At 36.1% G+C, this 72,089-nt stretch overlaps 2 protein-coding genes across 2 annotated transcripts; one reads left to right on the forward strand and one right to left on the reverse strand.

Annotated features, from left to right (window-relative positions):
* Nucleotides 1-10,266: 10,266 nt before the first annotated feature.
* On the forward strand, nt 10,267-52,062 carry clcn7 (chloride channel 7). Its single transcript, XM_028814367.2, has 25 exons — nt 10,267-10,541; nt 15,856-15,927; nt 17,668-17,733; nt 18,210-18,275; nt 18,935-19,067; nt 19,590-19,699; nt 23,351-23,431; nt 28,502-28,564; nt 29,926-30,009; nt 30,433-30,526; nt 31,218-31,282; nt 31,897-32,013; nt 33,383-33,437; nt 34,908-34,968; nt 35,648-35,786; nt 36,080-36,173; nt 40,242-40,408; nt 40,516-40,567; nt 41,158-41,285; nt 45,566-45,651; nt 47,017-47,137; nt 47,562-47,621; nt 48,612-48,788; nt 48,885-48,965; nt 50,337-52,062. Exons 1-25 carry the CDS (start codon nt 10,446-10,448, stop codon nt 50,421-50,423), a joined length of 2,355 nt encoding a protein of 784 aa, XP_028670200.2. The 5' UTR covers nt 10,267-10,445; the 3' UTR covers nt 50,424-52,062.
* A 9,520-nt stretch (nt 52,063-61,582) lies between these two features.
* On the reverse strand, nt 61,583-63,239 carry percc1 (proline and glutamate rich with coiled coil 1). The gene has a single exon (XM_028814630.2). It carries the CDS (start codon nt 63,227-63,229, stop codon nt 62,366-62,368), a length of 864 nt encoding a protein of 287 aa, XP_028670463.1. The 5' UTR covers nt 63,230-63,239; the 3' UTR covers nt 61,583-62,365.
* Between the last annotated feature and the right edge of the window lie 8,850 nt (nt 63,240-72,089).

The following is a 72,089-nucleotide window of genomic DNA, read 5'->3' on the forward strand; positions in this document are numbered from 1 at the left end:
GTAGACAGGTGTTTAAGACCCAACAGTAGGACAAAGAGAGACGACCAGATTATTGATTTCTGTTATGTTATTATATTAGTAATTAAACTCCCTTTTGGTGATTCTTTGGTCTCCTCAGAATTTTTGTGGGTTCTGAATTGCATCAAGGATGCTCCTATAGAGCATAACTATTATATTATATTATATTATATTATATTATATTATATTATATTATGGGCGGCACGGTGGCGCAGTGGGTAGCGCTGCTGCCTCGCAGTTGGGAGACCTGGGGACCTGGGTTCGCTTCCCGGGTCCTCCCTGCGTGGAGTTTGCATGTTCTCCCCGTGTCTGCGTGGGTTTCCTCCGGGCGCTCCGGTTTCCTCCCACAGTCCAAAGACATGCTGGTTAGGTGGATTGGCGATTCTAAATTGTCCCTAGTGTGTGCTTGGTGTGTGGGTGTGTTTGTGTGTGTCCTGCGGTGGGTTGGCACCCTGCCCGGGATTGGTTCCTGCCTTGTGCCCTGTGTTGGCTGGGATTGGCTCCAGCAGACCCCCGTGACCCTGTGTTCGGATTCAGCGGGATGGAAAATGGATGGATGGATGGATATTATATTATATTATATTATATTATATTATATTATATTATTTGTGATGAGGACCTTTAGAGGCACAATACAACAAAATGTATTATCATTGCATAACATTACATTTTCAAACCAACTCCACGGGGTTTAAGTTTTTCCCAGCTACATCAAGTTGAAGTCAGGGATCAACCTTGGACAGAGTGCCAGTCCATCATGGGGTGCATGTTCACTCATACGAAGCCAATTTGGAGTCACCAAACCCCATCACTTGGGAGGAAAACCCCATCCAAATACAAGTAAAATATGTAAAGTCCACACAGACATTGATGGGGATGAAATTCAAAGTCAAGACTCTGCAGGAGAGGTAGGAGTGTAAGCCACTGTGTTAATATGCTGCCTGGTTAAGCTGATTGTCAAAAAATTGTTATTAGAATATAAATATTTTTTTCCATTTGAAGTTTATTTTATTTTTTACAAGCGACTGAGAAATTCCCAACATTTTGCATTCTACTCACTGCCCATCTTGCACTCATAAATCACCCCTTGTTCTTTCCTCAATGTATGGTCTGTTTATTTTTCCACAAAGTTGACAGCTTTATAAAACAGAAATTGCAACCTTCAAAAAAAGTGCAGGTCAAGTTGTATTAAATCTCCCCTGCATGTTGCCTAACTCTAGTTAGTCCCTGTGCGGTGAACCAATCAACCAAGAGGTCATCTGTCATGACAGACAGCTGAAATAAGACCAACTCATTGAGTGAGAGCTCACTCATGCTGGCTCCTTCACAGTGCTTAGAGAAGAGCCATGTCTAACAGCCTTCAATTCTCTGCTGCATTTTGCTTCATGCTTGTGCTCCCAGGAATCACCAAACAAAATGGGGGTCCAAGCACTGATACATTTTCTGAGAGTGCATGGAGGAAAGTAAAGGAGGCCATCCAGATACTCAACTCAAATGATCGCTTATTTCTTGGGAAGGAGCACATAGAGCAGGTAACAAATTCTTTTGCTGTCCTGTGGTTTTTTGGTTAACAGTCAGTAAAGTAAATGTTCTTTGCAGATGGTACCAAGGCTTCACCTGGGACTCCTTGAATTGTGGCTGCAGTTCAGAAACTTCCAGTTGGAAAATCGACAGAAATGGAAAAAAGCTGAAAAAGTTGGAAGCCGGAATGAAATGCTATCCCAGGGTAATGCTTAGGATATTTCATGGTTCCCTTTGCTCCTATAGTATTATGCTGTTATTTGATAGAACCTCTCTCGGGCTATGCCACTTACAAACATTTGTGGTAATTTACATAAGCTGCAGTATTGCAAGGTACAACTTACCAATTATAATTCAAAAACTTCATTATATAAAATACTGAATATATTTTCTTTTTCATAAAATGTGCCTGTATGTATTCTTTACCATAATAAATAAATAATAATACATTTTATATCTGTAGGGCCTTCTCAAGACTCAAAATGCTGATAATGCATTTCATTCATATAGTGCCTTTCCCTTGATTAAAGTGATTAATAATAATATATTTTATTTATAAAGAAATTCAACAAAATAAGCAGCAAAAATATATATTTCATGACACATTCAATTATTTATACTCCCATTTCATATTGATGTTATTTTTTGTTGTCAGATATTTACTTGTGTATTTATTTATTTAACCTTGTCCAAAATGTTCCTCTATCTGTAGTAATGTTATAAAATGCAAAGCCAGTGTTCTCTTACTGAATGTATGATCACAAGAAAGCCACTTAACCTGCCAGCTCTCTTTTTGAGAGCACTGCATTTTATTAGATATTTTATTTTGAATTAAAGGAACATATCAGGCCATGAGCTGTTGATTAAGACCAAGATCAAGGTTCTAGCCTCAATAGTTTGTGAGTAATTGCCATAAATAATAATAAATCTATATATATGGGTTTATTTTTCTGGATATTTTTATCCTGTTACACAGTGTTTTTATTCTGTATTTTTTTCGTAAGACTTTTTTTTCATTTTCACTTTTTAGTTCAGTCTGGTATATATCCTTCATTCCTGGCTGAACTACATCCTGAGATAATTGTTATTCCAGTAGCTAGAGTTACAACTATATATTTTTTTCTTTACTATAACTGGGGAAATAATTAAGGATTTAGGAAAGCAATGACTTTTACATGTGCTTTATGTCAAGAAACCTCATAGTAAGTTTTTTTTTCTTAGTGTCGGTATGTAATAGCCTTATTGCATTGGTTTTCAACATAAAATTGTAAGACTCATATTTTTTTTTTTTAATATGAGACAGCACAATGGAATAGTGGTTAGAGCTTCTGCATCTGCTCATTGTCTGTGTTGATGTTCTCACAATGTCTGTATGGGTTTAACACCTCCCTCTTCTCCAAAGATGTGCAGTTTTGGTTAACAGGTGATTCAGAAATGGCCCTGTGGGAGTGTGGCCAGGTGGATAAGTGGCCTCTGTGAGGAACTTGAACACTGTCAGCCAATTGATGCCTTGTGCCTAATGCTGTTGGGGTAGGCTCCAACTTATCTGCATCCCTGATTTGAATTAAAAAGATTTGGAAGTGTAGCATTTATATCATGTGTTTTAAATAATTACTTCCTAATATATATTTTGCCACAAAATACTGGAATTGAAATGTTTTCCTCATTACCTTTTTAAGTAGTTTGCCGTAAGAAAATGTGAACCCGAATAACTTAGTGGAGGTTGCTATGAGCAGTTTTTTTTTTACTTCATCAGTATTCACAACGTTATGAGCTTTCAATTAAGACCAAAAACAAGGTTCTAGTGTTTCACAAGTAATCATGTAGCAAATGGACACAGTACTTAGCATTTCATATGTAAAGATAAGTAAGTGAAATTCTAATCACGTTACATTTAGTAAATATCTACACTTTTTTCAAATACTCATTGGTCATTCTTCTTATATGTATGTTTGCACCATTTCACAGTATGTATTGCATCTACTATAACTTACTTATGACTTCACTTGGCAACATTGTCATTCAGTTTTTTCATCAATGCCTTTAAATATAAACCTGCAGTACAACTGAGTAGATCTGACCACATCTTACTCCCAGTACAAGCCTATGATTGACAGCAACAACTTTCTTATTCAAGCCAGAAATTCTTATGTGTGTTTGAGGGTTTGTTGTTTGTTTGTTTTATATATATATATATATATATATATATATATATATATATATATATATATATATACATATATAACAAAAAAAATCTTGGAAGGGAGACTAGGGAGAGAAGACGTGATCCTCACGGATCTTCTCGGAAGACAATTTGACGTCCTACAAGAGACACTTTAACGTCACGCGAAACAAGTCAGTGAGACAACATTTAAAACAAGTTCATGGACATCTAACCTAGCAGTTGTTGAAATGCTTTTGGTAGACATGCTTCATGTGCTCCCAGCTCTTAAAACAATAACAAGCAACAAGCAGAAGATGCAGCACGCTAGCAGCAGCAAGCCAGTAGATGATCCAACTGCTACTCCTTAGCATTCAGCCAAACCCCACCCCCCCCCACCCCCTTCACAACGTGAGCGGCAGAGACGCGAAGTAGCAAAAGGACAGCTGCTGTACAGGCTTTTAAATGATTGAGGCGCAGCACGACAAACAGAATACGCAGCTTGCCAGCAGCAGCAGCAACAAGCCAGCAGACGATCCAACTGCTTCTCCTTAGCGTGCGTTCAACCACTCCCCCTTTCACAACGTGAGCAGCGTTATATGTCCTGTGAGAAAAAGATTTAACCACACCTGGGGCTGGAAATAAAGCACAAGTACAGTATTGTTTTTACAAAAGTTTTAAAGTAAAAGTGAAAATAATGCATATGTAACAATTCCCATGAAAATAACAATCTCTTTAAATTGTATATCTGGTAAACCAAACCCGGGGATGGGCGAGCAAATCGAGCAGGGAGCAGAGCCCCCTAGTATATATATATATATATATATATATATATATATATATATATATATATATATATATATATATATATATATATATATATATATATATGTATATATATATATATATATATATATATATACGTATATATATATATATATATATATATATATATTCACGGCATTCGTAGTCTGAATGACAATCTGATTGTATGGGTGGTTACCTACCAGGTGACGCTTGTGGTTGGTCAGCAAGTCGGCTAACATCCGCCACGTGCCCTCTTTTAGTTGCGAGAAGCAGATCATAGAATGGTTGAAATAGTTTACTGTCAAATAATGCAAAGAGTACGCGACACGTGTTTCGCCCTAATTCTAGGCTCATCAGGCGTACACACTCACTGCACTCTCTTACAGGAATCGAACCTCGGACGTCAGCGCTAGAGGAGGTAGGTAACCACCCATACAATCAGATTGTGATTCAGACTACGAATGCCGTGAATGTAATTACCCCGATCTACATGCTGTCAAATGAACGAACCACACACCGTGGTAGGGGCTTCGCCTCTAGCGCTGATGTCCGAGGTTCGATTCCCGTAAGGGAGTGCAGTGAGTGTATACGCCTGATGGGCCCAGAATTAGGGCGAAACACGTGTCGCGTACTCTTTGCATTATTTGACAGTAAACTATTTCAACCATATATATATATATATATATATATATATATATATATATATACACACATATATATATTATATGGCTCCTTTCATATCTATCTACCAATCCCTGCTGCTACACTGGGGGCATTGGGATCCACACACAGACCACAGAGTAAGTATCCCCCGATAGCCTCACCAACAGCTCTTCCAGCAGAAACCCAGATTTTTCTGGTTGGTCCCCCATTTATGTACTGGCCTGGGCCAAACATGCTTAGCTTCAGGTGGATTACCTATTCTGAAGTGAACTTGGTAAAGTTGGGAGGGAAACTTTATTAGCCAGAAAAAAAAAGCCCACACAGACAAAGGAAGCACTTGTAACTCCAAAGAGACAGAAATTCAAATACAGAATTGAAATCCAGGATACTGCATCCATGATTCAGTGGCTCTAACCACTGTGCAACCATGACACACTTGAACAACAGGAAAACTGTCACAAGCTTCTTGGTCCAAATCAATATTTTCTGGCTTTACATGATAGGGATAAAATAAGGAAAATAAGAGAGTGGTTATTATTATTGTATGGAAAAAATAATTTTGAAAACTCTTCATGAGTTAATCAAAAGGCTTAATGCTACCATATGTCTTAATGGTTTATCAAAGCCAGTTTGCATTCAGTTTTCACTTACACTGTGTTTGTTTTATTTTAAGAGTGGACGTCAGAAATTTCAGCAGTCAAAAATGACATACGCTTGGAAATTAAAACTATTACTGATAAGGTAACCGCACTTCAAGACCAGTTGAATCATTTACAGAAAACAGCTGAAGGCAACAAAAAGGAAATGCAAATGAACAACCTGATGGCATCAGTGGAGGCTGCCCTCACAATCCAGTCTGTAGCCAGTAAAGATCGGGATATGAAAATGAATTCGGCAGAAAAAGGAGAGTGCCAAACCCAAGCATTAAAGCTTAATTCCCTTGGACAGCGACTTTCTGATCTGACGCAGATTGTGAATGGTCACACTGAACTTCTTGGGGAGTTGTACAACAGGATTTCAGTACTGGAGGGCATTGAGCTAAGCAATCAACCTTCTGCTGAGCTTGAAGGGAGTGCAGACAAAGCCTAAACCCTGTTTTAACACAAAATATAGCAACTTCCATGGTTATGTTTTGATGTATAACATGATCAGTGAATGCAGCTGTACACAGTAAAGTGCAAACCAGTGACAGACATATTGGAAATATATAAATATATTAGAGGTTTGTATATTACATATTACTGTCATGGAATTACTGTACATCTTACACTGACTAAAATTAGATCTATTCTCATGCTGTCTCACTATATGGATAATTGACAGTAGATCTAATCTCAATTAATGTAACTTATACAGTGCCTTCAGAAAGTACTCAGATCCTTTCACTTTTATTACATTTTGTTATGTTACAGGCTTGTGCTAAAATCATTTCAGTTCATTTTTTCCTTCATCAAAGAACTCTTAATACCCCAGAATGACAAAGTGGAGACAGGATTCAGACATTTTTTGCAAATTTATTAAAAAGAAAAAAAAATCTCATTGACACATGTTTTCAGACCCAATACTTCTCTGAAGCCCTTTGGTAGTGATTAAAGCCTGGTGTCTTGGATATGGCATGGCAAGCTTCACACACCTGGATTTAGGGATTTTCTACCATTCTTCTCTGCAGATCCTCTGAAGCTCTGTCAGGTTAGATGGAGTCTGTCAGGGGACAGCTATTTTCAGGTCTCTCCAGAGATGATCGATTGGGTTCTAGTCTGAATTCTGGCTGGATCACTCAAGAACATTCATGACCCTGAGGCATTCCTGTGTTGTCTTTGCTTAGAGCCTAGGGTTATTGTCCTGTAGGAAAGTAAACCTTTGGTGGGACATCCAGATTGCTCTAGAAAAGATTTTCATTATGGATATCTCTGTACATCTGTTCAGCTTTCTCTCAACCCTGTATTGTCTCCCAGTACTCACTGCTGAAAAACAAACCTCCCAGCATGATGCTGACTCCAACATGCTTCACCACTGTAATGAAACTGCATGGGGGATGAGTGGTTCCTGATTATCTGTAAATGTGACACTGAGAATTGAGGACAAACAGTTCAATCTTGGTTTCAACAGATCAGAGAATCTTGTTTCTTACAGTCTGAAAGTACTTTAGGTACCTTTTTGCAAACTTTAAGTGGGCTTTCATGTGTTCTCTGGCCACTCTGCCAAGATGTCCAGATTAGTGAAGTGTTGGTTGTCCTTCTAGAAGTTTATTTTATCTCCACACAGGTTCTCTGGTGCTCAGAGTAATCTTTGGGTTCTTGGTCACCTTTTTTTTTACCAAGGTCCTTCTCCTATGATTATTCAGTTTGCTGGAGAACTAGCTCTAGGAAAAGTCATGGTTGTTTGAAATTTCTTCCACTTAAGAATTATGGAGGCCACATTGCTCTTGGCAACTTTCAATACTGCAGATTTTTCTGTTGCCTTCCCCATATCTATGCCTCCACACAATTACATTGCTAAGCTCTACGGGTATTTCCTTTGACCTCATGGCTTGGATTGGGCTCTAATACACATTATCAGTTGTGTGACATCATATAGCCAGGTGTGTGCCTTTCGTAATTATGTGCAGTCAATTGAAGTGACCACTGGTAGACCTCAAAACAAAGTGTTGAAACATCTCAATGACAATCAATAGAATGGGATGTACCTGAGCCATATCTCAAGTGGCATAGCAAAGGGTCTGAATACTTGTATCAATGTAATATATCAGCTTTTCACATTTAATAAATTAGTAAAATCCTGCTTTTACTTCATCATTATAGGATAATGAATGTTGTAGATGAGAGACAAAATGAATTTAAATGATTTTAGTATAAGGCTGCAACATAATAATATGTGAAAAAACTGATATGGTTTGATTATTTTCTAAAGGCACTGTGTGTGTGTGGTTGTATATACACTACACTATATATATCTGCTCTATAAATATAAAACCCTAAGCCTAAAAGTGCAATGATTTTATGCAACGATTTTATGTGACATTATTATGTCATGTTTTTTGTCACGCTTTAAATTGGGCTTATTTTAAAACTTACATATATATGTTTGGAATCATTCTTATCAGAATGTATCGAACTTTAATGTGATGTTGTTAGATTTTCAGATTCTTATTCTGTTTTTAAATTATAAGCTAAAAAATATCAAGAACCCACGTCCCACGAGACAAGACTTTGCTCCAAGAGATTTAACCATACCTGGGCTTGAAATTAAAGACAAAGAGTAAGACAGCTGCTGTACAGGCTTTTAAATGTTTGAAGCGCCACGCGAGATGCAGATCACGCAGCATGGCAGCAGCAGCAAGCCAGCAGCTGATTGAGCAAAGAGGAGGTAAAAAAAAAACTGTATTTGTTTCCTATTGTATCACCGTTTAAGAGGGGGTTTTGGAGGAGCGACCGCGTCACTTTTGGGGTGCATCAAGCCCCCTCTTCATAACGCAAGAGGCAGAGGAACAAAGTGGCTGGCGCGTAGCCCAGCCGGAGGGGTTGGTGAGCGAAGTGACCAGGGGGTGAACACCCAAGTATATTAAATATATATACTGTATATAGTATACAGTTTATATATGTTTGTTCATAAACTTCACAAATTTCATGCAAAAATCAAATCACTGAGAAAGTGTTATTGAAATATTAAAACATTTGACTACAGAATTACCATGTGAGCTTTTTTAATTATATGAAAAACAAAATGTGTGTAAGTGTGTATGGGAATGGGTCTCAAACTGGCATCCTGTCTAGAGCTGGTTTCTGCCTTGTGCCCAATACTTCTGAGATAATCCCCATGCAACCCTGAATTAAATGAGGCAGTTTTGAAAATGTACCATGTGACACATGTGTGCTAGATGGTCACCTTCCTGGTTCACCTAAGGTATGTGGTATCATCCTGGGACGAGAAGGGGGTGCTGTCGCTAACAGTCTTATCTCATTTTTTTCCCTCTTAGGGCCGAGAAGCCACTCCTTGTGGGCAACAGAGGCAGACAAGCCCCACCCCTAATTTGGACCTGAGAGCCCAACTGTCAGGAATGACTCTAGACCCATAATTACCTAATAAGGCCGCAATAGGGTGATAAGACACCATTGAGTGACCTGTTTGCTTACACCATCAAGGGTCTGTTAAATTCTTTTTTTTTTTTTTTGTTTTGTTTGAAATTACACAGGGTTTGCCCAGTTGGCACCCACACTGTTTTGAGACTTGCTCTGCGTTCTCACTAACCCCCCCCTACATATGTTATGGAAAACTAAAGATAGGCCCTGGAAATAAGCTGCATTATATAATACACAGGATGAAGTATAAACATAAAATTTGAATTTCCCATTTGGACAAATAAAGCATAATCTATATCTATATATCTAGTTAATTGTGCTATGGTTCAAAATATTAAGTTTAATTTTTTTCCACAGTTAAATGAATCAAGTTATGTCTTATATACATAAACATGAGATTTCTATTCCATCCATTGTTACACACAGTACTTATACATTATTGTGTTATAGCAACCTAAAGCCTATCACAGCAGCATGGGGTGCAACATAGGGACCAGCTCTGAGCATGATGCTAGTCCATCATAAGGTCTGCTCACTCAAATTCAGGCCACGTTAGCTAAATACATGGGAGGAAATTGGAAGTTCAAAAGAGGAAATTCCCTGGAGAATGGGGAGAACATGCAAACTCCACACAGAAAGTGTCTCAGCTAAAGTCAAGCTCCAAGCACTGTGATAAATGAATATAATCAGTTACTCTACTGTTCATCAAATGCAGTATTTGTTAGACATTTTTAAGTAAGGTGACTGTTGTCAGGAAATGAATAGCCTGAATAAGAACATCCTTTTTATGGTAGCTGCAGCTCTGCTTAGCTATGTAGATGTGTTTGATTTTACACACTTTTTAAATTGCTGTAACGTTTTAATTTCATCATTCTACAAAAAGTTTTTACGTTGTCTTCAGTTTAGCCGAATAACCATGTCTATGACATCATAAGGATTTAGCGAACAAAAACCTTTCGCAATACTACGTTTCCCATAATCCTACTCTTCGGGATACGCTGCTGTCATTTTTTATCCTTCCGACTTGCCGTATTTTCGCGTCACGGGATTCCTGAAGCTGAGAGTCAGTAAGTCATCGTGAAAAAAGAAGAGGAAAACACAGAAGTGGTTTGTTCGGCAGTTGCCAATGACATAAGTTTGAAACAGTAACGGTGGCAGAGAAGGACGGAGGAACCGAGGTTCTACCTCTAGGTAACATGTCCAACATAATGAAGAAGGTGTCGTGGTCCAGTCGGGAAGATGATCCCGGAGTCGCCGAGCGCACCCCGCTTTTGAACGGCACTAGCAGACAGGTAAGAATAGAAAGGGGAAGACGGGGTGAGCATGTAAAAAATGGATAGGTGTGAAAAAAAGGCTTCTCGTAGTCTGCCGTGTTAAATGCAAAGTGGTGCGATTATACATTTTTTAAAAGCATATCATGAAAACCTATGCACAACTGAACATGCTAAAAATGATCGAGATAGCCTGGTACGTTCAGGACACCAAGAAATGCGCTCCTTTACCCAATTTGAGGTCGGGCTGAAACTTAGCTTAAATAAAGTTAAAAATAAAAACTGCCCTGAGCGAACTCGATAAAAGAGATCTTTGAGCCTCAAGTGGTGTTGGAGGTCAGTAGTTTGAAGCTATAGGACCCTGATTCATGTGTCCAAGAATGAGGAATACTTAAATATCTGGGAGGGTTTTTTAAATCAAGTGATTGCTAATGTTCCGGCATCTGATGACTAGCCCCATTGTAAACTTTAATGTTTCAAGAGGTCTTTCATTGTCAGCTGATTTATCAGTGTTCAGCACCCTATGTGTAATGTGCTGCTTTACGAGCTTTTATTATTAAAATATTAATTTCATAGGGATATTTATCAACTTTGATCCGATTGGTGTATTCGTAAAACATTTTTAAGCTCTTAGTTTTTTCGTAAGACCTCACCAAAATACAGCAAAGTTGTACTAATGGCCCTATCCCTCTTAACTCAGCAGGTAATTTATTATCTGCAGATAACTATCAATGAACTCTGCTTGTTTATATGCAGTGTCCAACTTTAATTAAAATTTCACATAAATGTAAAGATAGAAGAAAGAAGCCTTTCATTACTCTTTAATATCAGAGAGATCTTTATTTGCATTCTTATGAGGAAGATTGCTTCAGACTGAGGCTGATATGGAAACTGTAAAAGGGAACTGCTACTTCGCTTGTCGAAAAAATGGATTTTTGCTATTAGGTAACCGGTGTTAGTAGGTTCATCATTTTCCACCCAGTGCATTACGGCAACAGGAAAACAAACATTTTACTGAGATTTTTTTTTAAATGTGTATTTTGGAAGACTATTTATATGTTCTTTCAGATTTGTAAGTCATTCTCGCATGCCAGAGAAGAATTAATTAATATTCTGAGTAGACCAGGCTATCTACCTACCTACAATATGTGACTTGTTTTTCTTCTCACTTGAAGAGTAGTTGATTATCCTGAATATGCAAACTTCATACATATAAAATGTTGAGTGGAATGGTTATTTTGCACTCCAAACCTTTTAGAGGTTGTGGATCAAGGGTCATTTTCTAAGCCAAACTTTTCAGAGATGGTTGCAGTTGGTCTAAATTTAACATATTGAAAACATCCTCACTGAGTCCTTGGTGAGGTCTGAATCAACAATATTGTGGTTTTGGTTTTTGTACTCCAAATTTGTATTCATTGGGGGTGGTAAGTCTTTTGTGCTGCAAAAACTGAGTGTTGAGACTAGGTATGAGATTTACACTAGACTTTAGTAAACATGTAGGTGATAGTGAACTTAGGCAGTAAATTGATAAGTCAAATATTTGTCCTGTAAAAGTTGGTCTGTGAGTAAAGGAAAAGGTATATGGGAAGTCAATTAGCATCTATCCAGTACTCTCAAAAACACTACATGGCTAATGTCATACACAGGGACAGAATACACAATGCCGTTTCTCAGAATCTGATTTGAAACTGAATTGACAAAGTTATTGATAATCTGAATTTATCTTTAATGTAGGGTGTGCAGTCCATCTAGTGTTCACTAATAGAAATGAGAAGTTGACTCTGTTAGAATTTGTGTGTCATACATAGGCTTATTAAAAAAATAATTTTAATTTTCCAATAAAGGCTGACTCAGGCCTTGTCATTTGGAGAAAATTATGTGGTCCTTTAACAGGTTCAAGGAAATGGAAAAAGATTAAGGTGTTTTTACAAAAAAAAAAAAGTATTTCTTTCCACTTGTAGTTAAGCCATATCAATTATATACTAGTCAAGACAAAGCCTTTGGAGCATTTTACACATATAAATAATATTTGTTGTGGGTTTAACTGGATAGTTGGTTGCAACTTATGATGTTTAAAATGCGGGATAATTATTTTATTTCATTATGGCAGTGACCTAATTGGCTTGTAATGAGAATGGAAATACAGAAAACATATTTTATAAAAAAAAAAATAGTTAAAGTTGTTGTTTGTTGGTTATCTTTCAAAGAATGTGGTATCAAAATGCTAAGCAATTTACCATAATGACAGCTGTTCAGATATTTCTGCCTAAATTCAAACATGATTCCATTTTCCGAACCTCCATATTCCATGCATTCAGTACAGTTTTGCAACATGGATTAATAATTTAGATCAATTGTCTCTTATCTCAGTATTTTAACCTTTATGTTAATCCATTTGTCAATAGATAATGGAGTATTTTAATTTATCTTGGTATTCAGAATAGGGTTGTGCATTATACCAGTACTGGAAAAGTACAGAAAACTCCACATTGTAAAATGGCGCTGCAACTGCATTTCAGGATTTTTGGAACTGGAAGTAAATGTCAGCTTTCCTCTCAATTGACATTCACCATTGGAGTTGTGGAAAAGTGTCCATTTCATAGATTTTATGAAACAAAACTACATGCTACAGCATGATCTGGTCTTCACTGTGTATCACCACTGAACCCCAAATGCTTCATTGTAATCAAGACTTCACGGAGGACCTATTGCTTTGACGCAATCTGGACTTCTTGGCTATCAAGAGGAAAGTGATGTGTAGTGGGGTGTGATGGTGCAGTACACCGGGGAGGTGAGCAATTGTGTGGCACATCATAGAGGCTATAGTAATCTGTTATTTGGTCGGGCACTATTTTGGTAACGGTACTGAGGGCCCAAAGCTGGTATCAATGCTGAAGTCAAAATTTTAGTAGCAATCTAACACTAATTCAGAAGGACAGTGTTATACGGTGGCCGGTATAATTTTGCCACCATGTATCTCTTGAATGCTGGTTTGATTTGTGCTAGGGGAGTTAAGCCTGTTGTATGGTGCCAGTTTATCTGCTGAGAAAGTAACTAAAGAGAGAATTCCAAAGAATCCTTGTCATGGTATTTTGGTACTTGTGATGTATTTTCTTTTCCCTTGAAATTCTACTTTTATAGTATTTTTAAACTTTTTGTAAGTAATAAAATCTTGCAGTACTTTTGAAGCTATTTTAATATGTTTGGACTGATAGATTCCGTAAAGAGCAAGTGTTATCTCTGGATACATTTTGTGTATTTTTATATCTGAGCAAACAATGTGGAAAATAAAATCAACATTCACTATGAGTATCATGGTATAGTAAGTCTGTGGCATAGTTAGTTGTCTAGCATTACATTTACATTTATTTGCCTAACAGACCCTTTTATTCAAGGCGATTTACAAAAGAGGTAAACAATTGAGTAACATTAGGCTGGGGCCTGTTTGTTTAGCAAGTGTATTAGGACAGGTAACAAAAGTTGATTGCCACAAGTGAAAAGATGTAATAACTCAAATATTTACGATCAATAAAACAATTACACTTAAGTAGCCAACAATATAAAATATTGCAGTGCAGTTTTTTTTTCTTTTCAATTAGACATATTCACAAAACAGATGGGTCTTCGATTGCTTCTGGAATACATTGAGGGAGTCAGCAGTATGGATGGAGATGGGCAGCCCGTTCCACCAATTTAAAACCACACACGAAAAGAGTATGGATTAAGACTTGATGCCATGTAAAGGTGGCATCATCCGATGCTATTCCCTGGCAGACATGAGTGGACGAGAAGGAGCTTAGCACTTCACCAGTGTCTCCATATACTCGGGTGCTGACCCATTGACTACTCTGTAGGGAATCATCAGGGATTTGAGCTTGATGCATGCTGGTACGAGGAGCCAATGTAGCGACCTGAGGAGAGGAGTGGCATGTGCCCGTCTCGGCTAGTTAAATACAAGATGGTCCACTACGTTCTGGATCGTCTGCAGTTGCTTGATAGCACATGCGGGTACTCCTGCCAGAAGTGAGTTTTAGTAGTCCAGATGCAACAAGACCAAAGCCTGGACCAGAAGTGTGCTGCATACTCTGTCAGAAAAGGTCTGATCTTGCAGATGTTGTACTGCACGAACCTTCATAAACGAGGAGCAGTAGGAATGTGGTTAGAAAAAGATAGCTGCTCATCAATCACCGCCCCAAGATGGTAAACTGACCTGGTGGGTGTTAGCGGCAGTGATCTAAGCTGTACAGAGATGGGCAGTTAAACAGACTGGCTGGCCAGGATCACAAGAAGCACGGTTTTTGCCAGGTTGAGCTGTAGGTGGTGGTCTTTCATCCAGGTTGAGATATCGGTAACACATGCAGAGACTCTAGCCGATACTGTATTGTCCTCCACGGCGAATGACAGGTACAGCTGTGTATCATTGGCATAGCACTGATAAGAGAACCCATTCGATTGGATGATGGAGCCCAATGAAGTTTTAAGAGGTGTTAAGTGTAGCTTCAATTTTTTTTTTATTCTTCTAGGGGTTAGCTTAGTACAGTAATTGAGCACAACATTTTCTTTTAGGAGTTTATAGAAAAACAGCAGCCTATCTGAAGTTAAGCGGATTTATTGTCATCCCATCTATTGACAGTATTGCAGCATACTTTATTACCTATTATAGAACTTCGTTTTCAGTAATATTTTAGTGCTTTCTGCACTATAGCAAAACATTTGAAATGTCACTTCCTTAAAATTTTTTGTTTTGTTTAATTTAACTTTACATTATTTACTTTGAACTAGCTGAAGTACCCGGTTTTGCTGGTATAAATGATTGGAGAAAAACTTTCTTTTCAAAATTCAGCATGACTAAACACAATCCATGATGAGCCAAAAAGATGTACTCTTAGACAAACTCCGTGATCCAGCGAGACAAGGAAACTGATATCTGTACTAGTTGAGAAGAAAATGTCATATATACCTGTGGTCTTTAAGATTGCGTTTTGGCCAGTAGAAAACTTTGTGTGCTGATGATGTTGTCCTACATTAACTGTAGTGTATTCCCACTTCCTGATGGGAAATGTAATCCCTGCATCATGCACTGGTTTTTGGGTTGCTTCTCTTACGGTATAACCCCTTAGCCCGATATGACACATAGCCTATGTTTTAAGTCGGACCAACCGTAAGGCATGTGCAAAATTTTGTGAATATTGGTTCACCCATTTTTTGCATGATTAGTGAACAGACAAACAAATGGCTTGTGATTTTATTTCTGTGGATAGTTACACTTTTATGTTCTGTTTTTATTTTATTATTTTATTTTTGTTTATTTATCTGTTTATGCATTTATTTTCAGTTTTCAAGTTCAGATATCTTCCGCATCGGAAGGCTGAGTACAGTTGATCTTGAAGATGATAAAGATGGCTCTGTAAGTATAGAGGTTTAGGTGTTTGGCAGATCAGTAGATTTTTAAGAACCTCAGGCTTTTCTCTTCATATTGATTATGCAATAAATACTATATATTCAAACTGTAACTTTATAATTTTTCATACTGAAGAACTTATGTTGTAATAGTATAAAAAGTTTAACAGACAAGATGTAGCCATCCAGGGCTCTACGTTAGTTAGTTATCTAATAGCCACATTTTCCCTATATCTCATCTAGTTAATTTTTAAAAGCTGTGAAAGTTTCCATTTCCACAAGATGACTTGGTTATTTATTTGTTCCAGAATTCCACAACTTTTTACATAAAGAAGTGCTTTCTGGCCTCCATCTTAAGTGAACTTTCCCTTGGTTTTTACTTGCGTCATCAAGTATGTTGTTCACTATTGAATACAAAGAAATGTGATAGATTAACTTTACCACACTACAACCACAACTCATTGCTGCATCATCTTCACATTATAAAGGTTCAGTATTTCTCTGGCACTAAAATTTATTGACAAAGCTCTAGGCTTGCTCTTTATCTTGGTCCAATGCTGCCAACAGCATTTTATGTTGAGACTTAAACAGATTTTAACTCTTCCTTAGTTATGTCTTTTAAAAATGTTATGTTTAAGAAATTTGACGTTCATTTAGTCAGACCCATAACAACCATCACCAGGACATTACCTAATGCCATTAGTAAAGTAAGTAATGTTAAAAAGCATTTTTAATGTAGTCTACTACCACATGTAATTGCTTTCTGTATCACTGTTACTTTATGAATATGACTCACTCTTAAATATTTAATAAAGAAATATGTAATAACTGAGACTTAGAAATAATAAAAAAATGTAATTCTCCAACTTTAAAATCAGTTAAACAAGAACCTGAATGCACCTGAATGTTACACCTTGCATACATTTTCTAACTTGTTACAACATAATCTGACATTTGATTTGCCATTTTTATACTACTATACATTGCCTGGTGGATGAGAATGTTATGTCAATGTAAGTCCCTAAATCCTTTTCAGAGGTTGTTTCTTGAACATCCTTGTTCCCCATCTTGTATTTAAAATTAATGTTCATGTTGCCTGCTTCTTGGACCTTTGCGTTTTATTACATCACATTGCATTTTCCAAGTGTTTAGATAGATAGATAGATAGATAGATAGATACTTTATTAATCCCAATGGGAAATTCACAAATTCACCCGGTTTTGAAGATTGTTCAGGTCTTTATAGGTTTGGCAAGATATTTTCTTAAACCCCTTCTATATTTTTTCCAGTTATCAGGTGTTTTTTTTTAAAATGAAGGGAATATGCTTAGGAAAGGATATTAAATAATGTCTTTAATTTGTTCATCCTTACTGATAAGTTATCACTAAGCCCACTGGTCATGCAGTGGTTTTATTAGTCAAATGCATGTGTTTGAAACACAGATGACTCTTCTATCTTAAAATCTCTAACCTCTGTGCTTGTTTTTATTTGTGTTGGAATAATTTATTTCTTCAGCTGTTTTATACATTAAAGATGTTTATTCATTTTGTTTGATTATAATCGATTATTTATAGGATATTTTGCTGTATATCCACCATTTGTTTATAGATTTTTCTGAAATATAGTTTTAAGAACAAGAGAGGGTTGATATGAAAATGCATAAAGAAATCATATATCAGGCCAAATGAAATTAGCATGAATTGCTTCTGTGAAGTAATAATTTCTTTCTCTTCTTGTATTTTCACAGAGTTCCGAATTAAATCAAACAGAGGAAATCCCACACAATGAAAAGCTCTTGTCAGTAAGATATGAGGTGAAGAATAAAAAAATCATTCATATATTACTGTTAATGTTTGATTGTCAGGGTTTTATTGTCCATTAAATTGTAGTAAAAAAGGTATTCTTTTCTTGGTTGTTCTCTGTTTGAAATACAGTTTTTGTTTTTCCCTTTTTTGTAAGTGTCTCAAGTCATATCCAATTCACAAAATTGTCTTTAAATCATATAATTACCATGTACATTTTCCATATTTAAAATGCCTTAATATTTTATGATACAATATCTGAGAACAGTAAAATGAGATTATATACTGTTACAAACAGAACTATTCAAATCTGTATCACTTTTTTGGATTTATACTACAGTAGATTTTACTCTCTTTAGCATTGTGAAGCTTTAAATCCAAGGTTATCAGTTTTACTGTTTTTAAGAAAAAAATAAACGTAGAAAGGAAGTTGTATACAGAATATTAAATGATTTGTTTAAAATGTTTGTCTTTTTTCCTTCCTCAGAGCCTGGATTATGATAACAGCGAGAACCAGTTATTTCTAGAAGAAGAAAGAAGAATGAGTCTCTTGGTAAGTAAATTTGATATTTTTTCAGAGAGTGCCTTTATTTTCATATTGTTTGTATTGCGTAGCAATGGAAATTTTTTCTACATTTTGTTGGAAAGTATACAGAGATTTGTTTTTTAAATAATTTGAATTTGCTTGTCAAGTGGTCTTTAAAATGTCACTTATATGATTGATTCTGGTTTGCTTCTTTCATGTTGAGACATGAACAATTGATTTTTAGACCCCTGTGCTATAAAACGTAGATTATAAGTCTATGTTTGCAAATATAAAGTGTGGCAAAATTATTTCAAGCAGTGTGTCTTACATGGATATTTTACTTATATATATTTTAAGTATAAATCTGTTTTATTTATTGTGAATGAAAGACTGAAATGAATATGGAGGCAAACCTAAAAATTCAGATACTTCAAAATGAAGAGCAATTAAAAAAAAAAAAATTGTTAGTAAATGTTGTTTAGGCTTTATTAAGTGTTCTTAATGCGTAATTACTAAAAGTTTTTCATCATTTATGTCTACATATTTAGATGCACTATAGTTAATTAACAAAATAAAGCGTTATTTGCGCTTCTCTGTCCAATCAAAAAGCTTGCTCACTTTATATAGATGAGTTAAAATTAATGTTAAACTAAAAAAAATACATTTTTTTTTAATTTTGCCCCCAGGGATTTCGCTTCTTGGAATTTAAAAGATGGCTGGTGTGTGCTTTCATTGGAATTTTTACAGGTCTTGTTGCTTGCTTCATAGACATTGTGGTGGAGAAACTATCAGACTTGAAATACCATGCAGTAAAGCAGAGTATCCTTTTTTCCTTAATGCAAATTGGGTAGAAGTATAAGTGTAAAATGTATTGATGTATGTCTTTACCAAAGATGTATGGCAAAATTGCCTGAACTATTACACATATTTAGTTTTTAAGCAGATTTTATAGAGCTGGTAATGCATGTTTTCAAGGTGTGTTTTTCTCTATACTGAATAGGAGGGGCAAGTGAAACGACAATAACAATATTATCTATCTATATAGCAAATTACATTTTTTCTCTGCATAGTGTGGTTGTTTGTTGACCAGGTTCTTTTTCAGAACCTAAACACCTTCTCTTCAGGTTGCTTGGCACAAAGGTCCACCTTCAGTGTGTTTGTGTGCCTATGCTTTGCACTGTGTTAAAATCTGATGTAGTCTCATTTACATTGTAACTGTTAACTCTGAGGAAGGCTCTAGTGTCTTTGCATTACTTGACTGGGAAATCAATGGTTTTGAATGGTGGGTTAATATATTTGTTAATAATCTTGAAGATACCTTTTCTTTAGCACACATTCAAGGTATTGTCAAATTCACAGAGGCGGGAGGACTTTGCATCTCACTCATTCTTTGGGCTACTTTAAATGCAGCCTTTGTATTGGTTGGCTCCTTGATGGTGGCCTTTATTGAGGTACGTTTGTTTCCTTTTATTTTATATTTGTTCATAGAGAATAATTTTAAATGATTATTTGCATCTTATTGTCTTTTTGTGACTTCATACATTTTTTTTTTGCTTCTGAGGTATATGTCCACAGGCGCAGAGGTTATGTTTTGCTAAATACTCCTTTGAAGGTTTTCAGATTTTGCTAAATGTAATGTTATTTTCACATTATTTAGGTAGGGGCACCACGTCATTGTAGCAAGTGGCTTTGCCAGTTAGACATAGATTCATTTCTTAAGCTATGTCACCTTCAGAGTGTAGTTTCCACGTATTCATTGTTTTTGCATAGGTTTCCTCTGCTACTCCCATTTTCTCTAATTAGCAAAGACATGGATTGGGTTGGAAAACCTTGACTAACTGACCTACTGCTATATGCACAGTGACACATTGATATCCCATTTCATATAGGTCTTTGTTTAGAACAAGCTCAGGTTTCCCTTTACTCAATACAGCAAAAGTTAGTTTTATATATAAGGGATCAACTGATGTTCACAGTTTAGTAAGTAGACATTTTAGAAAATATTACTTGACTGACACCTTTACGTATACAATTGGTTACGTGTCTTTTATTTTTCCAGTTGGAGCACAGGAAGGTAAAGTGACCTGCTTATGATCACATAGTATCAGTAGTGGGTTGTGAACTAATAACAACCTCAGGATTTGAGGTCCAAAACCTTAACTACTATTCCACCCTTCCTTGTGCCCTGTGATGCTGGGATAGGTTTTGACCATAGCATCCCTATACTGGATTAAGCTGGTTTAGAAAAGACGAATGGGTAATAGAAATTGTAAATATGGTGTAAGGCTCAGGACTTTTGTAAGACAATGTTCATGAATATCATTATTTATAAATACAAATTAATACTATATTTTACCTGGAACACGTAGATCCAAAAAGAAAAAGAAACAACAGCTTAATGATATGGTAGTGAAATTTGTAACATATTACTCTTTAATTTTTAAATAATAAAAATAAACCCTTAGTTTCTCATCTAGTTACTTCCTAAATTTAACATGTTACGTACTTTAATAACATAAATGAAAAATTTTTTCCAAACCCACACATCCACTACTTAAAAATATTTTAAAGGAAACATTTATTTCCCGTTTTTCTATAATAAAAGTACATCTGTTATTTTCCAGTAGTATTCCACTTTTAAGATGGAAAATTCCCATAGACATTCTTTGTTATCCTTTTTGATATTTTTGAGCAGTAGGATTAAATCCAGGTTTGCCACCTTAACTTGACATAACAAAATTTCTTCTGTTTAATTGGCATAATTGGTACATAATACTTAAACAAGCATGTACTGCTATTTTTGTCATTTATTAATCAATTACTTACATATGTAGTGCCTTGCATAATGATCACTTTATTTAAATGATGCGCAAATCAAATGCATTACAAAAACATTATGCTACAATCTAATACATATACAGTACACCCCCAAATTTCGTGGGGGTTAAGTTCCTAGAGCACCTGCAAATTGTGAAAAACCATAAATTTTGGATGTTGTTAAAGTACTAGGGTGTTGTACCGTGTTAGCCATTATGAATGTAGAGAAAAGCCAAGCAAAATGACACCTTTTATTGGCTAACTAGAAAGATTACAATATGCAAGCTTTCGAGGCAACTCAGGCCCCTTCTTCAGGCAAGATGTTGTTAAAAAAATGCCAATTTTTATAGTTTAAACCCTAAATATGCCCCCAAAACACTTTAATTTAATTTCAAACTCGGCTTAATACATTATCTAAAAAAAGAATGTAAAGGTAAACCTGCATTCTGTACAGTACTGTATTGCTATGTCTCCTGCAGTGCTAGAATGTAAAATACCTATGTTACCGCTATATGTACTGCAATTCATGGAAGCGTGTTTTCATTGCCAGAAGCCTTAGAAGGTGCAGGGCGTTTCGATGGCATCTTGGGGCATTAAGCCTTAAACTGCCACGTATTTGGGGGTTAATGCCTCCCTGGACGACAAATACTTTTTTGCTGCACTTTAAGTAAACATCACAATTCACAAAGAAAAAGTGAAATTTTAATGGAACACATTTTTTTTTCATGCAAAGAGCATCACAATTATTGCAACACTGATCATTTTACACACTGCTAATAAACTGTAAAAACTATTTTAAAAACTACTGGAACAATATGTGCAATGTGTAACTGACGCCATGGATGAAATCACCGAGCCAACTGCGCTTGAACTGGCTGCACACAGAGGTAAATGCTGATGCTTACAGGCTAGTCTAGTGCAGCGGCTCAATCCCAGGGACAGTGAGGCTGCAGGGTGTCACGCTTGGGTCACAGAATTGCACATAAACACAGGAGATTCTAGTGACAGGAACTTTATTCAAACACTTCAAACAAACATGTCTCTTTCAGAAGTAAAACAAGCTCAGTATGCAGTTAGTTCTCGATTAAAGAATAGGCAAACATCATAGGAGAGCACAACAGGAGTGGGACCTACAACAGGAGCAGAGGATGTCTGGGGGAGGAGAGAGAAACAAAGCAATCAGCCAAAAAAGGATGTGTAGCATCGCACGAGAAGCATATCACGCGACAGAGCAGCCTCAAATAAGCCAAGCAAGTAAGGGAACAATGTGAAAGTAGTCTATCAGCGTTTTTTAAGGAGCATCCATGTCTTCTAGGGGTGCGTTCAGCCCCCCTGCTCACAAAGGGCTGGCAGTGGACATGAGCCGCACGCACTCACAGAGATAAAAACCAAGCAAACTGGTAATCAAACAGCAAATAAAGAATGTAATGAAAACAACGATACCACCCCTGTTCCCCTTACGGCGATTACACATTAAATACAACAAAGCACAAAGAAAACACACACAGTAAATCATGAAAAACGTTCATGAAAAACAGCAACGGATGAAATGTAATGATGAAAATAGATAGTCCAGAGATCCGCACATTGAATGGGAATGTAAAGATAGTCCTTCCGCTAGTTCCTGAAATGGTGAAGACGGACGGACGGGTTCAGGAGCGCTACTTTGCAGGATGGCCATGAATCCACTTACACTTCTCATGTACACAGGCAGACGGCAGACAATTCAGATGCCAATCATGAAACGATCCAGGACAAAACGAATAAGTACAGGTAACCCAACAGGTGGCAGATAGACAGGAATTTGAAACACAAATTACAAAAACTTATTTTTTTGATTTTGATCACCGGCCCCCATTTTAAAAGCTGTGCTAACATCCTTTGACCCCAACAGCCCCAGCACCCTCAGCAGAAGACCAATCGGAGCCACTGCAGGAACTGCTGGGAGTTGCAGTTTCAAATTCTATTGGCTACTTTCACCATCCCAAGCTGCGTTTTCCTCTACAGTTGCTCCCTGTTCTCTCTACAGTACAGTATTGCCACGAAAAAAGCCATAAAAATTGCGAAGGATATGTGCGGTTTCCGTTAACAATTATTAGATAGGTTCTAAGGAAAAATCTGCGAATGACTGAGGCCCCGAACTCTGAACCGCAACTTCGCGGGGGTCTATTGTACTTATGAGTCAACATAGGCAGCAAAGTCATTAAAGGTACTCCTAAACTTTGCATGTAAATTTTCAGAGGAAGTAAATCGTGGAATTAACTGATGCTGTTATCCTTTTTCAGCCTGTAGCAGCTGGTAGTGGGATTCCTCAGATAAAGTGTTATTTAAATGGAGTGAAGATTCCACGTGTTGTTCGCCTCAAGGTTGGTGTTTTTTTTTCCCACCTTCAACATTTCAAGGAGATGTGATGATGTTGAGGGCTTTGTGCCATTTGTCTTCTCTGTACTCCCAAAATTTATATATGTTTATTTTTTTAAAACTTACTTTAATTAAACATATTTAATTTATTGCTTGAAAATAACAGATCTGAATCCTTAGTGACAGACTGAAGAGATAGCAGAGGATACCACAAAACTGGTCTGCACAGGCCCTTAATTACTTGAAGACTAATTCCATCTGGTCCTGCTGATACAGTATCTTATGTATTCCTTTAGTGCGTGTTTTTTCTTGTGAACATCTGGAAGCCATCGAGATTTTACTTTGCTCTGCATACTATTTGAATTATGGTATGAATAACCTTCTTTGTTCTGAAAGATGTATGCTGTTATCTTGAGAGTCATGGAAAGAACAATGTATAATTATATAACCAGGGCAATTCTTTTTTTTTTCATAAGTCAGTCAATATGGAAAAACTTGTGGCAGCTCTGATTTTGTGTGTAACACATTTAACATTAATGCTTATCTTTAGAGGTTAAATTTTATGTTATGTCATCCATTCATTTGTTTTCTAAAAGTGGTATTTCCATTACAGAATCATAGAAACCTGAAATCTGTCCCAGCTGTGTAATGTGTATGGTGTAACCTAATCTCTGCACATCATGTTAGTCCATTACAAGATGCACATAAACTTGCATGAGTCCAGTTGCTAACACAGAGTGTCCTGAAAAAAGCCCCTGTGTAAATGATGAGCACGTATAGACGTGATTCAGGCATGAAGCTGTCTGGAAAGCAGTAGCATTAACCCTTGTGCCACCCTTCATTTAGTTATATTTTTTTAGAAGACATTACATTTGTATAAACTGTAATGGAACTGTGAGCTCCAAACCCCAACACGATCGCACAAAGGCAGTCCTCCAAAAGTTACCAAGCACAAAGTTATCTCTCTCTTCCACAATTCACGCCACAATACCTCTCCTCTCACCACTGCACTACTCCCCTCTGGTTGAGTGTTGCTGTCCATTCTCCCAACACCGAGTTGCCTGGATAAGGGAATGCAGTCCCTTTTATTGAGGACCTGGGAGTACTTCCAGTGCCAGGGCTACTGCCCGATGGAATGACTTCTGGGTCATATGGATGTTCCACATACTGGGAAGTGCATCTCCCTGCAGCGCCCCTTTGTGGCACCCACGAACTCCAGCAGGGTTGTGTTGCCAGACTACATCTCCAAGCATGTCTACTGGTTCCCTTCTGGGCACCGATATCTGGGGCTGCTGTCATCTAGTGTCCTGGGAGAATAAAGAGCCCCCAGCGACATCTTCTTCCTTCGGTGGGTTGTCTGTCCATCCTTTGTGGCCATTACTTCCGGGTCATGAACCTTTCTTTCTCCTGGCCAGGATGTTTGTCTGCCTGCCAGGATCCTCCTGTCTGGGTAAGGAACTATCCCTTTTTCTGGTTGGGATGTCCGTCCAACCCATGTGTCACTTACAAAAGAAAGGTGAATGAATATTTTGTTGTTAATAAAACATTTCAATACCACATAAGCTGTTCCAACAGCACACTTGAGACATTAAAACATTTTTTTTCTGTGAGTGGGTTATGTGGTGCTTTTTTGCTCATACTGCAAAGTTTTATCTAAGATGGAACATGGATACATGTCACTTCAATTCACGCTTGTGCTCTTGTGCATTTTCACATTTGGAGGGTTCAGTGGTTTTGGTATTTTTAAGGTTTAAACTAAGCTTAAAAGTCACTTTCATTCAGGGAACAGTCATAGACCATTTTTATGTGCACATTTTTCACTTTTCTATGAGCTTAAATGTGGTTATATTTAAATACAAAGTGTAAATGTCTGCTGTTTGCCCAGTTATTGTAGATGCAAGTTACATAGGCCTTGTAGGGGATCTAATAAAAATGTCAATTTTGGATTAAAAAAATCCAGGCTTAAAATCTTCACTTGTTAAGTACATTTCATTTTCACAAAATTCATATTTTGGATAAACGTATGTATATTCTATCCACTAATCTAGAGGCTCCTTGATTTCCCAATAGAAAACTTAATGTAGCCTGTTTACCAGCTGTAAATGAGGGGGGAAATACACTTATTATAATATAAATTGTTGTTTTACAAAGTTTTTTAGCTTATGGTTGACAGTTTTCTAATATGTGGATCAGAAGATGTTAGATTGTAAAAGGAGCTCTCGATTATTTGGCTAGTTTGCAAACTTAAAAGTGACAACCAAAAAAACTTTAAGGTAGCATAGTTGCCCAACCGGTAGCATTACTCCGTAATGGTGCTTGAACCTATTTCCATTCCAGGCTGTAATGGTTTCTGTGTAGCATTGTAAGATCACCCCCTGTTCACATAAGTTTCCTTGCTCAATTCAGATCTGATATGAATATTGTTTTGTGTCCCAGTATGCCCAGCTTCATTCCAGGCTTGGTTTCTGCCTTTTGCTCATTGCTGCTGGAATACTATTAAAGAACTTGTGATGCAGTACACGATGCCATATGTTTGGAAAATAGATAGAAATAAAAGCAACTGCACTTAAAGCTGAAATCTGGGCTTGTCTCACTGTAAAGGGGGTAAAAAAAATCTTTATAAGGCACTCAAGTCATCAGCTGTACTTGGGTCCCAATCCAGGTTGTTTGTCGTGAGGTGGGTGCGGCAATGTACTCTCAGCGCATGCTCCCAACGTCTGTCTCTCTCTCTCTCTCTCTCTCTCTCTGTCTCTCTCTCTGTCTCTCTCTCTCTCTCTCTCTCTCTCTCTCTCTCTCTCTCTCTCTCTCTCTCTAGTAGGCTGTTACTGTACAGAGGGAAAGTACAACTTTTCTTCCTGACAAGCCATATAATTGAATGACATATTTCATTAACTGCAGTTGTTAGCTTGTAGACTGGAAACTTTCCTGGAACAAAACCATAATCACTTCAGTTCTTCAGGAGTTTGACATCCCCTGAGCTGGATATATTCAGACCATCCCTAATGTCAAATGTGATGTTGCATTGGAATCATTTTAATCTAAAATCTCAAAATTTTTAGTGGTATTTTTTTTGAGTCCGACCACTGAGGGGCAAAGTGTGGGCTGAATTTTACTGACTGTATCCCATTTGCTATCTTTATTGTTTTCATTTTAAAGCTCTCATTATTGTTCAATTTTTTTTAAAGAAATTTTAAAAGTAAAGGCCCTGTTTTTTTACTTTCTTATTTAGAAATGCCTTAGGCTGGGTATTTTTTCAATAATTGTCACATGTGAAAATCATACTGAAATAGATGCCCCTTTTAGTATTGTGGTAATATGTACCTGTGTCTGCTTTTTAATTTGTCAGTACTTTGAAGAAATGAAGGGAGCAAACTCTACAGAAAAAATAAGTTAAACAAAACACAGACATGAATTGGGAAAAATGAGGCTTATCTATCTCTGTGACATTGTCATAATCATCATAATCTTTATTTTTTTTAAATCTGCTTTTTATGGTGAGAGGTTTGTTGGTAACAATCCAGCCCCACCCTATTCCCAGCAACATCCTCCATATCCCCCTGGGGAATTCCCTGATACTACTTGACTAGTCAAAAACAGCAAGGCAAATAGTCAAGATTAGATTAAATGTCAGTTGACTTGGGAACAACTGGGAAAATGTAGTACAAAAAAGTTAAAGCATTTATTATATTTTTAATTTCAAATTGAAAGTAGAAGCAGGGAAACAAATAAAAGGAAATATATAGATAGATGCTTTAATCATTATAGCAAAGTAAAAGCTGCTATATTGTCCTGTACAGTAAAAAAAAATCTTACTTGCATGTGAGACATAGAACACTTCTTTGGAGTCACGATTGAATGAATTAAACCGTGTAACATAATTTCAAGTAATAGAAAACACATATCCCCTTAATTAATGTGCTGTTTGCCTCTGTTTCCATTCTACCTGTTCAGTCATGCTCCCAAATAATTGCTCCCAAGTCCTCAGTTGACCAAAAAAGTCTGAAATGTGCAATATGTATTTTAATACATATGAGCATCTTCTATTTTGATCTTTTTAATTCATTGTTTCTGCCAAGTAGTGTGGCACAGTGGCATACTGGTTTTGCTGCTGCCTTAAAGTAAGTAGTCCAGGGTGTCCTGTGTCCTCCCTGTGTGGAGTTTGCTTATTCTCTCTGTGTTAGTGTGGGTTTCCTCTGGGTGCTCTGGTTTCATCTGACATCTTGTCTAAGAATTTGTCCCTGTCTTGAACACCATTCTTGCTGGAATAGTTTTCTGGCTCCCATTACCCAGCTCAGGATAAGGACAGCTTAAAATTGATATAGTATGTATTTTCACTAAAACCTGTTTGCCTTAATTATTTCCAGTAAGTGACAGTTAATAAAAAATAGACATTGTTGCAGATGACACAGGTAGTACATAGGTAGCAATTGTTAAGCAGTCAGACCCTTTCAGAGTAAATTAAAGCAGAATCCTCAACAAAGCAGAACATGACAGCTTAGTCATATTTGTTAAATACCTACAGTATAATACCTATACCTCTACTGTGTAGATCCTGTTAGAATTTTTTTAACGGCCATTGGGAAATTGTAACATATTTAGCAGAAGCAATGGTCTAGTTAGAAAAAAGAATTGGTCGCAAAAAAAAAATCTTTCATGCTTGTTTCAGCAACATTAATAATAAGATCTGTTTGGACCAGTGTTTCCAAACAAGTAGCCCAAGTTTTGAGTTTACAGACTAATTTAATTATATGTTTTATTAGAACAACTTTACTTTTATAATTCAGTTTGCAACTGATTGAGCTTATGATTCACATGTCATTATTTCTTTTTGTTTCTTGGAATAAAGTTTTACAAGACATACTTTTATTCAAAATCTTATAAGAAAAAAATAAATACCAAGAAACATGAGATTGTTTCCAAACAATCTTGCTTTGTATCATATCCTGCTTTGTATCAGCTGCACACTATATAAAATCACACCTATAAAGACTGAATGGTGTAAAGATTAGAAGCTAGGATCGTGATTCTGTTCATTGCAGCCTTCAAAATCTGTTTTTCTTTTTTGTGTTTTTTAGACCCTTCTTGTTAAAGTGTTTGGTGTTATCTGCTCAGTAGCAGGAGGGCTTGCAGTGGGAAAGGTAAAATTGCTTTTGCTTCATCTTAAATTCCAGTAGTGCCTCTTTATACTAACTTGTGCAACTGTTAATACTTTTTCTTACAGTCAAATGAAATACAAATTCAAAGACATATAAGCCATATAGCCATTTCTCCCCTGCCATCCCTCCCCCCAATTCTCAAGCATATGAATTGACAAAATTCTTCTCCTGTAGATCAGACTCCTCCAGCTTGACTCCTGGTATTTTTTGTTCAAGTCCACTATTAAATCTGTGTCAATCTCTGTTGTTAATTGAACTTTTTGTTTAAATAGTTTAAGCTACAGTGGTCAGAGCCTATGTCTCCCTGTTTTAGAACCTTGGAAATGACTGTTGACTGTGAGAGATTTTTCAGGTTCTTGCCATGTTCATCTTTAGTTATTCTAGTTCAGTGTTTCCCAGCTTGTGGGCCGTGGTACCATTGCGTGTTGTCAATGGCAGACCCCAGGTGAAACCCTCCATTTCACCTGATCACACTTGATTCCTGTAATTCTCTGATGCTCTGTTGACTATGCGGACACAAAAATTTGACAATCATGCTCGATTCACTAAGGAATACTACACCATCCCCCAACCTCAGACAATCACACTCATTTATGGAGGGGGCCAAGCTGGGTCCCGAACACACTGGCATGTGAAGAACTAAGTTGTGACACCATAAAGGTTGAGAATCACAGTTGTCTTCTGCCCAGTGTTGCCAGGATAGAGCCTACAAGGCCTAGCACACAACAAATTTGTACTGGAATAGTAAATGAATGACATTCACTATATTAAATCCCAAGTTTATTGTTCATCCTCTATTTTGCTGAAAAGAACTGCAAAAGGATCCAGATCCTTAAACCATTCTCTTGATTTTTATTAAGAAATCCCACACTGATTTTTTTTTTTTCTGATATTTCTATTTCAAACCACTGATAATTCAAAAATTTATATTTTAAAGTGAATTTGTTTTATACTAGGAAAAGAAAAATTTAGGAAGAAGAAGAGGGACATACAAAATACAGATGTTACACAGGCCTGAATATATACTAGCATTCAAAAGTTTCAGATAAATTTCATGTTGTTGATAGAAATTCACACCTTTCTTATGAAGGTACTGTACCATTAAATTGATTTATTGGGTGTTCTGCAAATGGGCTGGATGGATGGACACTGGTAAAACAATAACAAGAATAAAAAAACACTTTATTGTTTTATTGTGAGGCAGCTGGGTTATATTTTACCAGCATGAGAGAAAAAATGTAACCCTTTCAATTAGATGGCCTGTAGCTTACCTTTTTATATTTTGTAATTTGCTTATTTTTTTCTGAAAATGTTCTGTTTTGTTCTTACTTATCTGGCTGTAGGAAGGACCTATGATCCATTCTGGTGCTGTTATAGCTGCTGGTATTTCTCAGGGAAGAACCACGTCATTAAAGAAAGACTTTAAGGTTTGTAAATATTTAAAAATGACTTCCATTGAATGGTGATTTTGAAGGAAATGTGTAAATATTAACTTTATTTCATTGACATTGGGGTTACTTTAACAATAAGTGAATTTTATCACAGAGTGTTCTTTACCTTAGTTATTTATTAATGAATACCTAATTCTGAGCATGTTTAATGTACATGCTTAATGTGTTTCTTAATAGTTTATGAGTTATTTAAAATGTTTTATTTTGAGTGGAATTTAAAAGCTTTTCTGTAATTCCTGATATTCATTTTAATGTATTTATTTGTTTGCCATAATCCCCAAAGATGATCTGGAAAAAAGAACAATTTGTACATTCATTATGATCGTGGTTGTTATATTCTTTTTTTATTTTTTATCCAGACTTTATTTGCAATATTATGCTTGTTGACCTTTGTTTCAGATATTTGAGTACTTCCGGCGAGACACAGAAAAAAGAGATTTTGTGTCTGCTGGTGCCGCTGCTGGAGTTTCTGCAGCCTTTGGTGCTCCTGTTGGTAAGAAATGCTACCTAATAACTATAGCATATGTGATAACATGATATGATCTTATGAAAATTATCTAACAATACTTTTTGTACCAAAGATGAATCTTCCACAGTTAATTTCAAAACTCTTTGGGCATTTATATGTAGTGTAGGATTTAGCATTTTTGTATTCTTAGCTCAATGACTTTCAAAACAATGTTAATTACGAAGATCTTTTTAATGTAGTTATTTTTCTTTAAAAAAAATAAAATAAAAAGTCTGAGTCAGCATGTTAAACTGCCACACTTGAAAACAACCTGCTCCATCATACACATTCAAGGTCCATCCATCCATCCATTTTCCAACCCGCTGAATCTGAACACAGGGTCACGGGGGTCTGCTGGAGCCAATCCCAGCCAACACAGGGCACAAGGCAGGAAACAATCCTGGGCAGGGTGCCAACCCACCACAGACATTCAAGGTCATATTAATTAAAACCAGAATAAAAGTGACATAGCTGTGTTATAAAATACCAAAGCAATTTTATATACAGTATAGTGGTAACAAATTTATCAAATAGTTTTGTAAAATTATTTAATTTAAGCACTTTAATTTGTGTTATATATATCTATATATGCCTTTAAATTTTATTTAAATATAATACGTAACTGCTCATCTTACATAAGAATCTACTTTAGTTGACTTCTTTTAAAATTACTCAGGTGGAGTACTTTTCAGCTTGGAAGAAGGTGCATCTTTCTGGAACCAGATGTTAACTTGGAGAATAGTAAGTAACATGGTAGCAAAGTAATTAACAATGGTTAGGACTTGAGGGAAAATGTTTGCAACAGAAAGGTACAGATGTATTTTTCCTCACAGATATCAGATAAAGGTAGGAGAAAAAAATGTAATATTCACTATTTATTATGTATTTATTTTAAAGTCTAAAAATATACATAAGGTTCTTGCATACAATAATGTTACATTCTAACAATTCAGTGTAAGAGTTCAAGACCTAGAGTTGTTCACTCCTTCTATAACAACTGTAATTCAAGATGCTTATGGCACTGGATAAAATAATTCTGTATAATACATCTGTTGCCTTTGAGCTTTAGAAATCTAAGCTGATGTCTGACAGAATTGAGTTGGCCTTTTTTTCTTTAGAAGTCGGAAAATGCTAAATAATAAGTTGCATGTTGAATTAATTTTCAGTGATGGTCAAATAGGCATGATTAAGAAATTGAAAGAGAACATCTAAAATTCTTTATTTAGAGTAAGACAATATGACAATGTGAAACATTTGAAATTGCCATTAGATATCACAGTATAGTAATCAATATACTAGAAAAAGTAGTGCATTTATGGACTTTATAATCTTTTTTTTTTATTTGGTATTTATAGTTTTTTGCATCCATGATCTCCACATTTACCTTGAACTTTTTTTTGAGCATTTATCATGGCAAACCTGGTGATCTCTCCAACCCTGGTCTAATCAACTTTGGCCGTTTTGAAGATGAGGTACGCTGTTTATCTAGTGTGCTTTGTATTAGTAGTCTGTAATCTATAGCTTGCTATAAAAATGTGTCAACCAGACAAAAAAAAAATCATGTAACTTGAATTAGTTCATCTACCAATTAAAGATTTACAGTGACTTTTTACCTGCTCATTGTTATCTGTTCTCTTATTAACAACAGAATTAAATCTGTCATTAAATTAAATTAAATTATTAATTAAATCATTCATTACAAGCTATTATTGGGAAAATTTAATTTAATTGGTTCTTCAGAAATAATTGTGTTTCCAATAAAGCTGAATTACCTTGTAGATGATAAATATACAAATAATGTTCCCATTATGGAAAACTTAATTATTTGAAGTTAGGTCTACACCCACTTAATTAATCAAAAATGCTTCTTAATCTCTGAGGAGTAGTAAATAGATCAACTTGTTATGATAGTTCTAGATTTTAACTTGAATATGTAATATTGAAAATATGAAAATTAGTCTTAGTTTAGCTTTTTTCCAAATACATTAAAAATATACTTCTTGAACAAACATCATGTTGTAGCAAATCAAAAATAAGGTCATGAGAATTGCCTTGTAATGCTGATCACATTGTATTTTCTTCCAACAAAAATATTTGCTCTTCATGAGAAGCTGTATATTTACTTTTCTGGGATTGTTAAACTGAGATGTACTTTAATACTCAAATTTCACAGTTGTTCCTAAGCATTTAGTATCTTTGACTGTGAAGTATTGTTTATAAATGTTTGCAAAACATGGAGAATAAACTGATATAAGGAAGAATGAAATGGATTCCTGGAAGTGATGAAAGTAAAATATTTATAAATTAGTTTAAAATCTATATAAATTTGGAAACTTCTGCACTAAATACTTCCATCATTAATTAAAACTTTCTCAGGCACAGACATGCATTTACTGATTCGATTTTTTTCTCCCTCTATCTTCTATGCATTATTTAAAAAGTTTATCTTGCACCATATCTTGCATTTTTATCTAATACCTTGCCGAAATGTTGTCTTGGTAAAAACTAATTTACAGTACTGTAAAAATGTGTTGGTCTTAGCCACTGCCAGAAAAAGTGTGCAAAAGACGATGTGTGAGCAGAGTTTCAGTTCCTTCAGTCTTAATATGCTTTTCAGCTTCTGAAATTTACACAAGTAGTGTTACATTGCATAGATTTTTTGCTGTCATAGTACAGTGCCAAACTTTGTTTGTTTTGCTGCATTTTTATATTTATAACAGCTGTTCAAGAATAATTATTTAACAGGTATTTATTATGCATAATTTGAATTCATTTGTATAATTAGTTTAGTTAAGGAGTTATAGTACTGTTGATCACCACAATTGTTTTATTTTATTCTAGGTAAAGGAGTATAATCTGTATGAAATTCCAATTTTCATGTGCATGGGAGTAATAGGCAAGTCATGAGTTTCCTATATTCCTTTTTAAGATTACACTTAGTGGGTTTATTTTTTGGAAAGGTTTAAAATTATGAAAGACACCCGATTCACTATTAACTGCCATTTATTTTATTCTCTTTTGTCAGCTATAATATATGTGTGTGTTTAGCAGGAGGCAATTTGCTTCAAATGCTAGACACCTCTGTTCTTTTTGTGCTGTGTGACTTACTTTTGACATAACTTCTTATTTTATAGGCCATTCACACAATAAGTGAATGTTCAGTAGATTGTTTCATGGGATGGGCCACCGCAGACAATCAACTAAATATAAATTATATCTGGTCACACCTAAAATGTCGTATTGAATAATGCAGTTTGGTAAACTTCATATTCCTGCTCAACTAGACTTTCTTAATTAATTAAACTGTCCAAATATGCTGTAACTTGCTGTGAACATCTTGTCAAATCAACCCATAGCTCATATTTTACTGTCAGGTCAAAATGTCAGTGCATTGGAGATTCTTAATTCTTATGAACTTAGGAGTTTCACTATAATAAAGATTTATTTAAAATTAAAAATAACTTACTTACGGGTTAACAACTGCCATACAAGTTCATAGTAGTTTAAATGTGATAGTATATGTTACATATATGGACATTGTAAATCAGAAAGTAAATGTTTATTTTGTTATTCTGATCTCTATATCTTGTAATATTGTGACTTGTTGTACTGTCAAGTGCATAGCTGTTATTTAAAGCTGCATGACAACTTTATGGTTTTATTATGTCGGATAGTGGAACTAACTTTAGGGCATGAACTTGTCTTTTATAGTTTTCAAGCTACAGCACATGCTTGCATAAACAACGTCATTTATTATTTTAATGCTTGCTTTCAGGTGCACTAGTTAAGCTTCTTTATTAGCATGGTGTGTATATTAAATAGAGAGAGAGTGAGGCAGTGTGGTGTAGTGGTTAAAGCTTTAAGACTTTAAGCCTCCTGGCGTTTTGGGTTCAAATCCTGCTATTGACAATGTGTAACCATAAGCAAGTCACTTAACTTGACTGTGCTCCAACTGGAAAAATAAAAGAAATGTAACTAATTGGTGCCCTGTGGCGCAGTGGTAGCACTGCTGCCTTGCAGTAAGGAGATCATGGGTTTGCGTCCCGTGCCTTCCCTTCATGGAGTTTGCAAAGCGTTTTGAGTAGTGAAAAAAGCACTATATAAATGTAAAAAAAAAAAAATTATATTAATTGTATGTCTGAAATTTTAGGAGTGACCTTGGATAAAGGTGTCAACCAAATAAGTACATAATGGATAATAATAATATATAGATTTATATACATACAATATATATTTTTCTTCAATAATTTTATTTATTTTCATTCTTTTTATGTGAATTTCATGGAAAGGTCAGGTGTTTTGCAATTAGTTATTGTGGAAACATGTCATTTAAAATCACTGTTAACAACTCTTTGTTGTTCTCTAGGTGGTATCATTGGGGCACTTTTTAACAGTTTGAACTACTGGCTAACTATATTCAGAATCAGGTACTGATGTTTTTGCTTTCATAATTAGGGTTATGGTATAAACAGATTTATGAAGTTATTGTAGTAAAGTTTTTTCTCTTAGAAAAAGTAGTTCCAGTTCAGTGCAAGCTGCCGTCTTGTAATAGGTGTACTGTTTAGCTTCATTGTGATTCCATCTTGCCCTTGTAGGAATGAGTGTGGGTTCTGCATGGATATGCCTTGTTATGGACAGACACCCTTTCCTGTCCTGTTTGCTGCCTTTTGCTGCTGTGATAGGCTGTAGTCCCTTGTCGCCCCCTTTCAATTGCATTAAACAAGTTTGAATATTTATGTCTGTCTAAATGAAATATATGAGTGAGATTAACTATTTCTGTCCATCTTGTTATATGTTTATTTCTATACCTTTCAACATGCTTTAAATCTTATCTATTAAGCTTTACTAAGTATGTATTTAGGATAATGTTTTTTTTTTAATTGGGTAGTGTAATACTAATAATGTAAATTGTCTATACAAGTTCCTAAATTAAATTATCATCTTACAGATATGTATTTATTCCTTTTATGCATATAATTACTCCTACACTATGCTTTTACTCTGTACATTGTGCTAAATGTCTTTAAAATATAGACTGTGGCCATAATGCATATTTGTGTTTATTTTTACCTAAATAAGTGATTCTAGAATATCTGTTTTGATCAGGTATGTTCATCGACCTTTCTTGCAAGTTGCAGAGGCTGTGCTTGTAGCTTCAGTCACAGCTACTGTTGCATTTGCAATGATTTATTTCTCAGAGGACTGCAAGTCTCTTGGAGAGGAACCAGTTGAACATCCCTTACAGGTGAAACATCCTATGATATCTACTCTTACAGCTAGCATTTACCTTAAATACTGAAACATTACACATGGTTTACAGTCATTATGAAGAAGAAAACTGGAGCAAAATTTAAACTTTGAACACCATTGTGGAAATCATGAATCATAAGTTTATTTCCCAAGAGAGTTACAGCACTCTGTTTAAAATAAAGTTACAAAGTGCTGTAATTTTATATCAGTTACAGTATGTAATGGTTTGAAAAATCACAAAATCTAACTTCTGAGATGTATAAAAATGCAAAAAAATATATTTTTTAGATGTTTTGTAAAGATGGAGAGTACAACTCAATGGCTACAGCTTTTTTCAACACACCAGAGAAGAGTGTCAGAAGTTTGTTCCATGATCCACCAGGTTAGTGGTTATGTTGTCATTGTGTGTGTGTGTTTTTTTAAATTTTATTTTATATAGGTATAAATAAAAGTCATAGTCACATGAAGGCATTACACCCCATTATATATTTAATGTTTAACTTTAAAGACTTGTTTTTGAATGCACTAATAACTTGAGATACTGCTATTTGGAGTTGAATTACTGGTAAAGAATGCACATAATGTATAATTCAGTCTAACGATACAGGAAAGTTCAACAGTTTTCATTTCAGATTTTACTTAATGCATTGCTTGGACAACATTGGGATATACAGTATCTGCAGTCTTTGTAATTTTCAGTAGTTTAAGATAATTTGTTTTTCTTCTTTTTCACTCCTTACAAAAATTGAAAAATAACTAAATGAGCCCTAATAGCAAAAATTAGAATTTTTAATTATTGAGTTGTGTATTGAGCTCATTGGTACATAAGGAAGCATGCTATATTTGCCAAACAAAAATGCTAAACTTAAATACATTTACCCGTATTAACAAACATGACAACATTTTTATACATATTAAACCATGTTATTTTCAAATGTGTAAGTTATATTTGCACTCATTGGGCAAACACTCAGGAGTTAATTTCTGGCTGTATGGCTACACTTTCATTTCAAAACAGTTATAATCAGGTTCAGACAGTCCTTGCCTTGGTGTAACTCTTCTTCTTGATTTAATAAATCTTTCCATCTTATCAAAATATATATAAAAAAAAAACTGAGAGTACTTGTTCTTCCAAACCATGTCATTTTTGACCAATTTTGAAATGGGATCCTCAATTACCATTCCTGCTTTGAAGGCTAATTAACAACAAAAAGTTAATCTACTAAAAGTTTCACATGTTAGGAGACTAAGGATTTTTGGCACATACAGAGTCCAGCAGTTTAAACTGTGGTATCAAGGGACAGTCTGGAGAAAGAGAGGAGAATGTCAGCATAATAATTTACAATGACTTTTTTGTTGCCACACCAATTTTCTGCAAAACATAACCTTGCTAGCTTTCACCACCAGCAGCATACATGCTGAAGCATTTAGGAATGCATTGTAGATTTCAGATTAATTTAAAAAAATAAATAAAACAAAAAAAACAGGATGTACTGCATCTAGAGTTTGTTTTAGATTAGCTAGCCATTCCTTCTCCATAAAATGAAAAGCTTTCCTTATGCTTTACAACTAGGTAATGACTTTAACAGATAGGAAATATGTTTCTGTTTTTCTGTAGGGAATACGTTTTTGCACTTCTGCTTAGCAACACTTCACATTGTTACTCAATGTATTAGTTAGCTTTTTAAACTTTTTACAGTTGATTGATGCATTCTTCACACACTGGGTGGCACATTACAACAATTTTATTTATGAGAAAGAGCTATTTATATCTGTCAAGAAAAAACACTGAAAAAGGAAAAAAAAAAAACAAAAAAGAAACACCCAGCCTAGGCCTGTGCTCTGGTATGCTTTAGTTTTTTTGTATGAACCTATCACCAATTCTTTTGTAGTACTATATTATAAAATTAATTAAAGTTTTAGATTTTTGGATGTGGTGAATAAATGGTTTAATGTTTTTGTTGGTTTTTAAAATGTACAGTTTGTTTTGTGTGTATATAAAGTTCAACTTGAACTTACAACCTACTGCTTTCCAGACTAAATATGAACTCCCAAAAGAACAAAAGTCTGCTGAGCTGCCCTTTACAGCCCTTCAACCTACCATTATTAAAAAAACACTCACCCAATCCCCCCCCGCCCCAAACATGTGTGTGTGTGTGTGTGTGTATATATATATCTATATAATATAGAAATTACTTAAGTCAACATATATATATATATATATATATATATATATATATATATATATATATATATATATATATATATATATATTTAAGTAATTTCTATATTGACTCCTAGTGGAGTAAATTAGTCATTTGGTTATGAATATAAATGGTGTATGGAATGTAGGGGTTATTTTTGATGTTGAATTTGTCTAGGAAATGTTCTATTAAAAACTGACTACATTAGGATTACAATTATAAATAATGTTAAAACAAGTATTTTACTGAAGGCAATTTCTAAAACATATAGTATGTTTCTTTGGGTTTCACATTTGGGAAGTAGTTATTTGTGTGTTATACTTGTGGGCTTTGCCCCCTGCTCGCTTCACTTGCCAAGCAACAAATCTTAATGCTCGCGGGTATACCTCCTTATTGGGAAGAAACACAACTTTTCCCTGATGGCAACACGAATTTGATCACAGGTGTCGGACTCCGGGCCTCGAGGGCCGCAGTGGTTGCATGTTTTCATTCTAACCATCTTCTTCATTAGTGAGCCATTTTTACTGCCAATTAATTTATTTTGCTTTAGTTTTAATTAACTTGACTCAGGCCCCTTAATTGTCTCTTTTTCCTTAATTAGTAGCCAAACAATAATGAGACATCAAACAAGCCACCATATGACCAGCTCACCTGTGCCCATCACACAATATCTGAAAATAAAGAAAGGTGAAGGTCTTAGTAAGGTTGATCTCTCAGGTCACCAAAACATTTTGGCAATGTTCTTTGAAAAAACAGAAAAATCAACAAATTTGGAAATATCTGCTGTGGCAGAATGAGAGCAGCAACAAGCCATTTAATTAAATAACGGGCTTAATTAACAGCAAGAATCAGCTTCTCATTAAGAGAGTGTTTGGAGTGAAATTGGTTTGAAATCCCAGTTTAGCTGGTCATCTATTGGCTCGTTTCACGTCTCATTTCTGTTTGGCTGCCATTTACTGAAGAAACAAATCAATTCAGAGGATGGAATCCTTCAAAACAGGGCTATTGAAATGAAGGGAAAAGGAGTTAATTAGCAGTGAAAACTGGTCACTGATTAGGAAAAGGGCTAGAACTAAAACCTGTAGCCACTGCGGCCCTCCAGGCCCAGAGTTCGACACTCCTGAATTAGATGATCTACAAGTCTCAGACTTAAAGTTTAAATCCAAACAATATATTCAATCTCTTTTCGCTGTTCCGTTATTTTACAGACTAATAATTTCCGTTTGTTTGCCCAAATGCAATCTTTACTATCATTTTTTGAGACTTTCAAGTTTTAGTACTTTCATTATCACTAACCTGCTCTGCAAGTGTATTGCGCCAACATTTTTGAATTCTTTACAATGTTCTACTTTGTCATCTACTCTTTGTCTTTTATTTCTGGCCCCGGGCGTAGTTAAATCTCCTGGCCCAAAGTCTTGTATCACGGGATGTGAAAGTATCTCTCTGAAAAAGTCACGTCTCATCCCAGGATTTTTTTTATTATAATAGAGAGATATACAGTATTATTTTACAAAACACTAGCTGTGCTACCCATCTAAGATGGGTTGAAATCTAATGAATCCATGTAGACTTCAGGTTTTTTCATTTGATAAATAGGTTGTCCATTTGTGCTGGTATAATACGCATCCAATCCTTTTCCCTCAGTGTTTTTTGTTTTTTTTTTTAGGACAGGGCCACCCATTTTCACTGCTTCCTTTTATAGTTGAAGTGCCTTGCTGGGAAAATATGGCAGTGGTCACTACAGCATTGGCCTGGTTTAGTGACTCTAGAATAGTTGTGTCGGGGCTTTGGTTCCCACCACACAAAGTTATCAGTTATTAGCATTATAGCTACTCACCTCGTTCATTTGGCCTGATCAGGTGCCAGAAAGTCACTAGCATGCTGCCGTTGCTGGCATATAACATCAAGCAACAGAATGGGCTGATAAGACTAGTTTTCTATTTTTTTAGGCTCTTATTTGGTATTTTTATTATCATTTTTGATGTTTTGACCCTTCTAAATGTTTTGCCTATTTTTTAAATTTTTTTTTTTTTCAAACCCTAGCAACAGGACGGATTCACAGACACACACACAGCCAAATATTTCAGGATTAATCAGTGCTGTCAGTTATGGAATAGTGAAATCATTTTTACAATTTTTTAAGGTCTTTGTAATGCAATCTTTGTTACTTGTTTCATTCATTGTCATTTGTGGTCTTGTTTTTATGATTAAAAAAGTTTAACCTGTTTTTATTTTTCTTCCTTCAGGATTATATAAACCACAAACCTTGGGTTTATTCACTTTGAGTTATTTCCTCTTGGCCTGTTGGACATACGGCTTGACTGTATCTGCAGGTGTTTTCATTCCATCTCTTTTGATCGGTGCTGCCTGGGGCAGACTTTTTGGAATATGCCTTGCTACTTCTTCAAATTCTGTATGTTTTCAAGGACATGAAATATCTTTATTTATAATTAAATATAGTTTTAGTTGTTGTATTGGAATTTCCTGTTAAAATTTGCTTCTGATCTTCTTTATTTGTAGATGTTTGCTGATCCTGGCAGATATGCATTGATTGGAGCTGCTGCTCAGCTTGGTAAGTAAATTGCGTACTGGCTTATTTACTCTGTGCTTTTATTTTGACTTCATATCTTTAATTTTTCCAGTAAGAAATAAATGATAGAATCATTGTTTTTTTTTTTAATTTTTGTTTGTGAGACATACATGTGTGTGAAATTTTAATATAATGGTTACAGTATAGACTATGCAATTAATCAGGATCACATTATATAAAGAAAAACTTTTGAAATTAAAATAATTTCTCTGTTTATAGAGTGAGAAAGTTAGTAATTAAACTAAATGTCAAAACAATATAGGCTTCAAGATGTTAGATTGACGGAATGTTAGTGTGAGAAAAGAAGTCCACAGGTAAGTTCAGCCATAATGGTAATAACCAACCTTTTTTAATACAGGTTGACTTATTTTGTGATTTTCATTTTTTACACTGAAAAATTATCATTGTGAGGGGTTTACTGCATTTAAATTTTTAGCACTGTTAACCACTATAATGTTTTAATGTGTATAAATGTTTATTATGAAAGTTGTTTAATGCTTTGTCCTGCATTAAAGTTTTATTAATTTGTGGTTTCTTTCAAAGTTCTAATTTATATCTTTTTATCAAAATAGGTGGAATTGTGAGAATGACTCTGAGTTTGACAGTTATTATTGTGGAAGCTACTGGAAATGTTACTTTTGGTCTGCCTATTATGCTTGTTTTGATTACTGCAAAAATAGTGGGAGACTACTTTGTGGAGGTAAATGTATAACTGCTGCTTTTTATGATATGTAACAGATCGCTAAATGGACTAGCTAAAAGATTTTTGTCTTACTCAAAGAATATGTACGCCCTCACTGCATTGTTTCGCAGTCACCTTACAATAATTATAGTGCTACAAAATATAATATTGGCATGCACCGAAATTTTTGAAGGACTGTTTTTGTCCCCATTATGTTGGAATAAATTGCCAGATAAATTCATTAAGCCTATTTTATTCTTGATATTTGATTGTATTCAGCAAAATCTTTCCCTGTTTAGGAAGTAAAATGTTTTTATGTTTAGATGAAATCTCCACCTGTCAGTATACTGAATGCTATGCACTGATAATAATTTCAGTTGTGGCTAGTGGGTAGTATAGTGAAATGTAACCCATTCTGATGCCAGTACAGACCAGTGTAAACAAGCTTCCTTTACTTTTATTTAGGCATCTGTGTATAACATGCATAATTAGAAGTGTTGTGGCACAGTATAAATGCCTAGTTTGATTTTCTTCAACTGAAGGATATACAGGTTAAGTAACTTGCTCAGAGTTGGACAATACATGATAAAGCATCCTTGAAACTGAATTCTATTTCTTTAACATCTAGGCCAGGCTGCCATTTTGTGACCTGAGCTACTCCTTTGCCTGCCAGTAGATAAAGTTACATTAAAAATATGCCAGAAATGTAAAATTGCAGTTTCTTAGGGTAAAAAGTCACCTAAATAAATTTCTCATAAATCACGGTGGTTATGTGTAAATTGAAAGATTATATATATTTTTTACTGTCTGTGCTTCATAAAATGATTCTATATGTATGGAGTAACCTGTTTTAAAAGTAAATGATCAAATGTACATATTTTTCCTCAGTCAAACCTGTTTTTACCTTGATTATCAAAATTGATGTGTTCTGCTTATCGTGCCCATTTCTTGCAATACTAGGGGGCTCCGCCCCCTGCTCGCTTCGCTCGCCCACCCCTGGCGTTGGGGCATGACAAAGAGTGAGATGTATGATTTAGATATAGTACAGTGTGCAGGTTTGGATGATGCGTATAGAAATAAAAAATAGAGTGTTTGGCATAGAGTAATGTTTTATTGGAATATTTCTTTGTATACAACATTAGTAGTAAAGATGGTGTCTTGTCCTTGAAAGAGTCTTCCTTGGCATGGATCATTTATAATTTTAACTTTAACGTCAGATGAACGTCGAACACGTGAAAAGGCAACATAAAGTTGTCCATGTCCAAAAACGGGTTCAGAGAGGTAGATGCCAACCTTGTCCATGGTTTGTCCTTGTGATTTGTTGATGGTCATGGCAAATGCAGCTTTAATGGGGAACTGTCGGCGTTTCAATGTAAAAGGTAATTCTAGGTCAGAACTCGTAAGGTCAATTCTAGGAATGAGAACAGTATTGTTAGCATGTGATCCTGTAAGAACTGTTGCTTGAATAACATTGTGTGTCATGGTGTTGACGACTAACCTTGTGCCATTGCATAAACCCTGTTTAGTGTTAAGGTTTCTTAATAGCATGATTATTGTTCCGTTTTTAAGGGTAAGGTTGTGTTGTGGTAATCCGGCCGGGTTAGTCTTGGATCTTGTTCTTTGTCCTTTATCAAGACCAAAGCAATTGTAGTTGCCGCTATACCTTCTGCATTTGCTTTTGTATTGGCCTCCTTTTCAACTTCATGTAGCATTTTTATAGACTTAGCTAATGGGTGATTGTTTATGACATGAGAGACGTTTCTCATTATAAGCTCTGTGCATTGTTTGTTTTCAGGAAGGTTCATTCGTTGATTGCCTCATCTGGATCTAGGATGTAGATTTGTGCATATTTGCGTTGTTGATTTGTTTCAGGGTGCACTGTTCCAATGCGATGCAATATTTGTCCACATATGCGAAAGCAGTATGGGCCATTGCCTTTTGGTGGCCTGATATGTACTCCGGTAGATGCAAAAGCAAATGAACTATTGTAGGATCTAATGCAGTTCATAAAGTTTTTACTTTCAGGCACATCGTTAGTTAGAAGCTTCTGTAGATATTCAGGATATGAATGTAAAGGAGTCAGTCTAATCTGCCCCTTTTGACAACAACGTGTAAATTCATTATTTGTATTGCCAGTTGTTTCTTCTGGGAAGTTAAGTGAATGACAATGATTGCAAATGCCATTCATTAATCCCAATGAATTTTCCTTAATAGTGGATTCATTATTGAAGGCGTTTTCAGCCATTTGGCTTAAGCGTTTAAAATGTGTCTGGCGTTGATGTCCGCTACGTGCATGTTTTGCTTTTGGTGTTTGAGTGCCGCGTTGTTGCATGTCCAGTATTCGTGACGCGCTATTTTTTTCTTTTAATTTATTCGCCTCCGCTTTGCGCAAAGTCCATTTTAGTCTACGTCGTGCATTGTTTGTATCGAGCCTTGTCCGTTTTTGTATGTCGGTCATTTGAGCTTTCTCCTTTTGGAGTCTTGCTTTCTTTTTTTCTGGCAGTTCATTTGCGCGTTGTACACGTCTGCGTTCATTTATTTTTTCTCTTCGCTCCCTTTTTTGTATGTCTGAGACGCGAGCTCTTTCGTTTTGAAATCGTGCTTGTTTCGATGCAGCACTTTGAGACGCGCGCTGTATGCGTCTAAGTTCATTGTGTCTGTCCATTTGGGCACGTCTCTGTAACGGTGTTACTTTTGCTTTGCGTTTTTTGATCCGAGACATTTTTTCTCCCGGAGTTTCAGAAGCGCGTTTTATGCTCCGCCGTCTATTTTGTTGTTTCTTTCGTGTTCGTGTGTTTGTTCCTGTTATCCTTTCCGAATCGTTTTGTACCCGTGACCGTGTATTCATGACTTGTTTCTTTCTCAGCATGCGAAATATGGATAAGTAATAAGGAGGATCGCACTCACTGTTAATATGTTTCCTTTTCTGCAGTTGAACGGTTAATAGTGCTTTATTGTAAGGAGATCCACCTATGCTGACACCTATGCTGCCTAGTGTGAAGGTGTTGACGTTCACTTTAGAATATGTGGCTTTGGGTGTCACTTCTTATGGATGTGTGGGGGGGGGGGTGAGGATTGTTGTTGCGCGAGCGTCTTCTTTCTTTTTGTGTTCCTGTGTCTTGTTGAATCCCCCTCTTTGTGTGTGTCCCGTCCCTTGCTTGTAGGGTCTGTGGGGTGGTTTTGTGTTCTTTTTTTTTGTGTTCCATGGGCTTGTTGAATCCCCCTCTTGTGTGTGTCCCGTCCGGTGCCTGTAGGGGGGGATGGGTGCCTTGCTGTTGTGCGCGAGCCTCTTTTTTTTTTTTTTTTTTTTTGGGTCTAGTTTCGTGTGCAATGTGTTTCGTGCTTTGCCTGCGTTTGACTACTTTTTTATGTGCCTTTTCCTTTTTTCGGTGCTCGTTGCGCCTCATTTCTTTGACTCCTTTTTTCTCTTTTGTCTGTGCTCACTCCTTTTTTCTGTGGTCTTGTCCGCCTCTCGCGGCCCCTCATCCGCCTCTCGCGGCCTCTTTTGTCCCCCTCTCGCGGCTCCTCATCCGCCTCTCGCGGACTCTTTTCGCGCCTGCGCAGTACGTCTTTTTGCGTTTCTTTGACTCCTTTTTTCTCTTTTTTCTGTGCTCACTCCTTTTTTCTGTGGTCTTGTCCGCCTCTCGCGGCCTCTTTTGTCCACCTCTCGCGGCTCCTCATCCGCCTCTCGCGGACTCTTTTTGCACCTGCGCAGTACGTCTTTTTGCGGCTACGGCCCATGGCCGGATGTCCCTGCGTCCATCCGGTTTAGCATTCTCGGTTAGTAATATGGATAATATGGATTCTACATTTCTTTGTACATTATGTATTAAGTTCCTTAGTACCCTATTAAAATGCTTTCTTTCATATTGTTACTACAGAGATGTGTGTGTATGTGTATATATATATATATATAAATATATATATATATATATATATATATATATATATATAATTAGTATAAAATGATGTCTTTTGACTAGTTTTTCTTAAGAACTTCTGAAATTTTGACAAATGAGAGGAGACCATTCAGTCCATCAAGCTAATTTAATAGCTAAGCTCTCTAAATATCTCATTCAGATTCATCTTAAAGATTGTCATGGTGTTTTTCTTCAGCTTTATGGCTCAGTAGTTTCTTCCAGATTTCCAAAACTCTTTGCATAAAGAAGTTTTTTCTGGCTTTTCTGTTTAATGAACTGCTACTTATATCCTCAGGTATGTGATTCACTGATGAACTGAAAGAATTCTGCCCAAAAATGACCATTTGATTTCTCTTTTTTGCTTCTACAATTACTTAGGGTCTATATGACATTCATATTAAACTACAGAGTGTGCCTTTCCTGCATTGGGAGCCTCCTCCCACATCACACGCTTTGACTGCCAGGTAAGAATATCTTTGGCATAAAAACAATCTTTAAATTGTGACTTTTTAAATACAAAGTACAATCTAAACAACAACAACATTTAACTTTATTGGGCATGAGCTCATTTTGCATGGTCTTTGAGTATATCAATGCAGTATATACTATAAATGTAAATAGGATAAATTTATGTGAAAGTAACAATGAAAATCCCAAGTAGGCTTCTTTAGCTTTGAAGGTTTACGTGTAAGGTTAGAGGGTAAGTATAAGTGATCAGGGTCAGACCAAAGTTCAGTTTTCTTTTTAAGGTTTCAAAGACAGGTAGCTTTCTGTCCACTTCCACTGTGATAAATATAGAAGAAACATATAAAGTAAGAATGTGCTGCTATTATGACAAGAGTTCCTATTTCTTTCATTTTGAAAGCAACTTTTACAGAATAATAATAATGTTTCTCTACAGTTGCCTTATAGTGCAGGGAACTTTATTCTTACTTTCATATCTGTACAACACACGCAACAAAATAATTAATGACATTGTTTACTTTTTAAGAGCAATAGGATGTTTCTAATGGCTATTAAGCCTGCGACAAAAACTAGTTTCCTAACTCAGTCTATATAATTATATCATATGTTTTGATTTAGTTTTCTTGGCTTTATGATGTAATATTTACAGTGTGTGTATGCATCATTACAATTGAATATTCATTTTGTTATAGAATTTAAATCTGACTCTAACAGAGACATAATTACATTTGTGTATTTTATACTTCACAGCCGTATTCTACTTTAATAAAACATGTTTAGCTGCTATCCCACGTACTCTTCACGGTATAAAAATTACTACACAGCAATAAAGTCCCAGGTTGTGCCTTTAGTATCAAACAGGTTAGTAAAGTGCTCAGTTTATGATAACAAAAAGATCCCAGCAAAGGGCAGCCATTTTCAGCAGCTTATTACAATCTGAAAACTAGAGCAGTATAAAAGGAAAAATTGAATTAAAAATGGACAAACACCAATGTGTTTTACAAGACTAAATTCTCAAAAATGCTGCTGAGGATTTTAGTAATATGAAAAGCGTTTACAATGTTTTCCTTTCAACATGATGAACTGGGTCCTGAACAGAGAGTTTGATGCTCTGTAGTCAAATGTGCTCAACTCTGAAGGGTGTTGTTTTTTTGTGTATAATAGTCAGTATTTTGCACCAAATATAAAACATTTTCTAATAATTAAAAAAAAATAAAATTCTTTGTGAGATCACATATTTTCTTTACTGTCGCTTGTTTTTGGAGATTTATTTCTCTTTGTTATGATGCTGATCAATGAAATCTGTTGATATAATTCCTGATTGCTAGAGTGTTATAGCTAACTTAACTGGTTTAATTTCTCAGGGAAGTGATGAGCTCCCCAGTGATATGCTTCAAGCAGGTAGAGAAGGTTGGCAAAATTGTGGATATTCTTAGTAACACATCAACAAATCATAACGGATTTCCTGTTGTATGTGACCAAGAGGTATGTACAGATTTTAGTGAAATTCTTACTTGCATTTACTAATCAACAAGCATCACGCTGTCATTGTCCATTTGGTTCAGGTGATTAAAATTAGTGGAAAGGCGATATCAATAGAATAGGAAGTACTGGTGTATATATACTGTATATAAATGTACATTTATTTAAATTGCACTTTGAAATAGATATTTTATAATGTCCCATTTTCATGTAACATTTTTACAACTTTGACCTGCTCTGTATATTTTTATGCATCATAACTACACATTGATGATCCATAAAGAAATAAAAGAATAAGTGTTAATGTTAATTGCATGGCCAGATAGTTTAATATGTACTCAGTTTTTATTATATTTTCTTCAACAGAATAGTAAGCTAGAGCTGTTTTGTTATATTGACAAATTCTTCTTTGCTTTTTAAATTGCAGCCTAAAAGACTCTGCGGACTGATTTTGCGTTCACAGCTAATTGTTCTTTTAAAGCACAAGGTAATAATTCAGTGTTATTTTTGGATGGGAGTTATGCTGTTGCTTTGCAAATTTTAGTATCCTAGACTAAATGTAGATGCCATTTATTTTTTCTTTTTATCTATTTCCAGTTTTTTTTTCTTGCAACTTTTTCTTTCACATTTTGTAAAACAATTTGAGATACATTTTTTGGATGAAAATGTGCTATAGAAATAAAATGTTTCTTAATTAAAATATTTATTTTCTAGCTATAAAGAATATCTAGCAGTTATTTGTTTGCTGTTTTTTGATTTCGTAGTTGTGGTTGGACATTCTTTATTATGGTCAGACGCAAATAAGGAAGGAACAATTAAAACCTTGTCATTATTGTAAGAATATTTGATCTTATGAATTTTTTGCTTTGCTATCATCTATGGTGGAGGAGCGAAAGCTTTAGATTCGTCAAAAATTTCAATCTCCTGTTTTCGATGGATCTCGACGTTTTAGGGTCCACTGATACCGAAAACATTGATATCTCAATGATGGATGTGCATGTGTGTGTATGTGTGTCTGACTGTCTGTGTGTCAGTTTCTTGAGGACAGTCTAGGGCTAAAAATGGTTGGAAGGAAAAATACCAAATTGGAAACTTAAGCCTGTTATGTAAAGACAATGTACTGATTAGTTTTTGAGCCAAATCGTGCAAGTACAAGAGAAAGAGGCACTCTAAAGCAACCCTCAAATAGTGTAGATCTGCAATTAATTATTAATTCTTCTTGTCAATTGCTATCATGATGACCTATTTTATGATCAGAAAGATCAGCATCATAGTGGTAAATAATTACTGACATGTTATAAAATAGTTTGGGTAACTTGGTTCCTATGGCACAAAGCCTACTGACGCTCATGTCTGAATTATTTTTTTGTGCCTCATTATTTTGTACAAGTATTTTTAAGTATCAAGTTAATTATCTGTGTAATTATCTATTGTCTGTGATTATTAAGGTAAAGCATATATTACTCCTTTCTTACAGGTTTTTGTGGAAAGGGTAAATTCCAGTCTTATTCAAAGAAAACTTCAACTTAAAGATTTCCGAGATGCATACCCTCGATTTCCTCCTATTCAGTCTATACACGTTTCCCAAGATGAGCGGCAGTGCATGATGGATCTGAGAGAGTTCATGAATCCGACACCATACACTGTACCTCAGGTGGTTATTTTAGTCATACTACTTACTTTGGGATTCACTACACAATGCAAGTGTTAAGTATTAATTCTTTCTTTTTGTTTCTTTTATCTTACACAGGAGACTTCACTTCCTCGTGTCTTCAAATTATTTCGTGCTCTTGGCTTGAGACATTTGGTAGTGGTAGATGATGAAAATAAGGTAAGGAATAGCAGACTTTTGTGGACGCTATTATTTATTAGTCTACACTGATGATGGCTACCTGCACATCATAATGTTCATTATGTGGCCATACTCTGGTTGTCGCGTTTTTGCTCCATATTTTGCCTCCACATTATATAGTCTAGTGCATCTATTGGGTTAATCTCATGTCTTTAATTGTATGCACCACCATTTCCTTCATGTCTATCACAGTGTACTTCTTTAGTCTAAATTCTCCTTATTTCTCACGATCTACCCAAAACTCAGCCTGTTTATCTTTACCACAAGTTTAATCACCTTTTTATAAACAGTTCCTATAAACACTGCCCTTGAGTTAGATTTTTCAGTGAAAATCTGCAAAGCCATTTTATTTTAGCCAGATAGCCTTAATAAACATTCACCCTCTTTGCAAAGGCATCCATAAGTGTTTCTTTCTTGGCACCAGCAATGAGTATGCAGCCTCATTCACACTGAACAATATACATGAGTTCCTTCCATTTTGCGGACTTAGTGTTTTAACATTGTTTCCTGCATTTTAAGTAATATTTTTTATTACAGAACTATGCTAATATTTTTTCACTAGTGTTTGAATAGATCATATTTTCTAACTGTTTAGTGAAATGTAAACACATTTATGAAGCTTCAACTTTATATGTTAGTTGATGTTCAAGAAAGCACGTTGTAAATGAATGACAGAATGCCCCTGGAATTGTTTGCTGCTTGCCAGGTTATCTATATTGAACCTGCCAGAATGAGAATCACCTTGAAGCATGAAACACGTTGGTTGCATGTCTTCTTTGAATCTGTTAATATTTCATCCACAGACTACAATTAAGTCAAGTTAAAACAAAAATTATTACGTCTATCTTTAAAAGTAGTAGGGTGTTGTACTGTGTTAGCCATTATGGAGGTAGTGAGAAGCCAAGCAAAATGACACCTTTTATTGGCTACCTAAAAAGATTACAATATGCAAGGTTTCAAGGCAACTTGGGCCCCTTCTTCAGGCAAGATTATAATCATTACAGCTTGCCTGAAGAAGGGGCCTGAGTTGCCTCGAAAGCTTGCATATTGTAATCTTTTTAGGTAGCCAATAAAATGTGCCATTTTTCTTGACTTCTCACTACATCTGTCTTTAAAAGAAAGGCTATATGTTACATTCTCCTGTGTCAGTTTTGTGTTTATTTGTTACTTCTCTGAAAACCACTGTTTGCTGCTTAGTGTATTTTATTTTTGATTTTTAATGACAATTGGTAAATAACCAAGCCCTTTTTTCTGCTAGCTCATCGATGTACTATTGCATATTGCACAATTTGACTTTTAGGCTGCTAGTTTGTTGCACTGAGAGGTCCATCTTTGTCATTTAAATCCTAGGTTATGGGACTTGTGACGCGGAAAGACTTGGCTCGATATCACCTTGGGAAACATGGTCTGGAGGAGTTGCATCTGGCACAGACGTGATGGAGATGGGCTCAAGAATGTACTCCAATTTAACAGAAAGTGCAGTATTAGGTTAGTGACAGCCTCTGCGCTCAAAGATCTTGAGGGTATCCTAGGTATTCCGTTGAAGTGAGTGATGAAAATGATTAATGTTATCACGTACAATTTTTAAACAATTTAGAAATTAGAATTTTATGTTTGACCTTTTCAGACATTTTTTGCTGTTTTCTGATCCTTCATTTTGCACAGAAAGACCGATGTTACAGTTTTAACCATGAAGCATTAGTTATTTGTACTTGCAAGAGAAAACAATAGATGTGTATTACAGGACCTAATTTTTATTTTTTGTTTTCTGGAATGTTGGTTTAGTTTTTGTACAATCTGTCCTTTAAACCTGAATGTCAATTGTGTTTACAAATGTTGTGTTCTATGATTATGCTTAAAGTGCTGCTATTGTATATTCTTTATCACGGCTTAACAGAACTTATTTCAGAAAAAAAAGCTCTTTGTACAGCATTTTCTAGTTTACTTTTGTCTGTTGTTACAAATTTCTAAACTTGTTTCATACATTTCCTTGTACTGCATTTTATCCCATGTGACAGGCAGTGCACATGTTTAGCACTTTACTTGTGTGACCTTTAAATTTTAAAAAATTATGACATTTTCTATATTTGCAAATGCTGAGGAATTGAAAAAGGTACTAGTCTGGTTTTCTACATGTGAAACTAAAAGTGGAATACTTGTCATAAGCTATTGAAGTCCGCTTCATAAGCTTATTTGATACACAGCTCCATATTGTTGTATACTGTAATAATTTAAGTAATTTAAACGCTGATGAAGTTCTGTAATATCTGTGGCTTTATCAATCCAGGTATGTTTACATTGAACTGTTCACTTCTCATCCTTAAACATGAGAAGGTTTCACTTTAATTACAGAGATAAACTAATTAATTTTTATATATTTATTTTTACTATCCTTAATGCATTTTAATTAATTTTAAAATATACAATTTAAACAATTTACAATTTAAACTATGTAATTTATTGTGTATTTTGATGCAGATGTCAGTGATTTCCTCAGCCAGAAAATTAATATCATGTTACTCATAAGCATCCTTTTAAATGGCTTATTTTGAATTTTACCAAATGTTTTGATTGAAAGTGAATACAGCCACCTTTTACATTTTGTTAGTGACACTCCACATTGTGTTTTTTTTCTCTATTATCTCTTAATAGTCACTCCATGTAGAGATACAAATACTAGTTTCATTCTTTTCAAAAATATCTTTGCATGGTCAGTATTAGCAGATAGTTTGTATGCCTGACAAACTCTTGATAAAGTCTGTGCCTTCAGTATCTGGTATGATTTTTTTGGTGCCAGATTGCATAATGCAACTACAAAGTTTTGTTTTCTGAAGCTTAAAAGTGAGTGTTTTCTCACATTGTCTATTCATAAATACAACATGTTTTAATTTAGATTTTTTTGCCTTCTGAATAAAATGACAAATAGAAAACTGTCACTCTATGTGTGAAACTCTCTCAGCAGCTGTTCTCTTTTTACCAACTGTAAAATAAAAACTGTCATATAGATTGATATTTTATATTGGAATTTTCAATACTGAATTAGTTTGTGCAGAAATAAACTTGCAGATAAAAAACACACATAGATTTGTCTTGCTGGAGTTTATTTTACAGATGCTACTGTCAATGATTTTGTTGTAACAAAATACATTATATAACAGTTGAAATATTTAATATGTAGATATATTTCGGTTTTAAAAATTGTTTTATTTTCAGATGTGTACATGATTTTTAGCTTATCAAAAGCTTATGAAAAAATATATATGTATAAAGAAACATAAAAGGTTTGATGAAAATGTGATATTTATACTAGCAGTCTGTCATTTCCAGTTCACTTTAGCACAGTATTGGTAACTAAAGGTCTAAAGGGTCACTAAAGCACTAATCCTGACTACTGTACATACCTTGGTAAAGTTATATGAATTTATATAAAAACTTCTTAACATTTGTGTAACTTCCACCTGTACCAGCGTTTTACCATATTGGAATGATTTTTAAATTAATATTCGCTTTCCTCCCTAGTTTCATCCATTAAATTAAAAAAAAAAATAAATTATGCTTTCTTCTAGTTCCATGATTAAAGCAGTTTACATAAATTAAGATTAAATACATATGTCTCTGGGAAAATCCTTCAGTTGGCTGGTACAGCGTCCAAGGTAATAAATATGTGTAGGGCAGGAAAATGTCCATGATAAAGAAACTGGAGTAAATGTGAACTGTGAATCTGTATAGAACATGGCTCTGCGTAGTAGTGTGGCAGCCACAGGAGGCTAAAAATGGGAGAAACCAAGCCAGCTTTGAACCCTGTAATTTTTGCTCATTCATCATGGCAGTTTCAAACCTTTTCACACCCTATGCTTTCAAAGTTCACAGTGATTAATTCATAAAGACTGTTTTGAATTTCCAAAAAAATGTACCTTTACAAATATTACCTCATGGGTGACTTATGGACTTGGGTATTTTCTGCTTTTATTTATAGTCATTTCAAAATGGTGTGTAGCATTATGTTTTTATTTTGATTTTTCTTTTAATTCTGTGTATTAATGGCAGAAGGATCCTTTCTGTATGCTGTAACACAATAACAAGGACAAAAGAAAATGCATGGAAGCTTTTCAACTGACTTAAATTACATGAATCATAAGTAAGGGCTTGAAAGTTTACTTTAATTGAACCATAGTAATTAAAATCTTGGTTATGTATTTGTCACATTATTTCACTTTTTCTTTGCAAACTAAACCAGTTATGCTGTGCATACATATGAAACTTTATACAGAAAGTTATAGTTAGAATTTGCTCAGTAACAATAAATATTGGGTCTGTTTTGTCATATGTGAGTTGTTGTGTTTTTAATCTGGATGGCATCTTTCTGACTTTAGAGCACTAACGGCAAGACTTGTATGTATTTGATAGTCCTGAAATGTAGCCACAGCTGTTGTGTAAATAGTGATGATGGACCTTTAATCTCACCAATGTATATGAAGAGGAATGCATTTATACCAGCTTTCTACGCAGCAGGAATGACTAGGAAAGCTTGAGATGTTAAATACAGAGATTGCTGAGCTTCCAAGTACCAGTGGTGTTTTATAGGTAAGTAGCTTTTAAAAACCTGATAAACACCATAATTAATGACACATATCGAGAGATGTTCCATCAGTTTCAAGAGGAAGAGTGACAGATCAATAGAATATGTATCATGTTCTTTAAATGTCATGATAAGACTGTCAATATCATTTTTACTTTTGAAAAGCATTGTCGTGTCTGAATCTCCCCATAGAGACAATTTTCCATATATGCCTTGGGCTAGTGCATTACTAATAACGTTGAATCACTATTTAGCCATTTTAAATTGTGGTAAGCTTTAGAGTATTTAATGCTATACAAATAAGCTCATTAAAGTTTTCTTTGCTGTGTAAAGACTGTTGTTTAATTATAACTTTTGCCCTTTCCCATGAAACCAGTAATGTGCTCTTATAATGTGTCATTAACATGACATGTAACAATGGTATTTTTAGTTTATATGTTTGGACAGATAATTGACAAAGTAAAAGACATATGCAAATTGCCTTAATATGACATTGGATCTCCATGAGCGTAACAATTTACTGAAGGCCTTTGTTGAAATTCTACTGATTCTCTTTTGTGTTCACCACTGTGTCCTGTTGAAAAGGGACATGATCAGATGTTGTTCATTATGTCCACTCACGGACATGTGAAAGTAAAATGACATTCGCTACAGAAACCATTGGGTCTCTCTACCTTAAAAGGAGGGAGACATACTGTATAGGATAGGTTGGAGCAAGAGATGTCATCTGAATCGGACAACTGCAAGTAAGTGAAGAGATGGCAGTCTGATTAGAATAGCACACTCTGAACAAGAAACATGCAAGGAGATAATAATAATAATAATAATTCATTACATGTGCTAAAGATGCTTAATATGAATGAAATGGACAAAAGAGTGCAGCTAGAATAGGATAGCGAAGTAATTAGCGTAGCTACCTCACAAATCCTGCATTCACTGATCAATTTTCACTTTAGGTTGTTTTCTATGTGTATTTTACACATTCATCTCATGTCTGCATGGTTTTGTCTCTCAAGATGATAATGATAATTTGGCAGTTCTAAATTAGCCCAGTTATGTGATCCTGGATGGCTGCAGTGTATTCAGGTTTTCGTCCAACCACTTTCTTAATTAGTAGTCAGTTACTGCTGCTAAAGGACTAGACTTTAATCTTTATTATAATTGATTTGCTTTTTAATATTCAGAACTCTTAATTGTGTTTTTTTTTCCTTAAGCATTCAAGCAATAATGAGATGCAAAGTGATCCAACAGATGACAAGCTAATCCAGACATTAGGCCCATGGGACACAATTTCGCTCCTATCAATTTGAACCCGTTCTCACTGTTAATGAGACATTATTTAATTCTGTGACTTGTTGGTACTGTCAGTCTAACATACCAGACATCTTCAAAGTGGGTGATTTATCTTCTTCCTGAGAGATCCATGAAAATGTTTCGAGAACAGTAAGAATGAATGTATCTTAGATCTTCAGTTTTTTTCTTCAGATAGTAATAAAATAGGTTGTAAATTGTTAAAAGTATGTCATTTAAAAAGAACTGAAATGTAAGCAGTGATAATAGACTGCTAATTAAAAAAGCGACTGGCATTAGATACTGTAGCCCCTGCAGCACTCCATTTTGAGGTTTGACCAACTATTTTAGATGGAGAAATAGTGAAAATAGGCACACGATTGAACACCACACTGTCACACCCCTTACCACTGATATAGTACAATATAAACGGAAGAGAGGACAAGCTGCACAGTCTAACATGATGAGTTAGCACAGACATTAGACATTTCAGAATGTGTATCTTAAGCTGTGTTCACCACATGAAAATTTACAAAATCTGAAATTAGATGTCAGAGCAGCACATTATTTATTAAGCCATACTGTCTATAGCTCAGTCACATGAATCCAGTTTCTGTGATTGAGAAAAAATACAATACATTTACAAGATAATAAAACCTACAGTTGCAATGTATCAGTGTGCAGCTGAACCAAATTGAGGGGAATTTATTTTGCATAGATGTTGGTAACCACCTGGCAGGACAAGAGGGATAAGTGATCACCCACCTCATAGTGGAGGTTTCCTCCTAAACAACAAGTGTCCTCTTATAGTAGAGGAACACCAGAAGTTTTGCAAAGCAGTGGAGACCATACACACCATCAGCCTAGTGTCGCAGTGTTTCACCAAAATGTGTTTTAAAGGTTGACAAGGTTTATTCTTCTATACATAAAAGAGAAAGCCTTTCTTTACTGAAGTGGATCAAGGTAAGATAAAACCCCCAGTTAATTTCTTAGTAGAATTCTCCGTCTGAAGGCTGACAGCAAACTGCCCAGCCATCTTAAAAATCTATAAAAGATTAAGAGTCAGCCTTTATAGATTTCTGGCAACAATTCTAATTGAAAGTGGTTGTTTTTTATTCCTCCATGAGCTCCACTTCTCTAGAATGTGACCCTTTTATGTGCTTCCTGCTCCTCATGTTCTCCTCAGTGTATTTCTTTGTTTTGTTTTTTGAGGTACTGTCATGAGATGGCTTAGGTAAATATCTGCTCCATAATAAGAAATGTCTAACATGGGAATATATTCATCCTTTCATCCTGTTTTTTTAATCTGGTTAATGTAGTTTATGGTCAAGGCAGAACCTACCTTGACAATATTAGCTACAAGGAACAAGACATCCTTGGATAGAAGGGCTAGTCCATTTCAAGGAACACTCACTCATATGCGGCCAAAGTAAAATAGGCATTTAACACATATTTGTTTGAGGAAAACCCATACAATCACAGGGTTGGAGTCTGCAGTGTTAACCACTACATCTCCCTGGGAATGACGTTTATTAATTGACTCCAAGGGGAAAGTTCAGTGTTATTGTAGCCGATGCACTAAAATGATATGCAGATTTTGGAAAAAAAAAAACTATAAAAACAAGTAGCATAGTTTTATCAAACCACTTAATCCAGTCCAGTTGCAGGGATTAAATGTTAACAAATAAAACTAATCCATTAAAATGGCAGATGAAACCTAGTGTAGCCAACTTTGAAGAAAATGTTGTATCCTCTAAGCATGATAAATTTTTTATTTGCATTTATTACACACTTGATTGATGTACAGAAAAATGTTTCTTCTTATAGCAGTGGCAAAGAATGATGCACTTCAGTAGCTGAGCAAGTGTGCCTGCAATTTCACATCTGCTCTCTTGCACTTACTTGTTCATCTCTTGGTAACTTTGGAGTGAATCATAGCTTAACCATATTTTAAGCTTTTAATTTACTTTTCTGCTGTTTCTGGCAAATGTATAGCTAATGAGGGAAAAAAGTTATGATAATACTTCTCTATGTATTGCAAAAAGGCATAGCTAGATAGATATATTCATTACCACCAGTGTGTGTGTGTAGATATATCATAAGTTCACATTTCCACATACTTAAGATCTAAATATGCCGTTAACTTTGCCCTGGTGTAAGTCAAGGATTATCGCCATATTTTTCATGAGTGTTTTCTTGTATGTGTTGACTAGATGGATGTGTTAATGAGAATTTCCTTCCTTGTGCCTAATGCTACCAGGATAGGCCACAGCCTTTTATATTCCTGAGCTTAATTAAACCAGTTTGAAAAGATTATGTCCCGTATGTTATTGTCAGAAGTTCCATTATTTTTTTGAGTGCATTTGCATAAAAACACCTATTGTCTGAATGAATGAATGTCTGTCTGTCTGTCTGTCTCTGTCTTTCTTTCTGTCTCAAATAACGCAGCTGCAAATGAAAGAATGTGAGCACCACATTTTAAGGAAAGTTGTTGGAAAGCTTCTGTTTTTATGTATGCTATACGAATGTTTGAATGTTCACAAACTCTTGTTTAAAAATCATTGGTGAAATTTTCACAATAATCTCTTAAAATACAAAAATTCTGTAAGAACTTAGTTACCAATTCATTTACTTTGTCAAATTTACTGTGAGAGAGGTTGTTTAAATTTGTTTGTATTTTTTCTCTTTTGCCCATCCTGACAACAAACAACTCCCCAGTACAAGTCACTGAAATAGCAGCAGAGTTGCGCACAGCTGCTCTGTACACGTGGCCCAACTTTAGCATAGATTTTAACTCTCGATTGGGTACGGTGGGCCGACTTTAGCATAGATTTTAACTCACGATTGGGTACATTTTTAAAAAATTTCATGTCTAACAAGTATGGATTACGCTTGTTACATCACTTTAGATGAAATCTGCTCATAGTGAAAACTAACTCTACAGCCACCGGCCTATTTGGGCTTGTTTTTTAACTGCATGATAAATTGTAAAATGATATTTAAAAACATATTTTATTTACCCTACTAATACATGTAATTTAATGTGGCTCATTGTTACAAAAATATTTCATGTGATAGCCTGGTTTTTAATGAAGTGAATAAACAAAAATGTAAAATGCATTTGAAACACAGAACAAAAATCTATGAACTCATTTGAATGGGATGCATATTTTTTGTGACTTGTTTTGTTGTTTCTTAGCTGCCAAGACAGTCCTCTAAAAGGTAAAGAAAAAACCTACCATTAAATGTGAATGCCAGTATATATTGATACCTTGTCCAAGGTGGATTCCTGCCTTGAGCACATTACTGATTTCGGGAGAAAGCAGGGTGAATGAATGAAGTGATGCTACACACCACTGACAAATCTTCCTAGCTTGCCAACTTAATGAAAGAAAAAGCTGGAGAACAAACATCGATTAGTTAATTGCGAGTCAGTCTTTTTATTTCATGTAGCGCCTTGTTGTTTGCAAAGACACTAAGCATATTAGAAAGCAATACATGTTACAATTAAAAATACACAATAGTGCATGCATATAACAGAAAATAAATACAGTAAAGTCAGAGTTTCATCACATGAAAGAGGCAGGAAGATAAAAACTGAAAAAAGGCATAAATTATAAAATCAGAATATTACCTTTTCTGATTCATAAAAAAAGACCTGTTGTATATGCCTAGCGGCCTGCTTGTGTACTTTAGCACCTCAGTATTTGCACAAATTGCCAACAGTGATGCTGATGATTACTACCTATAGCCCTGTACTTGAAAAGCACATTCAGGAAATTGATACGAGTGTATGTATTTATCTATTTGTATATATATTTACTTATTAAGGTTTAGTAAAAAGCCAAATATTTCCAGTGGGGACAAATAAAGTTCTGTCTATTTCTCCGTCTTTCTGTCACTGTCATAATAAATTAAAGATTTTGGTGTTGTCCAAATTTTAGGAATCTTTTCGGATCCCAATCAACCTTTCCCAGAATGAACTGGTTCTTTGTTAAGCAAAGGTTCAACAAGGAATCACACAACCTAGTAAAGTGCTAGTTAGGAACCAGTATTCTTAAGAGTGTACTTGAGTTCACTTCTCTGCTTTCTTGTCGTCTGTTTGATGCTTGAGTGGGAGCAAAGCAAATGAGGGGGAGAAGCAGGTGTTCAATTCAAAGAGTCATTCCCATAAGGCTTTAGTTTCCTGTTTATAATGTTCAACATTATTTTAGCAAAACTGTGCATGTTTTGTACATATGATTGGATAACTGACATGTTGATTGTGGAACACAAGTAACATGGGATTTTCCTTTTTTTTTCTTTAATCCATGGACAATTTTCAAAATGCTTTTCGTAGTACAGTATTGGTCACTATTGGCATGTTATTTTGTAAATGTTTTTCTCCTCTTTCTGTATTAAATCATGAGATTAAACCTTTTTCTTGATCTTGACTACAAACTACATGGGGGCAAGTAACATGTTAAGTATTTTAGGGTAAAGTATTCCTTTAAATCCTAATTTTAGGTTCTTTCAGAGTAATAAAGACAAATGTCTGCTGAAACTTGCTGCTGTTTACCACTGCAATAAATAAACCCAGTCTATCCCAGCCAAATTGACTCTACTCCCTTGCCTGGCCAGGAAGCCAGTGTAAAGAATGGTCAAGAAGGGTCCCCCTCAAACCAAGAATACAGACATGGAAGGACGATGTGGCAGCAGCTATGCTTGGGCTGACATCCCAGCAGCCACAGATGGACATAATGGATGGTTTTGGGAGACTGGAATAGCAAGACATTAATTGGCTGCCTGATATGTGCCTGTACACTGAGTGGCAGGGTCTCTTTTAGTGAGTCATGGTATGGATGCCTGCAGGGCAGCATGGGAGTTGTGGGCCCATGGGGCTGCCCTGTCGAGATATTGGGTGGCTACCGGGGGAACTATTCGATATCGACTTACCTAAAACCAGGGTGGTCCCATCTCACCCGCACGTGCTTGCAGGAGGCAATGGATTAAGCAAAAGAAGTACTCCCCAGCTGGATGTTAAAAGAGAGTCCTCCACTTGCCCCAGGGAGCCAGAGTTGGGAAAGGAGATGGACATCACTTGACTGGGAGGAGTGGAAGAAAATGGAAGGAGCAAAAGGAATGACCGACAGATTTATTGAGCTGTACTCTGTTGTACAGGAGCCACTATGACACTGAGGGAAGGAAACCTGTGAAAGGTACATATTTTTGAAAATAAAACCACTGGATTTAAACCCAGGACTCTGTGTGTGTGTGTGATATCTGTGTCTGAGGTTTGGGGCTGAGAACAAGTCACACCACTCTTTGAATTTTTTTTTCTGCAGCAAATAAGTTTTCCAAAAGTGTGTCTTTGAGTTCATGTTCATGTCCTTCTTTTGCTTAATGATATTGATTTCCTCTTTTTTGTTAATTTTGCCATGATAATCATTTAAAATAAGTGTTTTGGTCCCAATCCAGGACATGAGTCCAACAACTATTAAACCTGCTTAATACAGTTCAGGGTCACGGTCTGGAGTCTATCCTGGCAGTAATGGGCGTAGTAAGGCTTTAACTCAACCATGGATGGGGTGCCAGCAAGTTACAGGCAGACTCATTCACACGCACATACTCACTCATACCCAAGTGTCACCAGTTAATGAATAATGAATGGCTCACTGATGTTTGAGGGAAACTCTACACAGGCAATGAACAGGGTGGGTGTGACTTAGTGCTGCTGCCATACAGTTCCAGAAGACTAACTTCTACATGACTAATGCAGTGAACGTGAACTTACTTTACATTTTCTGGAATCAAAGGGTGAACCTTATCAGAATTGGGTGATGTTAAGTGTGGTGTCCCTCAGGTGTCAATGCTGGGGCTGCAGCTGTTTTTAAAAGACATAAATGACCTGGACAGAAATAAACAAAAACTGGTTAAGTTTGCAGATGATACCAAGCTCGGTGGATTGGCAGAGAGTGACTTGGACAGCATAAAGGCATGGGCAGATGTATGGCAGATGAAATTTAGTGGAAGAAAATGTAAACTATTACATGTGGGAAATAGAAGTGTTGCATTTGAATGTACACTGGGAGTTGTGAAACTTGTAAATACCCCTTATGAGAATGATCCTGGAGTTGTTGTGAGCTCATCAATTTCAACTTCCATACAGTGTAGAGAAGCCATTAAGAAGGCTAACAGAATGTCAGGTTATATAGCACCCTGATGTGTGGAGTACAAGTCCAAGGAGGTTATGCTCAAACTTTATTACACACTGGTGAGGCCTCATCTGGAGTACTGCATGCAGTTTTGGTCTCCAGGCTACAAAAAGGACATAGCAGCACCAGAGAAAGTCCAGAGAATAGTGATGTGGCTGATTCCAGGGCTACAGGGCATGAGTAATGGAGAAATATTGAAGGAGTTGAGTCTTTTCAGTTTAAGCAACTGCAGATTAATAGTTGGCATAAGTGAAGTATTCAAAATTATTAGTACAGCAGATCTAGGCTCTTACTTTATAATGAGTTCAACAAGAACATGGGGACACAGGTAGAAATGTGTTAAGGGTAAATGTTATACATACATTAGGAATTATTTCTTCATACAGAGAACTATAGACACATGAAATAAATTACCAAGTAGTGTGTTGGACAGTAGGACTCTAGGGATATTCACAACTGGACATGATGTTATTTAGAAGAATTCAGTGGATACGATTAGTAAGCTTTGTTAGGATAAATGGACTATCATCATCAAAATGTTTTCTGATGTTTTACTGTACAGGAGCCCTTGGGTATAAAAAGGGCAGCAAGTAGCTTTCCATTCACCTACTTTTAACCCCACTTAATCAAATGGATAGGCAGCAAGAAGATCAAGGATGTATTTTTGTTTTTCGTAAAGAAATTAAGTTCTCCAGTCTGCTTAATCTAATTTGTGGTCACACACATGCAGCAGTACTAGATGCAAGTCTTTAACAAACTGAAAATGGGTACTAGTTCATTTCATGACTCAAACACATAATCACAATCATTAACCCAAACCTGCACAACCTTATGGATGTGGCAAGAAAACTGGAATATCCAGAGACAAACTGACATAGAAAACATCTGGCTGAGATCCTTTTGACTGTAGCATTACCCATTATGTCATCAAGGCTCCAAAGCGTTGAGTGAAAATGTTTTATTTATTTTAATATTTCAGACATGCACCAAACTTAGTGGAGCTGTCTTTCCCACTGATGCTGGTGTCCTCCTTGTGCTCTTTCTTGGGTACCTTTCTTATGTCCAATGTGAGCTTTTGGCCTGGTACCACAGAGATAGCTGCTGGGTTCATTCCAACCAAAGAGGCCAATTGCTGCTTTGGACTCCAAATAAAACAACTTTTGCTTACTTCTTCCAAATCTGGATCCAGTGTTTGATTATTTTTTGTGGAATTGTCAAAGGAATTTTATATTTTAAACTGATCATTTAAATGTAAAAGCTGGCTTTTCAAAGGTTCAAATTCTCTGGGATCCAATAAGGAAAGTGCCAAACCAGGATCAGCAAAAATTTTGATGTCCTGCTGACAACACCTCACCGCACATATGAAAATGGCCCATTTCTTGTTTTAGTCTGGCTTCTTCTGAAGAGCTTCTGCTCACCTCATGGAGGTTGTGGCTGCTTTCGTAAGTCCAATTTGCGAGGAGATCACTAAAATCTGGAGTGCTAGGTGTGGGGAGCATACACACAGAATTGGGAGAGGGTTCAGTCCAAAAGGAAGGAGGTAGACTCCTTTTGCACATTGGAATGATCTGGTGGTACTTCTTTTCTCCTTTCTTATTCTCCAGACCACCTGGACTGACATACCTCCGCAGGCCATAATCGAAGAGTTCTGCCAGTGGTCCCAGCTTCTGGATGCTGTCCCTGTTGCAGACTGACTTCAAAATGTGACAACTGGCCTCCCGTGGTAGAGTGATAGCAGTACTGGTTTCTTCTTCCTCTGGGTCTCCAGATTGTGCCATTTTGATCAGATCTGCATAGTATTGCTCCCGTGCTGATTTTCCAGAGAAAAACCTGTCTTCATAAATGTCACATGCATCCGGGTCATCTTCTTTGCTTTTTTTACCAAAGTATCTCTGGATATCACAGTTAATGAGATCTATGAAATGCAAAAGCTGATAGGTCATTTCAGCGTTGCTTGGGCCAACATCATCTGTTGCTGTCCAGCTATCTCCAGCAGAGCTATGGGCATTGTCTCCAGTGTCAAATTCTGCCTCTTCCACTTGCCCATCTTCCTCCTCTTCCTCTTCAGTAGATGCATCTTGGAAATCCATGTCATCTTGAGGTTCAATAAAAGTACACAAAGGGAGCTGAAAATAGATCAGTCTGAAATCATTCAAGCTTCGTATGACTCCAGCTGCCATGCTGTCAACACCAGAGTTCTGTGAAAGGAAGAAATAGTCTATTAGGAAGAAGAAGTTCTGTTTATAATAAACCTACAAATATAGATTAAAAAAATATATTTAAATGCATTCTTGTGCAGCCCAATGTCAGGAGCTTGAATCTCAAGTCATTTTCCATGTGGAGTTTGAATGTTCTCCCTGTATGTGAGCGGGTTTTTCTTCAACACTCTTGTTTTTTTTTCTCCCAACATCTCAAAGATGTCCATATTGGTTCAACTGGTGACTCTAAATTTTTTCTGAAAGAGAAAATATTGGTGTTGTAGGAAGTGAAGAAAGATTTAACTTGGTAAAACAAATGATCTGTTTTGCCTTTGGTGATGCTGGCAATTTATTGAATAATTCGGTAAGGCTCTTTACTTTATTTACCAGACCTTTCTTTCGGGTCTCCAGCTGTTAGGTTTATAGCAAGATAACTACAGCACGCTTATTTTTAAGAAATGGAATAATATCTTCAAATCTCTCCACAGATATTAGAGTTTAAGTCTGGACTTTGGCTGGGCCGATCAAGGACAATCACAGACTTGTCCTGATGCCACTCAAGTGTTGTCTTGGCTGTATGCTTCAGGTCATTGTCATGCTAAACTGTGAACTGTTGCTCCAGTCTGAGGTTGTGTGCAATCTGGAGCAGGTTTTCTTCAAGGACTTCTCTGTATTAGGCTGCATTCATTGTTCCCCCCTTTGAGTCTCCCTCTCACTGCCACTGAATAGCATCCACACAGCATGACGTTGCCAGCATCATACTTCACTGTAGGGATGGTATTAGACAGATGATGAGCTGTGCCTGGTCTTTGCCAGACAGAGTGCTCGGAGTTTAGCCCAAAGAGTTCAATTTTTGTCTCCGAGTTCTTTAAATTGTCATATGCCTTTTACTCAAGAATGACTTCCATCTAGACCACGGGTGTCAAACTCCAGTCCTGGAGGGCCGCAGTGGCTGCAGGTTTCATTCTAACCTTCTTCTTCATTAGTGACCTGTTTCTTCTGCTAATTAACTTCTTTTACTTTAGTTTTAATTAACTTGACTCAGGCCCCTTAGTTATTTCTTTTTCCTTAATTAGCAGCCAAACAATAATGAGACACAAAACGAGCTGCCACATGACCAGCTCCCCTGTGCCCATCACACAATATCTGAAAAGAAAGAAAGGTGATGGTCTCAGTAAGGTTGATCTCTCAGGTCACCATCAAGTGACAGTGTTCTTAGAAAAAAACGAAAAAATCAACTATTTTGGAAATGTCTGCTGTGGCAGAATGAGAGCAGCAGCAAGCAATGGAATTAAATAACGGGTTTAATTAACAGCAAGAATCAGCCTTTCATTAAGAGATTGGTTGGAGTTTGAAATTCCAGCTTAGCTGGTCATCAGTCGGCTCGTTTCACATCTCATTTCTGTTTGGCTGTCATTTAGTGAAGAAAGGAATACATTCAGAGGACTTAATACTTAAAAACAGGGCTATTAAAATGAAGGGAAAGGAGTTAATTAGCAGTGAAAACTGGTCACTGATTAGGAAAAGGGTCAGAATGAAAACCTGCAGCCACTGCGGCCCTCCACGCCTGGAGTTCGACACCCCTGATCTAGACACTCTAACATAAATGGCTGAATGATGGAGTGCTACTGAGATGGTCATCCTTTTGACAGGTTCCTTCATCCTTCATGTGGACCTCGGTCATCTCCCTGACCAAGGCCCTTCTTGCCCAGTTACTTGGTTTCACTGGAAAGCCAACATTAGGAAGAGTCCTTGTGGTTCCATACCACTTTTGTTTCACAATTATGTGATCCAAGAAACATTAACTTCTTTAGAAATGTTTTTTCATAAGCCTTGCCCTGATCTTTGCCTTGCCACAGAGAGTTCCTTGAACATCTTGTCTTAATTTTTGCCTTGACATGCAGTGTGAATTGTGGAATCTTCCAAATTTAAGTGTGTGTCTTTATTCACAAGTGGAGTCCAATCAATTTCTAGACACATCTTAAGGAAAATTGAAGCAATCGGGATGTGCCTGAGCATAGTTTGGATTGCCACATTAAAGGGTCTGAATACTGATATAAAAACAAAAGATTTCAATTTTTGACATTTAATAAATTTCCTAACCTTTCTGATAATGTTTTCACGTTGTCATTATGGTTATGTAGTTTAGATTGATGGGCAGGAATGGCAAATGTATCTGTTAAATCTACATTAGAATAAAGTGTGCAGAAAGAGAAGGGGTCTGAATTCTTTCTAAATCCACTGTATCGTTTTGTGCAAGGCAAGCCAAGATGTTATTAAATGTAACCCTTTCATCAGTCGAGGATTATTTTGTTCTTCACAATATGCTGTCACTTGTGAGCTTTGTATTAGATAGTTGGTGTTTAGTCCAGTGTCAGCGGGTGAGCACAAGCATGGCCATTTATGCTGACTTGGACTAATGATGCTGGATCATGGGATAGCAGCATGTGTCTGGGTTGTGGAGGAAAATCCCTGACAGCAGAGGGAAACAGGCTGATTCCACAATGAAGGCACCATTGACTCTGGTTAATATCTCAGCACTATGCTTTGAGCCATTCTTCCTCCGTCTCTTTCTCTTCTATATAACTAGGGGGCTCTGCCCCCTGCTTGCTTTCGCTCACCAACCCCTGGGTATGGGTAACCGGATGTACAACTTAAACAGATTGTTATTTTCATAGGAACTGTTACATATGCATAATAGAACTAACTATTTTACATTACAGTGAGTAATTAACCATATTAAAAAATAGTAAAACATAATAAATTGAAAGAAATTCATGTTTCATGTTGCGTTAGAAGTATTCGTTGAGTTAAACATTTTCATTCTGTTTGGCATTGAAATTAACATGCAAATACTTTTTAAACTTACACTTTTACTGTAACACTTCAGTAAAACAATATTTGGAATTAACTTTTTGTCAATATCGCATTGAATTTTGATTCCGTGTTTGGACTTACATCATGACAACACAACGTATAACTGCCGTGAGTGAATATTGTTTCTTTCTCTGTAATAAATAAACCGACTTTTTACATTACAGCGAGTAATTAACCATAGTAAAAAATAGTAAGACATAATCAATTAAAAGAAAATTATGTTTCATGTCATGTTAGAGGTATTCGTTGAGTTATATGTTTATATGTTTTCGTTCTGTTTGGCTTTGAAATTAACACACAAATACTTTTTAAACTTACACTTTTACTGTAATACTTGAGTAAAAACATATGCCAAACAATAAATCTTTTAATTCTCGCGGATGCACCTCTTCATTGGGAAGAAACACTACTTTTCCCTGATGGCAACACGAATTTGTCGATCTGCAAGTTTCTGACTTAAACTTTAAAGCAGAGCAATATCTACATACTTCTCTCATATCACCTATATATTCAATCTCTTTTCGCTGTTCCGTTATTTCACCGAGTAATAATTTCTGTTTGTTAGTGCTAATGCAATCTTTACTATCAGTTTTTTGTGCCTTTCGAATTTTACTACTTTCATAATCTTTAACCTGCTCTGCATGTGTATCGCGCAAATGTTTTTGAACCTCTTTACGACGTTCTACTTTGTTTTCTACTCTTTCTTTTTTATTTCAGTTCCCGCTTGGACCTGTTAGATTTTCAGTTCCACTTGGTCTGGGCTGATTATTACTTTCCTTATTTTCTGAATTTGCACATAGATTATTATTGTTTTTTTATTAATTCTTTTCTCTCCAGTGCTTTTGGGCCTCTTTTCAACACACTGCCTTTTCTTCTTCGCTTAGTCGTTGACATGTCATCTAGAACGTATAGAATTATTGTCCAGAAATTGGCTATTACGAATGAAACAAATAGATTGTATATATAACAATACTGTCCAGAAAAGCTTCTTATAAGGATGAAACAGAGGACTTTTCATAAATGACTTAAAATGTGGAATACGTAAAAATTTATAAGAGCTGAGAGCACAGGAAGTGTGTCTGACAAAAGCATTCACATGAATGAGAGGTGATTGGACCGTGTGCATGGTTGAATATGGTTGAGAGGAGTGCGGGACTTGAAAAAAATCTCCCAGCAAATTCTCATCTCGTGGGACTTGAAATTATCTCTCTGAAAAAGTCTCGTCCCAGGATTTCCTTTTATAATAGAGAGATGTAGTCAGTGATAGAACAGTTCAAATAACATCAATAGCGTTTTTGGTTTTATGAAGCACTGTGTGTTAGGCTAACTGCAATACTGGGAGTTTGCATGTTTTATGTGCTATAATGGACCGGTGCCATTCCAGGGTTGTGGCCCCCTATGACCCTAAATTAGATAACGCGAGTTTGAGAATGTTACTGTAAATTATACAGTACAAATAAATGTCAGTAACAAAAAGTCTGCCCACCCTGCTTGAAATGTCAGCTGAAATCAAAACAAATCTTGTCAGATCTTGTAACCAATCAAATTTAATTAGAAAAACAATGGACTGGTATTAGGAAAAAATATTTATTATAAAAATTGTTCATTTCCTTGTTTTCATGTAAGCAGACAGATTTATAAAACCTAAAAAAAAACAAAAACTATTGTTCTCCTTAACACTAGCAAATGGAGATTCTTCATTTTTTACATGTATGGTTGTGAGCAAAACCAAAATGAGATCTTGCTCGTTTTGTGAAACATGAATTTGATCTTAACAAATTAAATCACTGTAACTCATCTATCTACTTTTATTAAAGCTTAAACGAGAAACTGTTATCTGTCCATCTATTGATAATAATAGATTATTAGATATGAAAAGCACTATAAAAGAGATATTTTATTGTGCCTTTCATTTCTATCTGTCAATCATATAGGGCCTTTCATATCTATTAGTCTAAGAATTGAAATATCACACCTTTCACATCTGTCTGTCATCCTCCCAGCACATACAGGTCAGGTCAGGTCAGGTTGGGGAGCATGCACCGGTACAGCGTGTTGCCTCACTCACCACATGACGAAACAGCTCAAGATCCCAGTTGGCAACCACCAGGCAGACACGGTCCAGTCCCAGCCCCTGGAAATGACCCTCAATTTGCCACAGCCAGGAGTTACGTGGGCATCCTCTTGGCCTGGTCCAGCCACTCAGGTCCTCGGCAATGAAGATCCTGTGATCACCCTCTGGGAATCTCGCCACACGGCCATAATGATGTAATTGACGCTCCCTCACAATGCAAGTAATGTGCTTCATTTGGGACTCCATGAGAAACACAAAGTCAAACCAGTAGTACCCAAAGATTCTCCAAAGAGACACAGCACTGAAGGAGTCCAGTCTTCATCTCAGGTTCACTGGATAGCATCCATGTTTTGCAACCATATAGCAGAACAGGAAGAACCATGACTCTAAAGACTTGGACCTTTGTTCTTTTCAGGGATATCAGGAGAGCCACAAATCCCTTTTCAGCGACCTCGTGATCCCCCATACTCTCTCAATTGGTCTACTGCAGGGATCTCAAACTCCAGTCCTGAAGTGCTGCAATGGCTGTAGGTTTTCATTCTAACCCTTTTCTTTCCCATTGGGATTAATAAAGTATCTATCTATCTATCTATCTATCTATCTATCTATCTATCTATCTATCTATCTATCTATCTATCTATCTATCTATCTATCTATCTATCTATCTATCTATCTATCTATCTATCTATCTATCTATCTATCTTAATTAGTGACCTGTTTTTGCTGCTAATTAACTTCTTTTGAATTAGCTTTAATTGACTTGTTTTTTAAGATTTGTTCCCAGGAATTTCTTTATCGTTCCTCTGAATTGCTTCATTTATTTTCTTAAACAGAATTGAAATGCCAAGTGAGTGAGCCAACTAAGTCAGGTCCTCAAACTCCAACCAATTTCACTTCAACCAGTTGCTTAATTAGGCGCCGAGTCTTATTGTAAATTAAATCCGTTCTTTAATTCCATGGCTTATTGCTGCTCTCATGTACAATGGCATACATTTTCTAAATTGTTGATTTTTTTCTTTACTTTTCAAAGAGTACTGTTAAAATGTTTTGGGGACCTGAGCAAATCAACATTCCTGAGACCTCCATCCTTTTTATTTTGAGATATTGTATGATGGTTGCAATTTACTGGTCATGTTTTGGCTCATTTTGTATCTCATTATTGTTTGGCTGCTAATTAAGGAAAAAAAATTATTGGGGCTGAGCCTTTAAGAGCAAGTCAATTTAAATTAATTCAGAAGATGTTAGTTAATAGCAAAAACTGGTCACTAATTAAGAAAAGGGTTAGAATGAAAACCTGCAGCCATTGGGGCCCTCCCGGACTGGAGTTTGCGATCCCTGGTCTACTGACTTCATAGGAAGAGTCAACAGTCATCCCAACTGACTGGAAAATGGACTCCTGTGAAGTCAGCACATGCATCAATTTATAAATCTAGTACAGGAATAGAAAGAGTGCAATATATATGAGATGAGACACAAAAATAACTGGATTGGTAAAAAAATAATATTTATTGATGAATTACAGCATTCTAAACATTGTCACCTTCTATATACTCCCCCTCCCGATCTTTACAGCGCTCCATACGTATCTTCTATTGATTGAAACAGTGCTGGAAGTCTTTTTGCTTGAGGCTCTTCAGCAGGCTTGCCGTTTTTGTCTTCACTTCATCCATTGAAGAAAAATGTGTTCCCTTCACGTCACTTTTGATTTTTGGGAACAAATAAAAATCACAGGGAGCTAAATCCGGCGCATAGGGAGGACAGGAATGTTTTTGTCAGTCAAAAACTGCTTTACGGAAATAGAAAATTCACGAGAAATTTGATGTTGATTCACTGTTCGAATGTTTTCACCCGACATTATCGTGGCAACTTGTGTAGCGATTGTTGGTGCAAATACTGACTGGGCTATTCACAGGATATACCTAACTGATCAGCAGTTTGAGAGGGTGTATGATTCACGTCTGGCCGACCTCCAGATGGTTTTCCAGGAAAGCCCCAAGCCCAGTCTGTGTTTTTTTTGTGCCTCACCTCATACATTGTACTGGATAGCAGGCATGGGCTGGCCTCCAGGCCTGGTTGGTTTAAGACGCCTTACCTGGACAGCAGGCCATCCCACCAAATAAGCAGGGTGGTCTCTACTGCAGCCAGAAAATGGACAGGAATGGATATGCTGGCATCCCAGAAGGACTTGATGAAGGATTCTTAACCAGCCAGTACAATGGAGGGACAGGGGAGGCAACTTACTTGGGTTATTTACTTCCCTAAAATTCCAAATGGCAGCATCCCTGGGTTAAAGTACCTTAACAGATACCCACAGGACATGTTGGGAACTGTAGTCCCGTGGGTCAGCCCAGTTGGATTTCAAGGGTGCCACTAGGGGGCATCAAAAGGATTAGTGCTCCCTACATCATGGGACCTCAGGGTGCCTGTTCTGGATAAAGCAGCTCTGGTACAGTGCAAGGGAGTCAGAGTCAGGAGAGGAGCTGGACAACACTCATCTGGAGGAATGAAAGGAAAGGGAGAAAGGAAGAGAAGAAAGGAGGAATTGGTCCTGTGCTTGTGTCTGTGAATGACCTGTGAAGGTATTTCTTAAAATAAATTATTATTTGAACCTGAGACTTGTGTTTGTGAGATTGTGTTTGGGGGTTGGAGTTCTGCAATGCCCCCAGGTGGTCACAACATATATATGTGCACAGTACATGTAAACAACAAATGAATATCTCCAGAAGGTAAGGCAGCAGCAACCAGTATAATAAAGTAAAATAAGATTATTTGGCACTGGGTAAAAGAAAACAAATAAATAAGCATGCATGGCAACTCAATTCAAAATAATAAAGGGATTATTTATGGCTTTCATAATTAGTATAACACAAGAATATCAAAGCATTTTCTTCAAACGAAAATACTATTATCCAAGCAGTTTACAAGAGACATTTAAAATACAGACTTCAATCTCAGCAGAAACAAGAATGACAGTGGTCAAATATCTGCAGTATCAGTAAAATTTAAAATGATTTATAGCAAACAGGGAGGCTGCTGGAATGTAGCTGACATAAGTGAAGAGGGCACATTTTTATTTTTGCGTAGCCAGCATTTCTTGTGCCAGCTGTTTTCCATTTTTTTTTTTTTTTTTAGAGTAACCACTTCAGGCTGGACTGTATGCCGCCTTCGGAAATACCAGTCACAGTTATGATAACCTTCAGAGACCCTAACAGTGTGTGTGAACTACTCAGAAATGTCAGCAGCAGGAATAAATCTTAAAAGGTTAAGTGCAATTCACATCCCATACAATGACTGTGACACTTTTGTTTCATTTGTTGTCTACAGGGCCTACTTTATACTGTTATATGGTAAATATGAATTGAACATTCAGAACATTATCTGTTGCTGAATTGGCTTTTTTCTGACAGGTACTTCTGAATTTCATGTTTTGGACTTGACACCTCTGCACTTCTGCAACTCTCTGCTGGCAGGAGTACCAAGATGTGTCACCAAGTCACTGCAGATGGTTCAAAAGGCAGAGGCACATCTAGTGTTCAACAAGCCGAGGTGGGCACATGTCACTCCTCTTTGCAGACCACTACATTGCTTCCCTGCATGTATTCAGTTCAGATCCTTGATGCTTGTCTACAGAATATGGGCCACCACCCATATGTATGGAGACACTTGTGAACTACTACACTCTTTCTCGTCCACTCATGTCAATATCTGGTGGCATCAAATCCCAATCCAGACTCTTTTCATCTGTAACTCCTAGCAGGTGGACGAGTTGCCCACCTGCATTCGAAATTAGCCTTCCTCAATGTGTATAAGAAGAGTCTGAAAGCTTTCTTGTTTGGTAAATTTCTCTCTTAACTATTTATTAGGTTCCTGTAACCAAGGAATTGTAACTCA

Source organism: Erpetoichthys calabaricus, chromosome 11 (genome assembly GCF_900747795.2).
Source record: "Erpetoichthys calabaricus chromosome 11, fErpCal1.3, whole genome shotgun sequence".
NCBI classification, from domain to species: domain Eukaryota; kingdom Metazoa; phylum Chordata; class Cladistia; order Polypteriformes; family Polypteridae; genus Erpetoichthys; species Erpetoichthys calabaricus.

Excerpts from the sequence above, each read along its gene's own strand:
- clcn7 (XM_028814367.2), top strand. The coding sequence starts at position 10,446 with ATGTCCAACATAATGAAGAAGGTGTCGTGGTCCAGTCGGGAAGATGAT. Across the intron at positions 15,928-17,667 it reads AAGATGATAAAGATGGCTCT|AGTTCCGAATTAAATCAAAC; the intron begins GTAAGTATAGAG and ends GTATTTTCACAG. Across the intron at positions 34,969-35,647 it reads CTAACTATATTCAGAATCAG|GTATGTTCATCGACCTTTCT; the intron begins GTACTGATGTTT and ends TGTTTTGATCAG.
- percc1 (XM_028814630.2), bottom strand. The coding sequence starts at position 63,229 with ATGGCAGCTGGAGTCATACGAAGCTTGAATGATTTCAGACTGATCTAT.